The sequence below is a fragment of the Somniosus microcephalus genome, chromosome 29 (assembly GCF_052327205.1).
Source record: "Somniosus microcephalus isolate GS21.2 chromosome 29, FLI_Smic_1.0, whole genome shotgun sequence".
Taxonomy (NCBI): Eukaryota; Metazoa; Chordata; class Chondrichthyes; order Squaliformes; family Somniosidae; genus Somniosus; species Somniosus microcephalus.
In genome coordinates, this window is record NC_141015.1 from 7,565,239 (window position 1) to 7,636,977 (window position 71,739).

Here is a 71,739-nt window from a genome sequence, read left to right on the forward strand (position 1 = left end):
TCTTTTTTGGATAGTGATTATTAATGGATATTGGCCTAGTTCCGCCCTGCATGCATTGTTTACTGTTTTCCTTTGAGTCCGGAGGATACTTTTACAGAATTCTGCATGTAGGATCTCAATTGGGTGCTTGTCCCATTTTGCAAATTCTTGTTGTGTTAGCGGTCCCCCATACCTCACTGCCATAGAGTGGCAATTGGTTCAATTACTGATTTGAAAATTTTGAGCCCCCTCTCTCCCCCCCTCTCTCTCTCTCCCCCCCCTCTCTCTCTCTCCCCCCCCTCTCTCTCTCTCCCCCCCCTCTCTCTCTCTCCCCCCCTCTCTCTCTCTCACCCCCCCTCTCTCTCTCCTCCCCCCCCTCTCTCACCCCCCCCTCTCCTTCTCACTATTACCCCCCCCCCTCTCTCTCCCTCCCCCCCTCTCTCTCCCTCCCCCCCCTCTTCTCCCCTCCCCCCCTCTCTCTCCCTCCCCCCCTCTCTCTCCCTCCCCCCCTCTCTCTCCCTCCCCCCCTCTCTCTCCCTCCCCCCCTCTCTCTCCCTCCCCCCCTCTCTCTCCCTCCCCCCCTCTCTCTCCCTCCCCCCCTCTCTCTCCCTCCCCCCCCTCTCCCCCCCCCCTCTCTCTCCCCCCCTCTCTCCCCCCTCTCTCTCCCCCCCTCTCTCTCCCCCCCTCTCTCTCCCCCCCTCTCTCTCCCCCCCTCTCTCTCCCCCCCTCTCTCTCCCCCCTCTCTCTCCCCCCTCTCTCTCCCCCCCTCTCTCTCCCCCCCCTCTCTCCCCCCCCCCCTCTCCCCCCCCCTCTCTCCCCCCCCCTCTCTCCCCCCCCCTCTCTCCCCCCCCCCTCTCTCCCCCCCCCTCTCTCCCCCCCCCTCTCTCCCCCCCCCTCTCTCCCCCCCCCTCCTCTCCCCCCCCCCCTCTCTCCCCCCCCCTCTCTCCCCCCCCCTCTCTCCCCCCCCCTCTCTCCCCCCCCCCTCTCTCCCCCCCCCTCTCTCCCCCCCCTCTCTCTCTCCCCCCCTCTCTCTCCCCCCCTCTCTCTCCCCCCCCTCTCTCTCCCCCCCTCTCTCTCCCCCCCTCTCTCTCCCCCCCCTCTCTCTCCCCCCCTCTCTCTCCCCCCCTCTCTCTCCCTCCCCCTCTCTCCCTCCCCCTCTCTCTCTCCCCCCCCTCTCTCTCCCCCCCCTCTCTCTCTCCCCCCCCCTCTCTCTCCCCCCCTCTCTCTCCCCCCCCCTCTCTCTCCCCCCCTCTCTCTCCCCCCCTCTCTCTCCCCCCCTCTCTCCCCCCCCTCTCTCCCCCCCCCTCTCTCCCCCCCCCTCTCTCCCCCCCCCTCTCTCCCCCCCCCCTCTCTCTCCCCCCCTCTCTCTCCCCCCCTCTCTCTCCCCCCCCTCTCTCTCCCCCCCTCTCTCTCCCCCCCTCTCTCTCCCCCCCTCTCTCTCCCCCCCCCCTCTCTCTCCCCCCCCTCTCTCCCCCCCCCCCCTCTCTCTCTCTCTCTGTTTGAACTTCACGCAACATAATTGCACTCCAGCATTTCTTCCAATCATTTTGTAGAAAAAAAATCAATTCTGTTGCAATGCGTCCCGTCAGACTAGCGAAGTGCATCCTGGCAAATTGCATACAGGATCTGCCTTTAGTCACTGCTGTCGGCAAGAGTGCCAGTCCAAGCCCAGGCTTTTGGGACAGTTGGGGCCTTGAAGTAAGAACCTTAGGAGGGCCTTGAGAAATAATTGAGTGGGTAAACTTAATTATGTTACTGTCAAAGATGTCTCTTTTTATTTTGTTTAAAATTATTTTGGACATTAGAAATTTCAGTTCCTGAGGGAAAAGTGATGGCTGAAATTTTTATGAAAAAAGTATTTTGCGTCATTCGATTAGTTCATCGTCAAACCGTGATGGCAAGATTTGACACGAGGATTTCCAGTATAAAATATTGATTTTGGCCGATTCAATCTTAAATGTTGACAAAATAGTGACCCACTCCAGAGACTTCAGCACAAAAATTCAGGTTGACACTCCAGTGCAGTACTGAGGGAGCGCTGCACTGTTGGAGAGGCAGTACTGAGGGAGTGCTGCACTGTTGGAGAGGCAGTACTGAGGGAGTGCTGCACTGTCGGAGGGACAGTACTGAGGGAGCGCTGCACTGTCGGAGGGGCAGTACTGAGGGAGTGCTGCACTGTCGGAGGGGCAGTACTGAGGGAGTGCTGCACTGTCGGAGGGGCAGTACTGAGGGAGTGCTGCACTGTCGGAGGGGGCAGTACTGAGGGAGTGCTGCACTGTCGGAGGGACAGTACTGAGGGAGCGCTGCACTGTCGGAGGGGCAGTACTGAGGGAGCGCTGCACTGTCGGAGGGACAGTACTGAGGGAGCGCTGCACTGTTGGAGGGTCAGTACTGAGGGAGCGCTGCACTGTCGGAGGGACAGTACTGAGGGAGCGCTGCACTGTCGGAGGGGCAGTACTGAGGGAGCGCCGCACTGTCGGAGGGGCAGTACTGAGGGAGTGCTGCACTGTCGGAGGGACAGTACTGAGGGAGCGCTGCACTGTCGGAGGGGCAGTACTGAGGGAGCGCTGCACTGTCGGAGGGACAGTACTGAGGGAGCGCTGCACTGTCGGAGGGTCAGTACTGAGGGAGCGCTGCACTGTCGGAGGGACAGTACTGAGGGAGCGCTGCACTGTCGGAGGGGCAGTACTGAGGGAGCGCCGCACTGTCGGAGGGGCAGTACTGAGGGAGCGCCGCACTGTTGGAGGGGCAGTACTGAGGGAGCGCCGCACTGTCCGGAGGGGCAGTACTGAGGGAGTGCTGCACTGTCGGAGGTGCCGTCTTTTTCAGATGAGACATTAAATCGAAGCCCCGTCTGCTCTCTCAGGTGGATGTAAAAGATCGAAATAGTGCCGTGGGAAGAAGAGCAGGGGAGGTGTCCTGGGGCCAATATTTATCCCTCAATCAACATCACTAAAACAGATTATCTGTCATTATTGCATTGCTGTTTGTGGGATCTTGCTGTGTGCAATGTGCTGCCACGTTTCCTACATTACAACTGTGACCACACTTCAAAAGTACTTCATTGGCTGTAAAACACTTTGAAACGTCCTGAGGTTATGAAAGGCGCTATAGGAATGCAAGTCCTTCTTTTCACCGAGTAAGGTTTGTGGGCAGGAAGTGTGTGTGGAGGTGAGGGATTTGAATAATGTATACCGATTGATAAATGGTCCCAAATGAACATGTTGTTTCTGTTATGACTTTACCGTCAGAGTTTTCCTGATAAAGCTCGGAATTTAGAGTCCTGCCCTTTCAATGCAAGACACCAGATCCCGAAAGCGGAGATGAAGCACCACATCATTAACTGTGAGGACAAGAAGGTTATTGAGGAAGATTTTGGTAAGAAAAGAGATGTTATTCTCGGAGTATGTAAAACCACAGTACATTTTACAGGGCTAGGATCTTACCAAAATATGGCAAGATCATTACACTATTGACACAAAACAATAACAAAAGCATGCTTTATGGCTGACATAACTGTGGCAAAATTCATATAAATAATTCTTAATTCTGAATTGACTGGCATGGAACAATTTGCAGAGTTCCACCCCACTAACGCGTGTAACCCCAGGACCATGCACTTACTCTTGGCACTAGCTGATTAAAATCGTTTCCCAAGAACTGGCAGAAAGTCTCTCGCCTGTCATTAGTGACTTGGTGGATATTGGCGTCAGACATTCGTTTCCCACCCACCAATGCACATTGCTGCAACAGTTGTTTGGGGAGATTTACCCTCGGCTGTTTGACAGCCCTGAGGGACATGACACGAGAGTTTTGATTTGCACATCCACCCACAGACAAGCTTGTTGTTTTCTGAATAGAAATGTAAAGTCCCCAGACTATACAAGACTCTGCTACCTTGGAGAAGAATTTCAAAGTACTGGACACCTGGAGAAACCTGTATTCCTGGGGCCCGTCAAGTGGTGAAATGATTGCTTACTCTCCCCATATTGACCGAACCAGCACACACATTCTGACTGTGAAAGAATGAACACTCTTACACGCCACTTTATCACAAACAATCAATTACTTCTTAGACGAAAGCAAAATACTGCGGATGCTGGAAATCGGATGTAAATATAGAAAATGCTGGAACTACTCAGCAGGTCAGGCAGCATCTGTGGAGAGTGAATCAGAGTTAACGTTTCAGGTCGATTACCTTTTCAGAACTGGAAGATGTTAGAGATGAACAGCATTTAAGCAATTACAGAGGCAGGGAAAAGGGGTCAGGACAAGAATGTAAGAGGTGGTGTGTGATAGGGTGGAGGGCCGGATTGATTCATTACTTCTTAAATGCAGTCACTATAGGCAAACATGGCAGCCATTTTGTAAAACAGCAAGCAAAATCCAGCCAGCGACGCCCACATCCCATGAATGAATAAATAAAAAAATCTAAAAAATGACCAGTAAATCTGTTCTGGTGCTGGCTGAGAGAGCAATGGTGGCCAGGATTCCCTGCTCTTCTAAAAGTGCTATGGGATCCTTTGCATTCACCTGGAACACCAGTGGAAACAGATGAGGCCTGGGTTTAATGTCCCATCTAATAGGCAGTGCAGCTCCCACAGTACTGCACTGCAGTGTCCGCCTAGATTATGTGCTCGAGTCTGTCGTGGGGCTTCAACCCACAACCTTCTGACTAGCTAGAGAGTAGGTGCAGGCCAGTGCAGGATTACATCGGATATACGGCACAGAAACAGGCCATTTGGCCCAACCAGTCCATGCCGGCGTTTATGCTCCACTCGAGCCTCCTCCCGTCTTTCCTCATCTAACACTATCAGCATAACCCTCGATTCTCTTCTCCCTCATATGCCTGTCTAGCCTCCCCTTAAATGTATCTATACTATTCACCTCAACCACTCCCTGTGGCAGCGAGTTCCACATTCTCACCACTCTCTGGGTAAAGAAGTTTCTTCAGAATTCCCTATTGGATTTCTTGGCGACTATCTTATATTGATGGCCTCTAGTTATACTCTTCCCCACAAGTGGAAAAACACTCTCTGTATCCACTCTATGAAAATCTTTCATAATTTTAAAGACCTCTATTAGGTCACCCCTCAGCCTTTTTTCAAGAGAAAAGAGACCCAGCCTGTTCATCCTTTCCTGATATGTATACCCTCACATTTCTAGTATCATCCTTGTAAATCTTCTCTGCACCCTCTCCAGTGCCTCTATATCCTTTTTATAATATGGCGACCAGAACTGTACGCAGTGCTCCAAGTGTGGTCTAACCAAGGTTCGATACAGGTTTAGCATAACTTCCCTACTTTTCAATTCTATCCCGCTAGAAATAAACCCTAGTGCTTGGTTTGCTTTTTTTATGGCCTTGCTAACCTGCGTCGCAACTTTTAGTGATTTGTGTATTTGTACTCTGAGATCCCTTTGTTCCTCTACCCCACCTAGACTCGCACCCTCCAAGTAATAAATGACCTCCCTATTCTTCCTACCAAAATGTAATACCTCACATTTATCTGTGTTGAACTTCATTTGCCATTTATATGCCATTCTGCAAGTTTATTAATGTCCTCCTGTAATTCAGATTTCCATCCTGTAATTGCTACCTCAGAGAGCTGTGGAAGCTGCGACATTAAATAAATTTAAAACAGAGATAGACAGTTTCCTAGCAGATAAGGGAACTAGGGGTTACGGGGAGCGGGCAGGGAAGTGGACGTGAGTCTAGGTTTGGATCAGACATGATCCTATTGAATGGCGGAGCAGGTCCGAGGGGCCGTATGGCCTACTCCTGCTCCTACTACTTATGTTCTTATCTTATTTGTTGCAGTCCTCCTCAGTATTGACTATTCCCCCCCCCCCCCCCCAAAAAAAAAATTTGGTACCGTCTGCCAATTTAGAAATTGTGTTTTTGATTCCAAAGTCTAAATCGTTAATGTCAATTGTGAACAGCAGTGATCCTTGTGGAACACCTCTACCCACCTTCCGCCACTGTGAATAGCTACCCTTTACCCCTACTCTCTGCTTGTTTTTTGTGCTAAAGAAATTAGCATTATCTTGTACAAAAGCAAAATACTGCAGATGCTGGAAATCTGAAATAAAAACAAAATACTGTGAATACTCAGCAGGTCCGGCAGTATCTGTGGAGAGAAAAACAGAGTTAAAGACAAAAAGAAACAAAAGATGAGTCTAGCCGAGGTGAGATGGCACTGGCAGAATCATCAACAGCTGCCATGTGAAAACATAGGGGCCGAGGTTATGGTCTGAAATTGTTGAACTCTATGTTGAGTCCAGAAGGCTGTAAAGTGCCGAATCGAAAGATGAGGTGCTGTTCCTCGAGCTTACGTTGTGCTTGGTTGGAACAGTAAAAGGCCGAGGACGGAGAGGTCAGTGTGGGAGTGGAGCGGTGAATTCAAGTAACGGGTGACCGGAAGCTCAGGGTCACCCTTAGAGTGAACGGAGGTGTTCCGCAAAGCAGTCACCCAATCAGCGTTTGGTCTCCCCAATGTAGAGGAGACCGCATCGTGGGCAGCGAATACAGTACACTAGATTGCAAGAAGTACAAGTAAATTGCTGTTTCACCTGGAAGGGGTGTTTGGGGCCCTGGACAGTGGGAAGGGGGGAGGTAAAAGGGCAGGTGTTGCCGGGCAAAGGGGAAGGGGTGTTGGGGGTGATTGAGGAGTGGGCCAGGTGTCGCGGAGGGAGCGGTCCCTTCAGAATGCTGAAAGGGGAGGTGAGGGGACGATGCGTTTGGTGGTGGGATCACGCTGGAGGTGGTAGAAATGGCGGAGGATGATCCGTTGAATGTGGAGGCTGGTGGGGTGAAAGGCAGGAAATGGAACGGACACGGTCGAGAGCCATGCCAATCAGGGTGGAGGGGAATCCTCGGTTGAGGAAAAAGGAAGACATGTCGGAAGCACTAATACGGAAGGTGGCATCGTCGGAGCAGATGCAACGGAGACAGAGAAACTGGGAGAATGGAATAGAGTCCTTATAGGAGGTGGGGTGGGAGGAAGTGTAGTCCAGGTAGCTGTGGGAGTCACTGGGCTTGTAGTGGATATTTGTCGATAGCCTATCCCCAGAAATGGAGACAGAGGAGTCAGGGAAGGGAAGAGTCAGAGATGGACCATGTGAAGATGAGGGAAGGGTGGAAATTGGAAGCAAAGTGAATGAAATTATCTAGTTCAGGGCGAGAGCAGGAAATGGCACTGATACAATCATCAATGTACGGGATAATGAGGTGAGGGAGGGGACCTGAGTAGGACTAGAACAAAGAATGTTCCACATAGCCCATGAAAAGGCAGGCATACGGGTTCCCATAGCAACACCTTTAATTTGGAGGAAGTGAGTGGAGTTAAAGGAGAAGTTGTTCAATGTGAGAACAAGTTCAGCCAGGCGGAGGAGGGTGGTGGTGGATGGGGACTGGTTGGGCCTCTGTTCAAGGAAGAAGCGGAGCGCCCTCAGGCCATCCGGGTGGGGGATGGAGGTGTAGAGGGATTGGACGTCCATGGTGAAAAGGAGGCGGTTGGGGCCAGTAAACTGGAAACTGTTAAAGTGGCGGAGGGCGTCGGAAGAGTCGCGGATGTAGGTGGGAAGAGACTGGTGTAGGGGGATGGGGCTCTGCTCTGCCCAATTGCAGGGGTCTTTAGTGCCTGTTGATGTATTGGGCCTCGGTCTCCTTTATACCCTTGCAGCTTATGTGAGCCTGCAGGTCGGGTGTCACTAAACACCCTCTAAGGAGATAGAGAACAACAGCTTATAGAGGAGGACTAAAATACGGTGGCGACCCGCACAGTTTCTACCTAATCTGTGGGGTACTCCTGAGCCCAAATGCTCCTGGAGTCCTCTCTCTTTTCCCTAGTCTGCTGTTCCCTTGTTTGGTGGGTTCGAAGCGCCCTAATGTCCCTAACTGGTTCTAACTCCAGAATTTGGGTGGAGAACGATGCACTTTAAATAGACACTCGGAGACAAGTAGTCCTTGGAAAAAGAACAGGTGACAACCAATTTTATTTGCCACGGTAAGTTCTACCACAAACGTAATAAACACACACACACATTTATAACTATAAATAAAATGAGAGAGAGCGGACACGACGAGAATGTTTACACAGTTTTATCTTTACCAAGTCCAATCCCACCAACCCACTTTCCTACCGAAACTAGACTGACAGTTGCAGCCCCTGGATTATACTCACAGCCTCCTCCCTTGACAGATGGAATTTTGAGTGCGGTTGTTGTTGCTGTCGTCGTCGTAATTCGACCTGTGCCTCGGGGTTCGCCGTACCCCGAACCTCGGAGAGGACCTTGCTGCGTCTGGTCGGGTTTTCTCGAAGTTTGGTTTTGTTGATTGCGCTTTCGGTCGGTTGTCGTTGGTTGATTTGTGCTTGATGGAAAAGGTTCCTGAAATGACTGGAGTGAATGCCGTCTTCCACAGCCACTTCGGTCGTTGGTGTCTTCTTGTCGAGGTCCCCGGAACGGGAGTCGGTATACGGTACGGCTTCTTGCGGCGATGTTGCGCCGTCTGGTAGCGGAGTAAACCTTCAGTATACCGATTGAGCCTGGGGCCTGATGGTGGATCTTCTCCTCAGCGCGGTTGGAGTTCTTTAGATGTTAGTTTGCCCCAGCTCGTCCCTCCCGGGCTCGTCTTTTCCCTCAGCGTCTTAACTCGCTCTCCTGTTCATTCTTCTGGTAATAGTTCTCTCTCAGCGTTGGTCCTTCTTGTGTTCCATAATTATACAGGTAGGTGTGAGGACAGGGGTATTGTTTTGAGTGCACATCGGCTCCTCCAAGTCTGCTGCCCCATTGTGTCAGTCCTGGAACTTGATTAGTTTGGGCCACCTCTTAACTGTAGTGATCCCAAGACTATTGTCCCTAGTCCGAGTTGATTAAGGTGATGATGGCTTGTATTCATAGCCCGATTAGGGGTGAGTCACATATTCAAACCCAAACCGGGTGGTCCCCATTGGCCGGGGGTTTCCTCGCTTCAGGTCTGACTCGGTCCCCTGACTGGCCTTTGAGAATGCACTCTGCTTCGATTGGCCGACATCTATGGCTCGCCTCTGAGCCACAGTCCCCTGTATTCGGATGTCCCAGGCATATCCCAGCCTGCTTGTCGGGACCTCTGCCTTGGCCGAAAATGTTGGTTTTAAACTGTATAGGGCAATCCAATTTTTGGTAAAACGTGGTTGTGGATTTTCGAACCTTACACCGGACAAAGGGAGAGTCGAGATAGGAAGAGTTAAGTCCGTGGGACAAGAACAGGCTGAAACGATGAAGCTACGGGGGCAGTCCTGTTTGTGGATCTTGGGAAGGAGGTAGAAGCTGGCTGTGCGGGGTTGGGGGACTATGAGGTTGGCGGCCGTGGGGGGGAAGATCTCCAGAGGAGATGAGGTCAGTGACAGTCTTGGAAATGATGGTTTGGTGTTCAGTAGTGGGGTCATGGTCCAGGCGGAGGTAGGAGGAGGTGTCGGAGAGCTGGTGTTCAGCCTCCGCAAGGTAGAGGTCGGTTCGCCAAACAACAACACCACTCTTGTCAGCAGGTTTAGTGACAATGTTGGGGTTGGATTGGAGAGAACGGAGTGCTGCAAGTTCAGAGGGAGGTAGGTTGGAGTGAGCGAGAGGAGCAGGGAAATGGAGACGGCCGCTGTCACAGCGGCAGTTTGCAATGAAAAGATCTAGAGAGGGTAAGAGGCCAGGGGGACGGGGTCCAGGTAGAACGGGAATTCAGAAAGCGGGAGAAAGGGTCAGTTATGCAGGGGGAAGACTCCTGGCCAGAGAAGTGGGCACGGAGACGAAGGCAACGGAAAAAGAGCTCAACATCGTGCCGAGCTCGAAATTCATTTAGGTGGGGGCGTAAGGGGATGAAGCTCAGGCCTTTGCTGAGGACTGATCGTTCAGGGTCAGAGAGGGGAAGGTCAGAGGGGATAGTGAAAATACGGCAGGGGGTGAGATTGGAAGAAGGGGGGGTCAGAGGAAACTGCAGGGGAAGAAGGTTCCGGAGGGGCGTTGGTGTCCAAGAGTTGTTGAAGCTTGCGATCCTTGACACCTGAAAGGAAGAAAAAAGGTTTTTGTTAAAGTGCCAGATGAGGCGAAGGATGAAATGGAACTGCGGACCAGGACAGCTTTGAGATAGTGAGTCGGTGCTGCTGAAGAGAGAGGTTGAGAGTGTGCATGTGGCAGTGCTTGACGTGTGTGGATCTCAGGAATACGGCGAGAGCAGTGGTTCGAGGAACGCTGAATATCTTGGAGATATCTGTAGTCCTGGGTGGATCCGAAACACGAAGGGTGGAATTTCAGTGGGAATTCCTCCCCTCCCCCCCCCCCCCCCTTCAGCATTCCGAAGGGCGCGTTCTCTCTGCGACACGTGGTCCACTCCTCAATGACCCCCTTCCCCTTCCCACGGCACCTTCCCGTGCAAGCGCAGGAGATACAACACCTGCCCTTTCACCTCCTTCCACCGTCCAGGGCCTCAAACACCCCTTCCAGGTGAAACAGTGATTTACTTGTACTTCTTGCAATTTAGTACACTGTATTCACTGCTCACGATGTGGTCTCCTCTACACTGGGGAGACCAAACGCTGATCAGGTGACCGCTTTACGGAACACCTCCGTTCAGCCCGTAAGGGTGACCCCGAGCTTCGGTCACCTGTCACTTTAATTCTCCGCTCCACTCCCACTCTGACCTCTCTGTCCTCGGCCTCTTACACTGTTCCAACGAAGCTCAACGTAAGCTCGAGGAACAGCACCTCATCTGGACTCGACATCGAGTTCAACAATTTCAGATCATAACCTCTGCCCCCATTTTTTCAGATGGCAGCTGTTGATGATTCTGCCATTCCCATTTACACCTCTTCTAGACTCATCTTTTTGCTGCTTTACTTGTCCCATTACCACCTCCTTTTGCTTTGTACAATCATCCCTTTTGTCATTTAATCTCTCCTGCCTTCCACCCAATCACAGACCTTCCCTTTTGTTCTTCCCCCCTCCCCCCTCGCCCTGCCCCTGCACTTGCTTAAAATCTGTTACATCTCTTAACATCTTCCAGTTCTGACGAAAGGTCATCGACCTGAAACGTTAAATCTGTTTCTCTCTCCACAGATGCTGTCTGACCTGCTGAGTATTTCCAGCATTTTCTGTTTTTATTTAGCAGTATCGTGTATTTGAATTAAACAACATAAGTAGCACCGGTCATTTAAAAAACAAAATTGGCTTATGAGATCATTTGAACGAAGTAGAGTGGAGTGTAGATGAAGCAGTCTGCTGGGACAGTGGCCCAAACGATGGTTCCTGCGTGGCTGGCTCCTCCTGGGGTACAGTTCAATGGGCAAATGCAAACCCGCCAATACTTCACTCAAGTTACAGGAGGCTGTGTAACCATGAAAGGTGTTTCAGCCAATCAGATCCTGTGCTCAGCCAATGTCCACCATTCCCAGCAGAAGTTGGTGATTGGGAACAGGAACCCGGGCTGGTTACCAGGGAGACCAAGGCGATTTGTCACCGGCCTGTATGAGACCAGCTAACACAGAACAGTCTGGGACTCCTGAAGTGTCGTCGTGCCTTTCCCCGGTGATACAGCAGCCTGCTTATTCATGTGTGATGTGAAGGTAGAATATCTCTTAAAGATTGTGGTACGGTAATCTTCACACTTTTTAATTTGTACCTGCTGGTAATCATCTGCCTTATTTCACAGTCAGCAGTGCTCAGAGAAAACCCTGCAATATCCCTCAAAGTACTTGGCAGTGTCCTCCCCCCGAGGAAGACTGGGAGAAAGGTCAGTCTCAAGTTTATTTCAATGCTTTTGCTTCTGTGTCCATTTTCTTCAAATTCTGCCCACCCCCTCCCCCCCCCACATTGAACATCCCGTGTACCCCCGACCCGAACTGACTCCCAGCCCTGAACAGACCCACCTGTAATATTGTTCTGTGTCAGGAGGGGGATGGGGGGGAGAGGAGAAGGGGGGACACGTTTGCCAAGTGCACAAATGCGGCATCCCAATTTCATTGGGGGGTCGCCAGATTGAGGGGGACCGGACAAGAAGGGGGAAAGATAACACTCCATGCATCACGCGACAGGAACCTCTCTCACTGAAAATCTACAAGAGGTTAAACCCCCCGAGTTTTACTCCCCCCCTCGCCACCCTCCAGCACCATTCACTCGGGGGTCAGTAGACAGTGAGGTCCTAGCCTAAATATGGACACACGGATATAGACGCAGCTAATTGTGTTTACCCTTACCGGTGGTAGGTGCTGCCATTACTGTGCAAAGTGCTTTCACCTTGGCTAATAAGCGGGGCTAAATACGTCACTTCATACTGCCCTGTGCACTATGATCATCAATCTATTGTACTACATAGTACACTTGAGCATAACACATTGATCTTCAAGCTGTTACTACAGTTTGGATTCTCTTGCTAACCTTTTTGCTCTTTATTTTACCCTTATTACTGATGTTCTGCAGATGAGGATGAATCTTCTGGTACTTTCATCTATGGCTACACCAATCTGAACAGAAACTGCATCAAAGCCAGGTAGCTATCCTTTTTAAAATATACAAAGGATTGATACTGCTGCGGGAAGCGTGTGTCTGACCTGCTCCTGTGTTTGTTCTGTTGTGACACTCCGCTCCTTCAGCAAGCTGTCTATTTTATACACAAAGTACCAGTGTTTACAGAGAAAGTTCATAATACTTTGGGAGACAGGCCGCGATATAAGTAGATGTCTCACTCGTGATCATTTTCAAACTAAATTCACTTTGGCAAACCAAATCGCAGAGTAAAGTCTGTGTCTCCAGAATTCTGTATGTCTGGAATTATCACGTCTCATCTGTATCACAAGTAAATCGGGTTCGGGTTTCAGCTAATAGGTAATGCAGTGAAATAAATGTGGGCCTTTGACTGAGCCATGAGCCGGGAGCTTCCAGGAGCAGCTCCCACTCCACCTCTAACTGTTCAGTGTGTGTGGGGCCAGGAGCTTTACTCTGTATCTAACCCGTGCTGTACCTGCCCTGGGAGTGTTTGATGGGACAGTGTAGAGGGAGTTTTACTCTGCATCAAACCCGTGCTGTACCTGCCCTGGGAGTGCTTGATGTGACAGTGTAGAGGGAGCTTTACTCTGTATCTAACCCGTGTTGTACCTGCCCTGGGAGTGTTTGATGGGACAGTGTAGAGGGAGCTTTACTCTGTATCTAACCCGTGCTGTACCTGCCCTGGGAGTGTTTGATGGGACAGTGGGTGTTTGAAATGTGTACCTGTTCTAATTGTCGGCAGTAACTCCCTCCTCGTGGGGTGTGCCACATGTTTTGAAATGACCTAGTTTGGATTTAGCTGTTGTGTTGACGTTCCAAGGCTGTGCCTTTGTTACAGGAGCTGTCGGAATGTCATTGTTCCCCTATCTCTAGTTCTATTGCAGCATATGAAAACAACAACAATATCACAGCTGGGATCAGAGCTCCCAAGTCTTTGCCGGAGCAGCTTTCGTCCTCAAGTGCGAGTGTCGGCTCGATTCCATTTGTTCGACCTTGGAGAATTGGTAAGGAGGAGTGGCGAGCCAGGGTAGCGAGGGCAGTCGCTGGAATTGATGTGTTACTGGGCGTACCAGTGCACTGTCTACCCTGCTCCCTTTTCCACAGCCTGTGTGTGAATAGGTTTGTTATCGATCAGTCTGTTTACAGACCAGGGAAGTTAAAAGCGGCCGAGGATTGCGGAGGTGCTGCCGAATTTAACAGCAGGACCTCATTTGAATTTTTTTTCTCCGTTTTCCTGCCGGCAGCCGGCCAGATTGAGAGGTTGTCGCTGTCGGGCGGGAAGACTGCAGCGGAGTGAGGGAGAGAGAGATCGTGGGGGGTGGGGTGGCCTGGGACCGTTGGGGGAGACGTGGGGTCGGAGATCGGGGTGGGCAGTGACCGTAGCAGGTTAGCTTTGGGGGGCCGGGGGGGAAGCACTCCTCCTCCTGGCCCACAAGCAGTGCTGGATGCGGCCCTGCTCTCCTCCCTCCTGTTGCTGTGTGACCCGAGCCCTGGGAAACCCGGCCCACAGCTGCTAAACTCCGAGGCACACCGCCTGATTGAAATCACCGAGCCATCTCTGGAGAGCGGGTTACTTACCCGATCCAGGCCGCCCCGGTTAAAGCGGAGCTGGGAGCATTCGCTTCGGGTTGGGTTTTAAGACTTTGAAGAATTTAAACTCCTGCCCGTGGTGGGTGGGGGGTGGTTCTGGTCCCTCCACTGTGTCCATCACTGGAACTAAAGCTGGTCTTTGATTGGGAGGGAGGGCTGGCAGTCAGACACAGGACTTTCAAACCTTTCACAGAATAGTCCACGTTGTCATAAATCACATTTTGCTGACCTCCATCCCAGAAGCAGTCCCAGATCTTTCAATTGTTTGGATATATAAATGCTATTATTATTACGACTTCAAGTAGTACCGGTTACATTGTTCTCGGTGAGTGCTCAGCCACTTGCTCTTGGTCTCACACACTCTATCTTTCCTTCCTCTGATCTGCATATCCATCTGTGGTGCTGTCTCACTGTGCTCTCTCCCATATCTGATTGCTCTTTCTCTGTGTTCCCCTGTCCTGATCGGTTGCCCCATCTTTCTGTCTGATGGTGTGTGTCTGTGTGATACATTGTGCCCATTTGTGTCTCCTCTGATTTTACAACTACACCTCCTTGCCTTTTCTCTACCTCCCCACATCTGTCACTCAATCTCTACCCATGTTTCTCCTTGGACTGATCCCTGGGATGAGGGCTGTCCTATGAGGAGAGATTGAGTAGATTGGGCCGATACTCTCTGGAGTTTAGAAGAATGAGAGGTGATCTCATTGAAACATCTAAGATTCTGAGGGGGATTGACAGGGTCGATGCTGAGAGGCTGTTTCCCCTGGCTGGAGAGTCTAGAACTAGGGGGCTCAGGATAAGGGGTCGGTCATTTCGGACTGAGATGAGGAGGAATTTCTTCACTCAGAGGGTTGTGAATCTTTGGAATTCTCTGCCCCAGAGGGCTGTGGATGCTGAGTCTTTGAGTATATTCATGGCTGAGATCGATAGATTTTTGGACTCTTGGGGAATCGAGGGATATGGAGATCGGGCAGGAAAGTGGAGTTGAGGTCGATGATCAGCCATGATCTTATTGAATGGCGGAGCAGGCCCGAGGGGCCGCATGGCCGACTCCTGCTCCTAATTCTTATGTTCCTATGAAGGAATGGGCTTGGCCGCTAAAGGAAGAGCGAGATCGGGGGCGGGATGGTGCAGGACACGGCTCGGGTAGAGAGGGTGGCAGCACAGAGCCGAGATTGACCTAACGTGGCAGGATGGGTTCAGCGGCAATGGTGTGAAAAAATGGGGGAGGTTTGTGGAGAGAGGGAGCGGGAGAAAAGTGAATGAGCAGTGACTAGTTCACCCACAAACAACGGTGAGAAGAGGGATGAGTGCAGCTCTAACAACACTCGAAGCTCAACACCATCCATGACAAAGCAGCCCACTTGATCGGCACCCCATCTACCACCTTAAACATTCCCTCCCTCCACCACCGGCGCACCGTGGCTGCAGTGTGCACCATCTACAAGATGCACTGCAGCAACTTGCCAAGGCTTCTTCGACAGCACCTCCCAAACCCGCGACCTCTACCACCTAGAAGGACAAGGACAAGGGCAGCAGGCACATGGGAACACCACAGTTCACAATTCAATTTTATTCAATTTTATTTGCCATATGCACTAGTACAATGGAATGCTTACTCCCCGTCGGGACACGTCAGCTATTCTTACAGTGCCGTGTTCAGAAAGTCAATTCAATGGCATCCAGTGGCAGTGGGAGCACGATGTCCCTCAGCTGCTCCGTCCTCCTCGTCACCGCGGCCTCCTCCTCACTGTTGCCGGCTCCACGTGTGGTGGCCTGCTTCTCCCGCTCACCCTCTGGCCACCATTCCCGGCTCCCCTCCTCCCAGTCGTCGTGGCTGCTGCTGCTCAAAGCGCTGCGCTGCCTCCGCCCGACTCGCCGAACACATCTTCCGGTCGCCGCGGCCTCCACCTCGCCGGCTCCACGGCCCGGGGCCTGCTCCCGCTTCTGGTCCGGCCTCTGGCCACCATGCTCGGCTCCCCTCCTCCCAGTCGGAATGCCTTCCCGCTGAGGAGCTGCCGGCCGACGTGCTCTAGCGGGTTGACGTGGCTGCTGCTCGATGCGCTGCGCTGCCTCTGCCCGACTCGCACCTCCACCGCCTCCAAGTCACACACCAGCACCTTGGAAATATATCGCCGTTCATCGTCGCTGGGTCAACATCCTGGAACTCCCTCCGTAACAGCACTGTGGTCATACCTTCAGCACACGGACTGCAGCGGTTCAAGGCAGCGGCTCACCACCACCTTCTCGAGGGCAATTAGGGCTTGGCAATAAATGCTGGCGTTAGCAGTGACGCCCACATCCCAGGAATGAATTTTTAAAAAAGCACAGATTTACGCAGCCAAAGGGAGGGAACATAAGAACAGGAGGAGGCCATTCAGCCCCTCGTGCCTGTTAAACAAGACCAGGAGGAGGTCATTCAGCCCCTCGAGCCTGTTACATAGAAACAGGAGGAGCCCATTCAGCCCCTCGAGCCTGTTACATAGCAACAGGAGGAGGCCATTCAGCCCCTTGAGCCTGTTAAACAAGACCAGGAGGAGGCCATTTAGCCCCTCAAGCCTGTTACATAGGAACAGGAGGCGGCCATTCAGCCCCTCGAGCCTGTTACATAGCAACAGGAGGAGGCCATTCAGCCCCTTGAGCCTGTTAAACAAGACCAGGAGGAGGCCATTTAGCCCCTCGAGCCTGTTACATAGGAACAGGAGGCGGCCATTCAGCCCCTTGAGCCTGGAAGCTAGAATCATAGAATGGTTACAGCACGGAAGGCGGCCCGTCGAGCCCGTGCCGACTCTCAGCTAGTCCCACTCGCTGCCCTTTCCCCGGAGCCCTGCAAATGTTTTTCCTTCAGATACTTATCCAATTCCCTTTTGAAAGATAAGATTGAGTCTGCCTCCACCACCCTTTCAGGCAGTGCATTCCAGATCATAACCACTCGCTGCGTAAAAAAGTTTTTCCTCATGTCGCCTTTGGTTCTTTTGCCAATCACCATAAATCCGTGTCCTCTGGTTCTCGACCCTTCCACCAATGGGAACAGTTTCTCTCTCTCTACTCTGCCCAGACCCCTCATGATTTTAAACACCTCTATCAAATCTCCTCACAACCTTCTCTGCTCTAAGGAGAACAACCCCAGCTTCTCCAGTCTATCCACGTAACTGAAGTCCCTCATCCCTGGAATCATTCTAGTAAATCTTTCCTGCACCCTCTCTAAGGCCTTCACATCCTTCCTAAAGTGTGGTGCCCAGAATTGGACACAATACTCCAGTTGGGGCCGAACCAGTGTTTTATAAAGGTTCATCATAACTTCCTTGCTTTTGTACTCTATACCTCTATTTATGAAGCCCAGGATCCTGTATGCTTTTTTAACCACTTTCTCAACCTGCCCTGCCACCTTCAGTGATTTGTGCACACATATACCCCCAGGTCTCTCTGTTCATGCACCCTCTTTAGAATTGTACCCTTTACTTTATATTGCTTCTCCTCGTTTTACCTACTAAAATGTATCACTTCGCACTTTTCTGCATTAAATTTCATCCACCCATTCCATCAGCCTGTCTATATCTTCCGGCAATCTATCACTCTCCTCCTCACTGTTCACTATACTTCCAAGCTTTGTGTCATCTGCAAATTTTGAAATTGTGCCCTGTACACCCCCGTCCAAGTCATTAATATATATCGAGAAAAGCAGTGGTCCTAGAACCGACCCCTGGGGAACACCACTGTATACCTTCCTCCAGTCCGAAAAACAACCGTTCACCACTACTCGCTGTTTCCTGTCATTAGCCAATTCTATATCCATGCTGCCACTGTCCCTTTTATTCCATGGGCTTCTACTTTGCTGGCAAGCCCATTATGTGGCACTTTATCAAATGCCTTTTGGAAATCCATGTACACCGCGACAGCTGCATTGCCCTCATCAACCCTCTCTGTTACCTCATCAAAAAACTCAATCAAGTTGGTTCAACACAATTTGACTTTAACAAATCCATGCTGGCTTTCCTTAATTAAGGAACAGGAGGCGGCCATTCAGCCCCTCAAGCTTACTACACAGGAACAGGAGGAGGCCATTCAGCCCCTCGAGCATGTTACATAGGAACAGGAGGAGGCCATTTAGCCCCCTCGAGTCTGTTAGAGAGGAACAGGAGGAGGCCATTCGGTTCCTCGAGATCCTGGCTGATCTGTACCTTGACTCCATTTCCCCACCTTTGCTCCATTAACCTCAATACCCTTACATTAAAAAACATCTATTGATCTCAGTTTTGAAAGCTCCAATTGACTCCCAGCTTGTACAGCTATTGTGGGGAGGGAGTTCCAGATTTCCACCACCCTTTGTGTGAAGTGCTTCCTGACATCACCCCTGAACGGCCTGGCTCTAATTTTAAGATTATGTCCCCTTGTTCTGGACTCGCCTATCAGAGGAAATCGTTTCTCTCCATCTACCCTATCATCTCCTCTAATCATCTTAAACACCTCGATTTCGATCACACTTTAATCGTCTATACTCGGGGATACAAGCCCAGTCCATGCAACCGGTCCTCATCATTGAGCCCCTTTAGGGAGAGACAACAGGTGTAAAATGCAGCCATGGGGATGAATGAAATGTGAAGCCTGTCTATGATGAATTCCTCAGTGGTTTGAATTTTTGGGAGACAAATGATGTGTCTATATTTGATATCTTGACATTGGTGGAGCAGGTGCTGGGTGTGTCGTGAAGGCAACAGGACGAGGCGTGAGGCAAGTGCACACCGAGTGTCTGGAGCGAAACAACCGGAGCGCTCCAAAGCACTTCAGTCACTGTCGTAATGTAGAAAACACAACAACCAATCTGTTCACAGCAAGCTCCCACAAACCGCAATGAGATCAGTGAACACATATTCTAATTTGGAGTTGGTTGAGGGATAATGGGTCATTTTCAGGTTGGCAAACTGTAACTAGTGGGGTGCCACAGGGATCAGTGCTGGGGCCTCAACTATTTTCAATCTACATTAATGACTTGGATGAAGGAACCGAGTGTACTGTAGCCAAATCTGCGGACGATACAAAGATAGGTGGGAAAGCAAGTTGTGAGGAGGACAGAGAGTCGGCAAAGGGATATCGAGAGGTTCAGTGAGTGGGCAAGAATCTGGCAGATGGAGTATAATGTGGGAAAGTGTGAAGTTATCCACTTTGGGAGGAAGAATAGAAAAGAAAAATATTATTTTAAATGGAGAAAGACTACAGAATGTGGCGGTCCAGAGGGATTTGGGTGTCCTCGTACATGAAACACAAAAAGTTAACATGCAGGTACAGCAAGTAATTAGGAAGGCCAATGCAATGTTGGCCTTTATTGCAAGGGGGATGGAGTATAAAAGTGGGGAAGTTTTGATGCAACTACAGGGCGCTGGTGAGACCACACCTGGAGTACTGCGTACAGTTGTGGTCTCCATAGTTAAGGAAGGATATACTTGCATTGGAGGCAGTGCAGTGAAGGTTCACTAGGTTTATTCCTGGGATGGAAGGGTTGACGTATGAGGAAAGGTTGAGCAGGTTGGGCCTATACTCATTGGAGTTTAGAAGAACGAGAGGTGATCTTATTGAAACATATAAGATTCTGAGGGGGCTCGACAAGGTAGATGCAGAGAGAATGTTTCCCCTCGTGGGGGAATCTAGAACAAGAGGGCATGGTTTCAGCATAAGGGGTCGCCCATTTAAGATGGAGATGAGGAGGAATTTCTTCTCTGAGGGTTGTGAATCTTTGAAATTCTCTACCCCGGAGAGCTGTGGAGGCGCAGTCAGTGAATATATTCAAGGCAGAGATAGACAGATATTTGAGCTACAGGGCAGTCAAGGGTTATGGGGAGTGGGCGGGAAAGTGGAGTTGAGGCCAAAATCGGATCAGCCGTGATCTTATTAAACGGCAGAGCAGGCTCGAGGAGCCGAATGGCCTCCTACTGCTACTATTTCTATGTTCTTATGATAAATGTTGACCAGGACACCAGGAGAACTCCCCTGCTCCTCTTCAAATACTGCCATGGGATCTTTTACGTCCACCTGAACAGACAGACAGGTCCTCGATTTAACATCTCATCCCAAAGACTTCCCCTCCGACAGTGCAGCACTCGCTCAGTACGACCCCCTCCGACACTGCAGCGCTCCCTCAGTACTGCCCCTCCGACAGTGCGGCGCTCCCTCAGTACCGCCCCTCCGACAGTGCGGCGCTCCCTCAGTACCGACCCTCCGACAGTGCGGCGCTCCCTCAGTACTGACCCTCCGACAGTGCGGCGCTCCCTCAGTACTGCCCTTCCGACAGTGCGGCGCTCCCTCAGTACTGCCCCTCCGACAGTGCGGCGCTCCCTCAGTACTGCCCTTCCGACAGTGCGGCGCTCCCTCAGTACTGCCCCTCTGACAGTGCAGCGCTCCCTCAGTACTGCCCCTCCGACAGTGCGGCGCTCCCTCAGTACTGCCCCTCCGACAGTGCAGCGCTCCCTCCAGTACCGACCCTGCGACAGGGCGGAGCTCCCTCAGTACCGCCCCTCCGACACTGCGGTGCTCCCTCAATGCTACTGACCCAAAGTAACCAATTTCTGATGTTCGCACTAATTCTGACCTCCCACACTCCGTAAACCTGAGCTCATCCAAAACTCTCCTGCCCGTGTCCTAACTCGCACCGAGTCCCGTTCACCCATCACCCCTGTGCTCACTGCCCGTGTCCTAACTCACACCCAGTCCCGTTCACCCATCACCCCCTGTGCTCACTGCCCCGTGTCCTAACTCGCACCCAGTCCCGTTCACCCATCACCCCCTATGCTCACTGCCCCGTGTCCTAACTCACACCCAGTCCCGTTCACCCATCACCCCTGTGCTCACTGCCCCGTGTCCTAACTCACACCCAGTCCCGTTCACCCATCACCCCCTGTGCTCACTGCCCCGTGTCCTAACTCACACCAAGTCCCGTTCACCCATCACCCCTGTGCTCGCTGACCTATATTGGCTCCCTGTCCAGCAACGCCTTCATTTTAAAATTCCGATCCCAACATGGCCTCGCCCTCTCCCTCTCTCTCTAATCTCCTCCAGCCCTACAACCCTCCGAGATCTCTGCACTCCTCCAATTCCGCCCTCTTGCGCATCCCCGATTTTAATCGCGCCACCGTTGGTGGTGGTGCCTTCAGCTGCCTGGGCCCTAAGCTTTGGACTTTCCTCCCTAAACTGCGCCTCTGTCCTCCTTTAAGACGTTGCTTAAAAGCTCCCTCTTTCCTGTCCGAATACCTCCTTGTGTGGCTCGCTGTCAGCTTTTGTCTGATTACATTCCTCTGAAGCGCCTTGGGATGTTTTACTATGTTAAAGGCGCTATATAAATGCAAGGTGGTGTTGTTGACAGTATAATAGTTGCTGAACCATCTTGGAGCGTTTCACACAATGAATAACTTGCAGTGTGGTGACTGTTGTTATGTAGGCACATATCGCATGAATTGCTGAGATTTATTTTCAGTCATAGCATCCGAATCTCAGAAGTTCAAGAGTGACACGAGCCGTATCGCGAAGGACTCTTCATGGAGTTAGCAGGAAGAGTTCAAATAGCCTGCGCTTTCCTGGTGCTGCTCTCCCATCTAAGCACTGTGAGTGAGATCAAGCTATTGGCAACGCTGTGCCGTAAGCGGTTAATGCAAGTGAAAATCTGGTTGGCGGCATCAGTCACCGAACCACCAGAGCTTGGTGTGAGGCCATGGCTCTGCTGCACCAAAGCTCCAGCCAGCCCCCGTACTACTTCAGCCCGAGAGCTTCCAAACTCTCAGCTTACTGACTGAAAAACGGAGAGTGCTGGACACCGCAGGTCAGGCAGCACCTGCAGAGGAGAAATGAGTTCAATCCGGATAACCTGAAACATTGGTTCGTCTGCTCGCTCCACAGGTGCGGACTGGCCTGCTGAGTGCCTCCAGCATTTTCTCTCTTTGTTGCAGATTTCCAGCATCTGTGTTTCCGGTCACAGAATGAGACAACACAGAAGGTGGCCATTCGGCCCGTCGTGTCTGTGCTGGCTCTCTGCAAGAGCTCTCCAATTAATCCCTCACCCTGCAATTTTCAGTAAACAGTGAGGAGGATAGTAACAGACTTCAGGAGGATACAGACAGACTGGTGAAATGGACAGACACATGGCAGAGGAGATTTAACACAGAGAAGTGTGAAGGGATACATTTTGGTAGGAAAAATAAAGAGAGGCAAATATAAACTAAATGGTACAATGTTAATGGGGGGGCAGGAACAGGGAGACCCGGGGGGGGGGGGTCTGTACACAAATCTTTGTTGGTGGCAGGACAGGTTGAGAAAGCTGTTAAAAAAGCACACTGGATGCTTGGCTTTATTAATAGAGGACTAGAGTACAAGAGCCAGGAAGTTAGGCTAAACCTTTAGAAAACACTGGTTCGGCCCCAGCTGGAGTATTGAGTCCAATTCTGGGCACCGCAGTTTAGGAAGGATGTCAAGGCCTTGGCGAGGGTGCAGAGGAGATTTACTAGAATGGTACCAGGGATGAGGGAATTGTTACGTGAAGAAATTTTCCTTCGAGCAGAGCAGGCTAAGGGGAGATTTAATTGAGGTGTTTAAAATCCTGAAGGGTTTTGATAGAGTAAATAAGGAGAAGCTGTTGCCAGTGGCAGGAGGGTCAGTAACCAAAGGACACAGATTTAAGGTGATTGGCAAAAGTACCAGAGGGGAGATGAGAATTTTTTTACACAGCGAGTTGTTGTGATCTGGAATGCGCTGCCTGAAAGGGCGGTGGAAGGGAATTGGATAAATAGTTAAAGGGAAAACATTTGCAGGGCTATGGGGAAAGAGCAGGGAGTGGATTAATTGGAGAGTTCTACCAAAGGACCAGCACAGGCACGACGGGCCAAATGGCCTCCTCCTGTGCTGTATCATTCATTCTATGATCACAGAAACAATTTACGTTTGTACCACTAACCTCTGCTTCTGTTTCAGATATGGCGTCTAAGGTGAAAGAGCTGTCTGGTCTCCCACTGCAGTCTGTGAGTGTCAGGGCTGATAAGTTAGTGAAATCTGGAAAGAAAAAGGCAGAAGTCTGGTTAGAATCATAGAAATTTACAGCACTGAAGGAGGCCATTCGGCCCATCGTGTCCGTGCCGGCCGACAAAGCGCTCTCCAGCCTAATCCCACTTTCCAGCTCTTGGTCCGTAGCCCTGTAGGTTACGGCACTTCAAGTGCATAGCCAAGTACTTTTTAAATGCGGTGAGGGTTTCTGCCTCTCCCACCCTTTCAGGCAGTGAGTTCCAGACCCCCACCACCCTCTGGGTGAAAAGTTTCTCCTCAAATCCCCTCTAACCCTTCTACCAATTACTTTAAATCTCTGCCCCCTGGTTATTGACCTCTCTGCAAAGGGAAATAGGTCCTTCCTATCCACTCTATCTAGGCCCTCATAATTTTAAACACCTCAATTAAGTCTCCCCTCAGCCTCCTCTGTTCCAAAGAAAACACCCCCAGCCTATCCGATCTTTCCTCATAGCTAAAATTCTCCAGCCCAGGCAACATCCTCATGAATCTCCTCTGCACCCTCTCTAGTGCAATCACATCCTTCCTGTAATGTGGTGACCAGAACTGCACGCAGTACTCTAGCTGTGGCCTAACTAGTGTTTTATACAGTTGAAGCATAGCCTCCCTGCTCTTATATTCTATGCCATGGCTAATAAAGGAAAGTATTCCGTATGCCTTCTTAACCACCTTATCTACCTGTCCTACCTTCAGGGATCTGTGGACATGCACTCCAAGATCCCTTTGTTCCTCTACACTACTCAGTGTCCTACCATTTAATGTGTATTCCCTTTCCTTGTTAGCCCTCCGCAAATGCATTACCTCACACTTCTCCGGATTGAATTCCATTTGCCACTGTTCTGCCCACCTGACAAGTCCATTGATATCTTCCTGCAGTCTACAGCTTTCTTCTTCATTATCAACCACACGGCCAATTTTTGTATCATCTGAAAACTTCTTAATCATGCCCCCTACATTGAAGTCCAAATCATTGATATATACCACAAAAAGCAAGGGACCTAGTACTGAGCCCTGCGGAACCCCACTGGAAACAGCCTTCCAGTCACAAAAACACCCTTCGACCATTACCCTCTGCTTCCTGCCTCTGAGCCAATTTTGGATCCAACTTGTCACTTTCCCTTGGATCCCATGGGCTTTTACTTTTCTGACCAGTCTGCCATGTGGGACCTTGTCAAAAGCCTTGCTAAAATCCATGTGGACTACATCAAATGCACTACCCTCATCCTCTTCCCTCTTAAATAGCCAGCTCCATGTAGGAAGAGGGGATTCATAGAATAATAGAATGGTTACAGCACAGAAGGAGGCCATTCGGCCTGTCGAGCCTGTGCTGGCTCTCTGCCAGAGCACTTCAGCTAGTCCCACTCCCCCGCCCTTTCCCCGTAGCCCTGCAATGTTTTTCCTTCAGATACTTATCCATTTCCCTTTTGAAAGCCACGACCGAGTCTGCCTCCACCGCCCTTTCAGGCAGCGCATTCCAGATCCTAACCACTCGCTGCGGAAATTTTTTTTTCCTCATGTTGCCTTTGGTTCTTCTGCCAATCACCTTAAATCTGTGTCCTCTGGTTCTCGATCTTTCCACCAATGGGAACAGTTTCTCTCCATCTACTCTGTCTAGACCCCTCATGATTTTGAACACCTCAATCAAATCTCCTCTCAATCATCTCTGCTCTAAGGAGAACAACCCCAACTTCTCCAGTCTATCCACGTAACTGAAGTCCCTCATTCCTGGAATCATTCTAGTAAATCTTTTCTGCACCCTCTCTAAGGCCTTCACATCCTTCCTAAAGTGCGGTGCCCAGAATTGGACACAATACTCCAGTTGAGGCCGAACCAGTGTTTTATAAAGGTTCATCATAACTTCCTTGCTTTTGTACTCTATACCTCTATTTATGAAGCCCAGGATCCCGTATGCTTTTTTATCCGCTTTCTCACCCTGCCCTGCCACCTTCAATGATTTGTGCACACATACCCTCAGGTCCCTCTGTTCATACACCCCCTTTAGGATTGTATCCTTTAGTTTATATTGCCTCTCCTCGTTCTTCCTACCAAAATGTATCACTTCGCACTTTTCAGCATTAAATTTCATCTGCCACGTGGCTGCCCATTTCACCAGCCTGTCTATGTCCTCTTGAAGTCTATCACTATCTTTCTCACTGTTCACTATACTTCCAAGCTTTGTGTCATCTGCAAATTTTGAAATAGTGCTCTGTACACCCAAGTGCAAGTCATTAATATATATCAAGAAAAGCAGTGGTCCTAGAACCGACCCCTGGGGAACACCACAGTATACCTTCCTCCAGTCCGAGAAACAACCGTTCACCACTACTCGCTGTTTCCTGTCATTAGCCAATTCCGTATCCATGCTGCCACTGTCCCTTTTATTCCATGGGCTTCGACTTTTATGTGGCACGTTATCAAACGCCTTTTGGAAATTCATGTACACCACGTCAACCGCACTGCCCTCATCAACACTCTCTGTTACCTCATCAAAAAACTCAATCAAGTTAGTTAAACACGATTTGCCTTTAACAAATCCGAGCTGGCTTTCCTTAATTAATCCACACTTGTCCAAGTGACTGTTAACTTTGTCTCTGATTATCGTTTCTAAAAGCTTCCCCACTACCGAGGTTAAACTGACTGGCCTGTCATTGCTGGGTTTAATCCTTCACCCTTTTTTTAAATAAGGGTGCAACATTTGCAATTCTCCAGTCCTCTGGCACCCCCATATCTAAGGAGTATTGGAAGATTATGGCCAGTAACTTGGGCATTTCCTCCTTCACTTCCCTCAGCATCCTAGGATGCATCCCATCCGGTGTTTAATAAAAACTGAGAATCTTGGTGTGGGGTGCATGGAGTGCTTTCGGTCATGCACAGCAGAGAGACTGTCGCTTCTACCGAGCACTTTCGGGGTAAAGCTCCATCTGCTCTGCCTCCACAAGGTGTCCTAACATCAACCTGAGCAGAGTGCTCCTTACTGCATAGGAGTAACGCTGGTATATGATGGATGTGGAGCACATTGTGCTGGGTGCTGTCCACGTAGAGCTGTGGGACGGAGCATGGATCATTGGCAAGTTGCTGTTTGTATATGTGAAGGGCTGCAGTTTGTGTACACGTCTCCACTTGGAACTGAAAGAAGTGCAGTGCCGAAAGATCAGTGTGACGTCAGAGTTGCGCAAACTGATGGCCAATCACCATTCTCCAAATGCTTATTCATCTTCTGATTATTTTTCAGCCTGTTTCCTGTGTTGTGGAGACAATTGAGAAGAGGACCTAAAGGAGAAGACACTGATTTTAAGAGTCGGATCTGCAGTTGAATTTTTGTGACTGGTTTTCTGTTTCTGTCACACGCTGCAGGAAGCACTGGCTGAAATGGGGGAGGGGGGCAGGGGGAGGGACTGTAAACTCTGTCGATGGGACGTGCATGTTACCAACTAACGGACTCAGTTTGTAATAGAAATGTTTAATTGTCTTGCTGAACCCATCCTGATGCTCATTCAAGTGACTTTGCAAAACCATCTGTTCTCTTATGTAAATATTACATTATAACAGTGACTACATTTAAAAGTACTTCGTTGGCTGTAAAGTGCTTTGTGACATCCTGAGGTTGTGAAAGGCGCTATAGAAATGCAAGTCTTTTAATCGCAAAACAAACATTTGAAGTCAGGAGCCAGAGCACTTCATATTTCCTCACTTTCTGCCCATTGTGTAGCTCCATACTACACCATGCAGTGGATTCAGCCACTGAGCCGCCAGGGCAGACATTAAACCTTAGTGCACGAACTAGAAGGTGGGAGTTTTCCATTTTTCAGGTAGTTAGTGCTGGCGGAGATACCTCTGGTCACCAGGTGTTAGTGGCCTGGAAACGTAGTGGGCCGAATGAGCGAGTGACCACCTATCCAAAGTGTCAAAGCGTTCGACTGGGACGGAACAGGTTTCTGATCAAAGCATAGACCCCACCCCACACCCCCTCCAAATGTCACCTATCCACAATCACCTATCTCAGCAGGGATTGATCAGATGCACATCAGCAACAATAGGACTTTGCTGGGGAAGTGCTAGAAGTCGGAGCTCTCTGGCAATGTGCATTCTATAAGCTTACAGCGCAGAAGGAGGCCATTCGGCCCATCATGGCCGTGCTGACTCTGAAAGAGCATTGGTCTGTTGAAGGCCTCAAACGGATTGGTAGGGTAGGGTTCCACAGGCGAGTTTCTGATTCCCACAGATGAGCAGACTCGCAGGCAGTGGAACATGAGCGAATTATGCTGTGCTGCTTCTCGTCCAACACCAGCAGATACTTGCTACCCTCAGCCTGCTGTTGGAGAATATGAGCCAACTCCGACCTCTAAAACTACTGCCCCCGGGGGTACAGTTCCAGGTTCCAGCCTTCCTTGGCTACATTGCCCGAGTGCCCATTCTTCACGTGTGTGAGAGCAGGCTATTCAACTTCAAGCAGCATTGCAGCCAAATCCAGTCTTGTCCTCGCGAAGCCCACTTTCCAGCAGAGGCTATTGAATCACGATGGGAAATGGTGCTGAACTCAGAACCGCAGCGCTCACCTCAGCCATTCTGCACTTCGGCCAACTGATTTGGGGTTTCAATTTTTCTTGGCCAAAAAACTGGAATAAAAAAAATGGGTCAATAATAAAACAATGGGGGAGAAATTGGGTATCGCCCCATTTGGGTCACTAACTTTTAAAAGTTTAATAAATTAGCGGCAGGCGCTAATGCTTTGTAACTTTTAAAAATTCGGAGTTTGCACTCCAGGAAGGAAGTGGAGTGCTAAATCAAGCGACCCACTTCATTCCTGGAGCGCCGCAGGTAGGTGGGTGGGTGGGGGGGGGGGGGGGGGGGTTGTCGGTCGGTGAGCAGTGCTGCACAATGGGCTGTGCAACACGGCCGCGTTGGACGGCCATTCTCTCCCTTAAAGGGAAGGGCCATCGCTGCAGGCTCTGCAAGGGCAAAACTTAGCTGGTCCCTGACGACAGCTGCGATCCGGCCCGATCAGCCCACTGCACTGCAGCAGAGCGCCAGGCTGATCGAGCACTGCCGAAGAAAATGAAAAAAAAAAACGATAGAGAATTTCACAATTTTTTGCACTCGGCCACCTGGCCTTTAAGTATCGCCCCCGCAGCTCTCGACCTCCCGATGAACGCCTCCTGCCGCTGCCGCTGTTTTCGCCAGGCGATGCTGCAGGGGGCTGAACCGAGGCTCGGGTCCGGGGCGATGCGCACAGCAATGACGTCACAATCTCAGGGCGAAGGAAATCGGTGCAACAACATACCGCCACCGCGAACCTCCCGCCCAATATAGCGGGAGTCGATCTTAGCGCCGCGCCCAGTCAGTAAATGATTAGTGCCCCCGGGAGGCACTAAGGAGCCCAATTTCAAGGCCAATATTTCTTAGAAAACCTCAGGTTTAATCAGCACAACAACCTTGGAAGGAAGCAACAATAAATATGCAGTCTTCACAAAGTTTAATGCTAAAACGACTTGACAGGCTCAGTCCAGCGATCGCCCGCTGCAGGGTGACTGAAGGTGCTGCTATCACGCACAACGGAGGATGCTCCTTGTATCAAGCTGCGGAAGAGATTGCCGGTAACGGGCGGGATTGCAGGTAGCCGAGGTTGAAAACAGCTCTCAGTATAACTACAGTCCATGTACCGGCTCTCAGTATAACTCCAATGCATGGACCAGCTCTCAGTATAACTCCAATCCATGCACCAGCTCTCAGTATAATTCCAATTCATGTACCCGCTCAGTATAACTCCAGTCCATGTACCAGCTCTCAGTATAACTCCAGTCCATGTACCAGCTCTCAGTATAACTCCAATCCATGTACCAGCTCTCAGTATAACTCCAATCCATGTACCAGCTCTCAGTATAACTCCAATCCATGTACCGGCTCTCAGTATAACTCCAATCCATGTACCAGCTCTCAGTATAACTCCAATCCCTGCACCAGCTCTCAGTATAACTCCAATCCATGTACCAGCTCTCGGTATAACTCCAGTCCGTGTACCAGCTCTCAGTATAACTCCAATCCCTGTACCAGCTCTCAGTATAACTCCAATCCCTGTACCAGCTCTCCGTATAACTGCAATCCATGTACCAGCTCTCAGTATAACTCCAATCCCTGTACCAGCTCTCAGTATAACTCCAATCCCTGTACCAGCTCTCCGTATAACTGCAATCCATGTACCAGCTCTCAGTATAACTCCAATCCCTGTACCAGCTCTCAGTACAACTCCAATCCATGTACCAACTCTCAGTATAACTCCAATCCATGTACCGGCTCTCAGTATAACTCCAATCCATGTACCAGCTCTCAGTATAACTCTAATCCATGTACCAGCTCTCAGTATAACTCCAATCCCTGTACCAGCTCTCAGTATAACTCCAGTCCATGTACCAGCTCTCAGTATAACTCCAGTCCATGTACCAGCTCTCACTTTAACTCCAGTCCATGTACCAGCTCTCAGTATAACTCCAGTCCATGTACCAGCTCTCAGTATAATTCAAATATATGTACCAGCTCTCAGTATAACTCCAATCCATGTACCAGCTCTCAGTATAACTCCAGTCCGTGTACCAGCTCTCAGTATAACTCCAATCCGTGTACCAGCTCTCAGTATAATCCCAATTCATGTACCAGCTCAGTATAACTCCAATCCCTGTACCAGCTCTCAATATAACAACCAATCCATGTACCAGCTCTCAGTATAACTCCAGTCCATGTACCAGCTCTCAGTATAACTCCAGTCCATGTACCAGCTCTCAGTATAACTCCAATCCATGTACCAGCTCTCAGTATAACTGCAATCCATGTACCAGCTCTCAGTATAACTCCAATCCCTGTACCAGCTCTCAGTATAACTCCAATCCCTGTACCAGCTCTCAGTATAACTCCAATCCATGTACCAGCTCTCAGTATAACTCCAGTCCGTGTACCAGCTCTCAGTATAACTCCAATCCCTGTACCAGCTCTCAGTATAACTCCAATCCCTGTACCAGCTCTCCGTATAACTGCAATCCATGTACCAGCTCTCAGTATAACTCCAATCCCTGTACCAGCTCTCAGTATAACTCCAATCCATGTACCAACTCTCAGTATAACTCCAATCCATGTACCGGCTCTCAGTATAACTCCAATCCATGTACCGGCTCTCAGTATAACTCCAATCCATGTACCAGCTCTCAGTATAACTCTAATCCATGTACCAGCTCTCAGTATAACTCCAATCCCTGTACCAGCTCTCAGTATAACTCCAGTCCATGTATCAGCTCTCAGTATAACTCCAGTCCATGTACCAGCTCTCACTTTAACTCCAGTCCATGTACCAGCTCTCAGTATAACTCCAGTCCATGTACCAGCTCTCAGTATAATTCAAATATATGTACCAGCTCTCAGTATAACTCCAATCCATGTACCAGCTCTCAGTATAATCCCAATTCATGTACCAGCTCAGTATAACTCCAGTCCGTGTACCAGCTCTCAGTATAACTCCAATCCATGTACCAGCTCTCAGTATAATCCCAATTCATGTACCAGCTCAGTATAACTCCAATCCCTGTACCAGCTCTCAATATAACAACCAATCCATGTACCAGCTCTCAGTATAACTCCAATCCATGTACCAGCTCTCAGTATAACTGCAATCCATGTACCAGCTCTCAGTATAACTCCAATCCCTGTACCAGCTCTCAGTATAACTCCAATCCATGTACCAGCTCTCAGTATAACTCCAATCCATGTACCAACTCTCAGTATAACTCCAATCCCTGTACCAGCTCTCAGTATAACTCCAGTCCGTGTACCAGCTCTCAGTATAACTCCAATCCCTGTACCAGCTCTCAGTATAACTCCAATCCCTGTACCAGCTCTCCGTATAACTCCAATCCATGTACCAGCTCTCAGTATAATTCCAATTCATGTACCAGCTCAGTATAACTCCAGTCCATGTACCAGCTCTCAGTATAACTCCAGTCCATGTACCAGCTCTCAGTATAACTCCAATCCATGTACCAGCTCTCAGTATAACTGCAATCCATGTACCAGCTCTCAGTATAACTCCAATCCCTGTACCAGCTCTCAGTATAACTCCAATCCCTGTACCAGCTCTCAGTATAACTCCAATCCATGTACCAGCTCTCAGTATAACTCCAGTCCGTGTACCAGCTCTCAGTATAACTCCAATCCCTGTACCAGCTCTCAGTATAACTCCAATCCCTGTACCAGCTCTCCGTATAACTGCAATCCATGTACCAGCTCTCAGTATAACTCCAATCCCTGTACCAGCTCTCAGTATAACTCCAATCCATGTACCAACTCTCAGTATAACTCCAATCCATGTACCGGCTCTCAGTATAACTCCAATCCATGTACCGGCTCTCAGTATAACTCTAATCCATGTACCGGCTCTCAGTATAACTCCAATCCCTGTACCAGCTCTCAGTATAACTCCAGTCCATGTACCAGCTCTCAGTATAACTCCAGTCCATGTACCAGCTCTCACTTTAACTCCAGTCCATGTACCAACTCTCAGTATAACTCCAGTCCATGTACCAGCTCTCAGTATAATTCAAATATATGTACCAGCTCTCAGTATAACTCCAATCCATGTACCAGCTCTCAGTATAACTCCAGTCCGTGTACCAGCTCTCAGTATAACTCCAATCCGTGTACCAGCTCTCAGTATAATCCCAATTCATGTACCAGCTCAGTATAACTCCAATCCCTGTACCAGCTCTCAGTATAACAACCAATCCATGTACCAGCTCTCAGTATAACTCCAGTCCATGTACCAGCTCTCAGTATAACTCCAGTCCGTGTACCAGCTCTCAGTATAACTCCAATCCCTGTACCAGCTCTCAGTATAACTCCAATCCATGTACCAGCTCTCAGTATAACTCCAATCCATGTACCAACTCTCAGTATAACTCCAATCCCTGTACCAGCTCTCAGTATAACTCCAATCCATGTACCAGCTCTCAGTATAACTCCAGTCCGTGTACCAGCTCTCAGTATAACTCCAATCCCTGTACCAGCTCTCAGTATAACTCCAATCCCTGTACCAGCTCTCCGTATAACTCCAATCCATGTACCAGCTCTCAGTATAATTCCAATTCATGTACCAGCTCAGTATAACTCCAGTCCATGTACCAGCTCTCAGTATAACTCCAGTCCATGTACCAGCTCTCAGTATGACTCCAATCCATGTACCAGCTCTCAGTATAACTGCAATCCATGTACCAGCTCTCAGTATAACTCCAATCCCTGTACCAGCTCTCAGTATAACTCCAATCTATGTACCAACTCTCAGTATAACTCCAATCCATGTACCGGCTCTCAGTATAACTCCAATCCATGTACCGGCTCTCAGTATAACTCCAATCCATGTACCAGCTCTCAGTATAACTCCAATCCCTGTACCAGCTCTCAGTATAACTCCAGTCCATGTACCAGCTCTCAGTATAACTCCAGTCCATGTACCAGCTCTCACTTTAACTCCAGTCCATGTACCAGCTCTCAGTATAACTCCAGTCCATGTACCAGCTCTCAGTATAATTCAAATATATGTACCAGCTCTCAGTATAACTCCAATCCATGTACCAGCTCTCAGTATACCTACAGTCCCTGTACCTGCTCTCAGTATAACTCCAATCCGTGTACCGGTTCTCCGTATAACTCCAGTTCATGAACCAGCTCTCAGTATAACTCCAATCCATGTACCAGCTCTCAGTATAACTCCAATCCATGTACCAGCTCTCAGTATAACTCCAATCCATGTACCAGCTCTCAGTATAACTCCAATCCATGTACCAGCTCTCAGTATAACATAGAAGATAGGAGCAGGAGTAGGCCATTCGGCACCTCGAGCCTGCTCCACCATTTAATGCGATCATGGCTGATCATCCAAATTCAGTACCCTGTCCCTGCTTTCTCCCCATATCACTTGATCCCTTTAGCCTTAAGAAATATATCTAACTCCTTCTTGAATATATTTAATGAATTGGCCTCAACTGCCTTCTGTGGTAGAGAATTCCACAGGTTCACCACTCTGGGTGAAGAAATTCCTCCTCATCTCAGTCCTAAATGGCTTACTGTTGTGTATTTTGAATGTGTATTAGAATTGTCCCACATGGGATACCATAGTGGTGATTTGCAATGCACTATGGGAAATGTGGTGCATTGAGTGAAGAAGCACATTGTAAATAAAATGGCCATTAACTAAACTCTCCACCCCGGAGTCCTTAATTGTTATATAGGTAAGGGTATAAAACCCCTTGAGACATAACAAAACTGGCGACGAGGACGACGGACTTGTGCATCATTTTGCACTGGAATCGGCGATGTTTAAAGTAAGAAGTTCTTGTCTTCTTAATGGCGCGCCCGCAGTTTAGTGCTGATGCAATCGCCTCGTAAAGGTGGCGGTTCGTGTGTTACACAAATAAGAAGGGGGAGAGTAACGATACAGTGAAACGAAGTGGAGGAAAAGGACTGTAAAAATAAAATAAAAAAGTGGAGGAAAAGGATTGTAAAGATCAAAAAAAAAATAACAAAATGGCTATGCTAACCAGAGCGTTTGGACCATTTGATGAAACGGCGGAGCAATGGAGTGCTTATACAGAGCATTTCAGATTTTTCGTGACTGCAAATGGCATTAAAGATGACGTGAAAGTGGCGACGTTCCTCAGTGTGATCGGAGCAAAAACATTTGGCTTGTTATGGAGTTTGATGCACCCGGATAAGCCCGGCGCTAAGACATATGATCAGATTGTGGAAGTTTTGGAAACACATTTCGCACCCAAGCCGCTGCTGATTGCCGAGAGGTTCAGGTTTCACAAACGAAACCAAGGGGAGGGTGAGTCCATAGCCGAATATGTTGCAGTGCTAAAGAAACTAACTGAGCATTGTGAGTTTGGTGAAACTCTAAATGACACTGTCCATGATAGGTTTGTGTGTGGATTAAGATGTGAAGCAACACAGAAGCGCTTGCTCACGACTGACAAACTGACGCTTAAATCTGCAGTGGAGCTCGCTGTGTCTATGGAGTTAGCAGCTAAAGATGCACAGCTGTTGGGGGCTGCAACAAGAGTGCACAGGGTAGCAGCTACACCGGATAAGCATGCAAGGGGCGCCAGAGAGTGTTACAGATGTGGAAGGTCAGGTCATCAGCCATCTGACTGCTGGTGTAAAGACCTGACCTGTCGGAAATGTGAAAAGAAAGGACACATTGAACGTGTGTGTAAAGGGCAAAGCAAACAATCCTACACAGAGACACACAAAAACAAACAAGGAAACACATCCAACTGGTGTTCTAAAAAGAAAAACTTACACATGGTGAAACAAGAACAGGAAGACAGTGACACAGACTCTGATGGGGAGCTGAATCTCCATGTGTTAACGGTGAATGGAGGCTCATCAGGCTATGGAGTCACTCCACTACTAGAGGGAATACCGGTCAAAATGGAGCTGGATACGGGGGCCGCTGTCTCCTTGATTTCAGAGAAGCTATTCAAAGAAAAACTGAACCACCTATCACTGACGCCGGCCAAGCTCATCTTAAAGACCTACACTGGGGAAACAGTCCCAATGCTGGGTAAGACGGAGGTCAAGGTGGAGCTTAATGGACAAACCGTGATGCTGCCAGTTTACATGGTCAAGGGTGACTATCCATCCCTGATGGGCAGGCCATGGTTGGAGAAAATTCATCTGGATTGGAAAAAAGTGAATGTGGTGTCATTCGAAGAGGCGGGGCTAGCGGCAGTGATGACAAAGCATGCGGCTGTCTTTGACGGAGAATTGGGGAGTATGAAGGGGATTACGGTCAAACTCAAGGTGAAGCCTGACAGCCAGCCACGATTCCTGAAGGCCAGGAACGTTCCCTACGCCCTCAGACCAAAGGTGGAGGCTGACCTGGAGCGTCTGGTCAAGATAGGGGTCCTGGTGCCAGTTTCACACAGTGAGTGGGCCACGCCCGTGGTACCAGTGATGAAGAGTGACGGCGCGGTTAGCTTATGTGGAGATTTCAAAGTAACAGTGAATCCTGTGCTCTCAGCTGAACAGTACCCCCTCCCCATCATTGAAGATCTTTTCGTGGGTCTAGCAGGCGGTCAGAAGTTTAGCAAGATTGATCTATGCTAAGCCTACTTGCAGATGCATGTAGAAGAGGACTCACAGAAGTACCTCACCATCACCACCCACAAGGGCCTCGACAGGTACTGCCGCCTACCCTTTGGTATAATGTCAGCACCAGCATTGTTTCAGCGGGCTATGGACCAGATCTTAAGCGGCATTCCAGGGATACAATGTTATCTCGACGATATCCTTGTCACGGGAAAGGACGACAACGAGCATCTGCAGAACCTGACGAAGACACTGGGAAGACTTGAAGAATATGGCTTACGCGTTCGCAAGGACAAATGCGAATTTTTCAAGCCATCAGTGGAGTACCTAGGCCATGCCATCGACGCGGATGGCCTACACACAGCACCGTCGAAAGTGAAAGCCATTGCCGATGCTCCTGCACCTACAAATGTCAGCCAGCTGCGGTCATTCTTAGGTCTCCTGAACTATTACGGAAAGTTTATTCCACAGCTGGCATCACTGTTGAAGCCATTACATGAGTTGCTGTGTCAGGTCAAGGCCTGGCCATGGACGAAGGAGTGCGAAGCTGCAATCAAGAAAGCCAAAGCAGCTTTGACTGACCCCAGAGTGTTGACGCACTTTGACCCGTCGTTGCAGATTCAGCTGGCCTGTGATGCATCGCCTTATGGCGCCGGCGTGGTCGTGTCCCACATCTTTCCCTCAGGCAAAGAGAAGCCGATTGCATTCGCGTCAAGGTCCCTGAGCAAGGCGAAGGTGAAATACCCGCAGATCGAAAAAGAGGCTTTAGGCATCATCTTTGGAATCAAAAAGTTCCATCACTACTTGTTCGGAAGGAAATTTACCTTGCTGACGGATCATCATCCTCTGACATCGATCTTTGGTCCACACACAGGAATACCCTCCCTGGCAGCGTGCAGGATGCAGCGCTGGGCGCTGATGTTAAACGCTCACAATTACACCATCAAATACCGGAGGTCAGCAGCACATGGCAATGCGGACGGATTGTCAAGACTTCCACTGCCTGTGCCCTCTGAAGGCTGTGAGCAGAAGATTTTCTACATTGACATGGTGAGCAATGCCCCTGTCACGACCCGGCAGGTCAAGAAAGAGACCAGAGTGGACCTTACGCTATCCAAGGTGCTGGATCGGGTGATGTGAGGAGACGGATCACGGGTGTCAGACGCACCACCTGAGCTCCTACCTTACCTGTCAAGAGGGAAGGAGTTGTCTGTCACATCAGGATGCCTCCTTTGGGGCATGCGAGTGATCATACCACCAAAGCTGCGGAAACATGTCCTCAACGAGCTGCACTCAGGACATTGTGGTATTGTCCGGATGAAGGAGCTGGCACGAAGCTACTTCTGGTGGCTCGGTCTGGATCATGAAATTGAAGTTGAAGCGAAATCATGCCCATCATGCGAGACAACCAGGGATACGCCAAGAGCAGCGCCACTGCATCCATGGGAATGGTCGGCGACACTGTGGCAACGGATCCATCTGGACTTCGCGGGACCAGTGGAAGGAGCGATGTTCCTGGTCGCGATGGACTCCCATTCCAAATGGCCGGAGGTTGCAGTAATGTCCACTACCACTACGGAGAAAACCATCGAGACTCTGAGAGAGATGTTCGGGCGATTTGGTCTGCCGGAGCAGATCGTAACTGACACAGTTCACATCCCAGGAGATGGAGGAGTTCCTCAAGAGCAATGGAATCCAGCACACGTTCTCCGCGCCTTATCATCCATTCACGAATGGATTGGCGGAGAGGTTTGTCAGAACGCTGAAAGGCGCGTTGAAAGCGGCAAGAAGTGATGCTCCTCTAAAACAGCGCCTGAATGCTTTCTTGCTGAAATACCGAAACACGCCTCATGCTACGACTGGAGCATCTCCTGCTTACCTACTCATGGGAAGGCAGCTACGGACACGCCTTGACCTGCTGGAGCCAACGTCCACAGAAGCAGTGGTGCATGCCAATCAGCAGGATCAAGTCAGCAGACGAGCTCAGAGGTCCAAAGAACGACACTTTGTGGTGGGGAGCAAAGTCCTCGCGCGTAACTACACCACCCCGGAGTGGTGGGTCCCGGCTACGGTCATTCAAAAGACGGGCCCCGTTTCATACCGAGTCCGCACCGGAGACGACCGAACATGGAGACGGCATGTAGACCAATTACTGCCAAGACAGTCGCCACAGGTAACCCAAGAAACAGAGGATCAAGGACCTGCTGGGGGCTCCAGCAGGGACTGGTCGACCGACCCTGAGACGGTGGCACCATCCACTCTTGTGCCATCGAGGGAGGAAGCCACGCCTGCAGGGTCACGGGAGAGCCAGCCAGAGCCTGCTCCTGAGACTAGGCGTTAACCCAAAGAGAAAGGCAGCCTCCAGAGCACCTTAGTTACAGTTAGTGTTAACCTGTGTGCATGGGGCAGAATAATTCCCAGGGTTAGCGGAATGTAGAGGCAGTCTACCCTCTCTTCCAAAGTTATAGTCATTTTCAGTTATTCTGTTTTGTGGACATTCTATTTTAAGGGGGAGGAAATATGTTGTGTATTTTGAATGTGTATTAGAATTGTCCCACATGGGATACCATGGTGGTGATTTGCAATGCACTATGGGAAATGTAGTGCATTGAGTGAAGAAGCACATTGTAAATAAAATGGCCGTTAACTAAACTCTCCACCCCGGAGTCCTTCTTAATTGTTATATAGGTAAGGGTATAAAACCCCTTGAGACACAACACTTACCCTTTATCCTTAGACTGTGATCCCTGGTTCTGGACTCCCCGGCCATCGGGAACATCCTTCCTGCATCTAATCTGTCTAGTCCTGTTATAATTTTATAAGTTTCAATGAGATCCCCTCTCATTCTTCTAAACTCCAGCGAGTATAAGCCTAATCAACCCAATCTCTCTTCATACGTCATTCCTGCCATCCCAGGTATCAGTCTGGTGAATCTTCGCTGCACTCCCTCCATGGTAAGTACAGCCTTCCTCCGATAAGGCGACTAAAACTGCACACAATGCTCAAGGTGTGGTCTCACCAAGGCCCTGTACAACTGCAGCAAGACATCCTTGCTCCTGTACTCGAATCCTCTCGCTATGAAGGCCAACATACCATTTGCCTTCTTAACCGCCTGCTGCACCTGCATGCTTACCTTCAGCGACTGGTGCACAAGGACACACAGGTCTCTTTGCACTTCCCCTTTTCCCAATCTATTGCTGTTCAGGTAATAATCTGTCTTCCTGTTTTTGCCACCAAAGTGGATAACCTCGCATTTATCCACAGTATACTGCATCTAACAGGCATCTGCCCAATCACCCAACCTGTCCAAATCATTCTGGAGTTTCTCTGCATTCTCCTCACAGCACACGCGCCCACCCAGCTTTGTGTCATCTGCAAACTTGGAGATATTACATCTAGTTCCCTCATCTAGATCATTAGTATATATTGTGAATAGCTGGGGTCCTAGCATCGATCCCTGTGCTACCCTACTAATCACTGCCTGCCACTCGGAAAAAGACCCGTTTATTCCAACTCTTTGCTTCCTGTCTGCCAACCAGTTCTCTATCCAAGTCAGTACCTTACCCCCAACCCCATGTGCTTTAACTTTGCACGCCAACCTCTTATGCGGGACCTTATCGAAAGCCTTCTGAAAGTCCAAATACACCACATCCACTGGTTCTCCCCTATCTATTCTACCAGTTACTTCCTCAAAAAATTCCAGTAGATTAGTCAAGCACGATTTACCTTTTGTAAATCCATGTTGACTTTGTCCGATCCTGTCACTGTTTTCCAAGTGCTCTGCTATTACATCTTTTATAATGGACTCTAGCATTTTCCTCACTACCGATATCAGGCTTACCGATCTATAATTCCCCGTTTTCTCTCTACCACCTTTTTTGAATAGTGGGGTTACATTAGCTACCCTCCAATCCATGGGAACTATTCCAGAGTCTATAGAATTTTGGAAGATGACCAGCAATGCATCTACTATTTCTAGAGCCACTTCCTTAAGTACCCTAGGATGTAGATTATCAGGCCCTGGGGATTTATCGGCCTTCAATGCCATCAATTTCCCTAACACCATTTCCCTACAAATACTGATTTCATTCAATTCCGCCCTCTCATTGGACCCTATGTTCCCCGACATCTCTGGAAGGTTATTTGTGTCCTCCTTTGTGAAGACAGAACCAAAGTATGTATTTAATTGGTCCGACATTTCTTTGTTCCCCATTATAAATTCCCCTGAATCTGACTGCAAGGGACCTACGCTTGACTTCACCAATCTTTTTCTCTTCACATATCTACAGAAGCTTTTACAGTCAGTTTTTATGTTCCCTGCAAGCTCACTCTCATATTCTATTTTCACCCTCTTAATTAATCCCTTTGTCCCCCTTTGCTGAATCCTAAACTGCTCCCTCTCCTCAGGTTTGCTGCTTTTTCTGGTCAATTTATATGTCCTCTCCTTGGATCTTATGCTATCCCTAATTTCCCTTGTTAGCCACGGTTGAGTCACCTTTTTTGTTTTGTTTTTATGCCAAACACGGATGAACAAATTCTGTAGTTCATGCATGCGATCTTTAAATGTTTCCCATTGCCTATCCACCGTTAACTCTTTAAGTAACATTCCCCAATCCATCCTAGCCAACTCGTGCCTCATACCATCGTAGTTTCCTTTATTTAAATTCAGGACCCTAGTCTCTGAGTCAACTACTTCACTCTCCATCTTAATGAAGAATTCTATCATATTATGATCGCTCCTCCCCAAGGGGCCTCGCACAACATTGCTAATTAATCCTTTCTCATTACATAATACCCAGTCTAAGATGGCCTGATCTCTAGTTGGTTCCTCGACATATTGGTCCAGGAAACCATCCCGTATACACTCTAGGAATTCCTCCTCCACAGTATTGTTACTAATTTGGTTAGATTAAAGTCACCCATGATAACTGCATTATACGCATCTCTAATTTCCCGTTTAATGCCATCCCCAACCTCAGCATTACTCTTTGGGGGTCTGTATACAACTCCCACTAATGTTTTCTGCCCCATGGTATTTCTCAGCTCTACCCATACAGATTCCACATCATCAGAGCTACATAAGAAAATAAGAACATAAGAAATAGGAGCAGGAGTAGGCCAATCGGCCCCTCGAGCCTGCTCCGCCATTCAATAAGATCATGGCTGATCTGATCCTAACCGCCAATCCACTATCACAGAACCATCTCCTGAATCTAACAGAATTAGACACACGAAATAGGAGCAGGATCAGGCTACACGGCCCCTGGGCCCGCTCCGCTACCCACAGGGCCATGACCGATCCGAACCTAGACTCATGTCCAAATTCCTGCCCGCTCCCCGTAACCCTTAATTCCCTTTACTTCTAGGAAACTGTCTATTTCTGTTTTAAATTTATGTAATGATGTAGCTTCCACAGCTTTTTGGGGCAGCATATTCCATGGACCTACCACCCTCTGAGTGAAGTAGTTCCTCCTCATCTCAGTTTTGAAAGAGCAGCCCCTTATTCTAAGACTATGCCCCCTAGTTCTAGTTTCACCCATCATCGGGAACATCCTCCCCGCATCCACCCAATCCAACCCCTTCACAATCTTATATGTTTCAATAAGATCGCCTCTCATTCTTCTGAACTCCAATGAGTAGAGTCCCAATCTACTCAACCTCTCCTCATATGTCCATCCCCTCATCCCCGGGATTAACTGAGTGAACCTTCTTTGTACTGACTCGAGAGCAAGTATGTCCTTTCTTAAGTATGGACACCAAAACTGTACGCAGTATTCCAGGTGCGGTCTCACCAATACCTTGTACAACTGAAGCAATACAGGTAGACTATCCTTTATCCGAAAACCTCGGGACCAGCCGTGTTTCGGTTTTCGGAAAATTTCGGATTTCGGAAGGTGGGTCGGCGGGGGTCCGCGGGGGTCCGCGGGGGGGTCGGTGGGTGTCGGGGTCGGCGGGGGTCCGCGGGGGGTTCGGCGGGGGTCGGGGTCCGCGGGGGGGTCCGCAGTCGTGGCTTGTCCATCGCTGCTAGCCTGGAATGCAATGAAGTTCCGCATTTCCACCAACAGGTCGTCGTGCTCGGTCGGAACAGGGGCCGGCACCACCGCGGGCTCAGAGCTCTCGTTGCTTTCGAGCCTTTGGAAGAGAGTCAGGTGGTTCCGCGTGGGGGTCGTGCGCACGACTTACGCTGACCCTCTGCTCAGCGTAAGTCGGCGGGGGTCGGGGTCGGCAGGGGTCGGCGGGGGGGGTCGGCGGGGGTCGGGGTCGGCGGGGGTCCGCGGGGGGGTCGGCGGGGGTCGGGGTCGGCGGGGGGTCGGCGGGGGTCCGCGGGGGGGTCCGCGGGAGGTCGTGCGCACGACTTACGCTGACCCTCTGCTCAGCGTAAGTCGTGCGCCACTCTGGTCATGTCGTGCGCACGACTTACGCTGACCGAAAAAACCTTCGGTTTTTAGAGGGTTTCGGTTTTCGGAAGTTCGGATAAAGGGTAGTCTACCTGTACCTCCCTATTTTTATATTCTATCCCCCTAGCAATGAAAGCCAACATTCCATTGGCCTTCTTAATCACTTGCTGCACCTGCATACTAACCTCTTGAGTTTCGTGCACCAGGACCCCCAGATCCCTTTGTACTTCAGTACTTTCCAGTTTCTTGTCATTAAGATAATAACTTGCTCTACGATTTTTCCTGCCAAAGTGCATAACCTCACACTTTCCAGTATTGTATTCCATCTGCCAAATCTCTGCCCACTTACTTAGCCTGTCTCTGTCCCCTTGCAGGTTTTTTATGTCCTCCTCACTCACTACTTTCCCTCCCAACTTTGATATGTTACACTCGGTCCCCTCCTCCAAATCGTTAATATAGATTGTAAAGAGTTGGGGACCCAGCACTGACCCCTGCGGAACACCACTAGTTACTGATTGCCAGTCTGAGAATGAACCATTTATCCCAACTCTCTGCCTTCTGTTAGATAGCCAATCCTCTATCCATGCCAGAATATTACCCCCAATCCCGTGATTTTTTATCTTAAGCAATAATCTTTTGTGTGGCACCTTGTCAAATGCCTTTTGGAAGTCTAAATACACTACGTCCACTGGTTCCCCTTTATCCACCCTATATGTTACTTCCTCAAAGAACTCCAGCAAATTTGTCAAACATGACTTCCCCTTCATAAAACCATGCTGACTTTGTCCTATTAAATTATGATTATCCAAATGTCCTGTTACTGTCTCCTTAATAATGGGCTCCAAAATTTTACCTACCACAGATGTTAGGCTAACCGGTCTATAGTTTCCAGCCTTCTGTCTACTGCCCTTTTTAAATAAGGGTGTTACATTAGCAGTTTTCCAATCTGCCGGGACCTTTGCTGAGTCTAGGGAGTTTTGGAAAATTATTACCAATGCATCCACAATCCCTGCCGCCACTTCCCTCAAGACTCTAGGATGTAAGCCATCAGGTCCAGGTGATTTATCCGCCTTGAGTCCCATTATTTTACCGAGTACCACTTCCTTAGTGATTTTGATCGTGTTTAGCTCCTCCCCCCCTTTAGCCCCCTGTTTGTCCAGTGTTGGGATATTCTTAGTGTCTTCTACTGTAAAGACTGATATAAAATATTCATTCAGTGTTTTTGCCATCTCCATATTTCCCACCATTAATTTCCCGGTCTCATCCTCTAAGGGACCAACATTTACTTTAGCCACCCTTTTTCTTTTTATATAACTATAAAAACTCTTACTATCTGTTTTTATATTTTTTGCTAATTTACTTTCATAATCTATCTTCCCTTTCTTAATCAATCTTTTTGTTATTTTTTGCTGTCTTTTAAAGTTTTCCCAATCCTCTATCCTCCCACTAGATTTGGCTACCTTATATGCCCTTGTTTTTAGTCGAATACTATCCTTAATTTCTTTACTTAGCCACGGATGGCTGTCTTTTCTTTTACACCCTTTTCTTCTCAGTGGAATATATATTTTTTGGAAGTTGTACAATAACTCCTTAAATGTACACCACTGATCATGTATCGTCTTACTCTTTAATCTATTTTCCCAATCCACTCTACTCAATTCCGCTCTCATGCCTTCATAGTCTCCTTTATTCAAGCTTAGCATGCTTGTTTGAGATCCAACCTTCTCACCCTCTAATTGAATATGGAATTCAACCATGTTATGGTCAATCATTCCAAGGGGATCCTTTACTAGGACATTTTTTATTAATCCTGTCTCGTTACACAGGACCAGATCTAAGGTTGCTTGCCCCCTGGTCAGTTCAGTTACATACTGCTCAAGAAACCCATCCCTAATACATTCAATGAACTCATCCTCAAGGCAGCCCTGCCCAATTTGATTTGTCCAATTAATATGAAAGTTAAAATCCCCCATAATTATAGATGTTCCCTTATTACAAGCCTCAACTATTTCCTGATTGATACTCCGTCCAACAGAGTTGCCACTATTCGGAGGCCTATAGACTACGCCCACTAGTGTTTTTTTCCCCTTATTATTCCTTACCTCCACCCAAACTGTTTCATTATCCTGATCTTTTGACCCAATATAATTTCTCTGTATTAAAGTGATTCCTTCCTTTATTAACATAGCCACCCCACCTCCCCTTTCTTCCTTCCTGTCCTTCCTGATCGTTAAATAACCTGGTATGTTTAATTCCCAGGCATTGTCACCCTGCAGCCATGTTTCTGTAATGGCCACAAGATCATACCCATATGTAGTTATTTGTGCCATTAACTCGTCTATTTTGTTACGAATGCTACGTGCATGCAGATAGAGAACTTTCAAAGATGTTTTGTGACACTTAGTTCCTGCTTTTGCCCTTTTTATTACTTTACCTTTTACTCCATACCTTCTGCCCCTTCCTGACACAGTCTGGTTTTTAATTTCCCCACTGCTACCTAAGTCTATGACCCTCTCTGTTGTCATTTTTATTATTTGCTCTCTAGGAACCTTCCCCCCACTAGTTAGTTTAAAGCCCTCTCTACAGCCCTAGTTATATGATCCGCCAGGACTCTAGTCCCAGCACTGGCCAAGTGAAGCCCATCCCAACGGAACAGCTCCCTCCTGCCCCAGTACTGGTGCCAGTGTCCCAGGAAGCAAAACCCATTTCTCCCACACCAGTCTTTGAGCCACGCATTTAACTCTCTAATTTTATTTGTCCTAGCCAAATTCGCACGTGGCTCAGGTAATAATCCAGAGATTATTACCCTTGTGGTTCTGCTTTTTAATTTGGCCCCTAGCTGCTCAAACTCACTCAGCAGAACCTCCTTCCTTGTCCTATCTATGTCGTTGGTACCAACATGGACCACGACAGCTGGATCCTCCCCCTCCCACTCCACGTTTCTCTCCAGTCCAGAGGAGATGTCCTTAACCCTGGCACCGGGCAGGCAACACAGCCTTCGGGACTCTCGCTCTCGGCTGCAAAGAACTCTATCTATCCCCCTAACGATACTATCCCCTACCACTACAACATTTCTATTTATTCCCCCCTCTTGAATGGCCCCCCGTTCCACGGTGCTGTGGCCAGGTTGCTCATCCTCCCTGCAGTCCCTGCTCCTGTCCCCACAGGGAGTAAGAACCTCGAACCCGTTGGTCAAGAGCAAGGGCTGCGGCTCCTCCAGCTCTACCTCCTGGATCCCCGTACCTGCCTTACCTGTAGTCACACCGTCCTGTCCCTGACCATGGGCTACATCTGAATTACTTAACTTCATAGGTGTGACCACCTCCTGATAGACAGAATCCAGGTATTTCTCCCCCTACCTGATGTGTCGCAGTGTTTGAAGCTCAGACTCCAGCTCATCAACACGGAGCTGGAGTTCCTGTAGCAGCAGACACTTGTCACAGACGTAATCACCGTGAGCCTCAATTGGATTTAACTTAAATCAATCCCTCTAGTTACACCAGTTAAATGGTTTACCAACAGTCACTCTGCATCAGAAAGGCCTTGGTACACCACAGCAACCTTAAAAGCTATAAACCACAGCCTTAAAGTTTTAAAACGAGAGAAATACTCCAACCAATCACCTACCTGTTTTGTGGTGACGTCACACCTTGAATACTTTTTACCTCTCTCCTTGCCTGAGATTGGAGATTGGTGAGGCCTACCTGAGCCTGTGGGGCCTCTTGTAGTTGCTCTGCCGCGCTGCTCCGCCTCCACCCGCTGCCGATGCCGCACTGAGGCCTACCTGAGCCTCTGGGGCCTCTTGTAGTCGCTCTGCCGCGCTGCTCCACCTCCACCCGCTGCCGATGCCGCTGCTAATATCCTTCCTTACTATTGTTTTCATCTCCCCTTTAACCAGTAATGCTACGCCACCTCATTTTCCTTTTTGCCTGTCCTTCCTGAATATTGAATACCCCTGGATGTTGAATTCCCAGCCTTGGCCACTCTGGAGCCATATCTCCATAATCCCAATTACATCATATCCATTTACATCTATTTGCGCAGCTAATTTATTCACCTTATTACGAATGCTCCTCGCATTAAGACACAAAGCCTTCAGGCTTGTTTTTTTAACACTCTCAGTCCTTTTAGAATTATTATTTACTGTAGCCCTGTTTGATTTACACCATTGATTTCTCTGCCTTCCACTTTTGCTTTTCTCCTTCCTGTCTTTTGTTTCTATCCTTGCTTCCCTTTCCTCTGTCTCCCTGCACAGGTTCCCAACCCCCTGCCATTTTAGTTTAAACCCTCCCCAACAGCACTAGCAAACACTCCCCCTAGGACATCGGTCCCAGTCCCGCCCAGGTGCAAACCGTCCAGTTTGTACTGGTCCCACCTCCACCAGAACTGGTTCCAATGTCCCAGGAATTTGAATCCCTCCCCCTTGCACCATTCCCCTAGCCACATATTCATCTGAAATATCCTTCTATTTCTACTCTAACTAACACGTGGCACTGGTAGCAATCCTGATTTTAATTTACCTCATAACTCCCTATATTCAGCTTTTAGGACCTCATCCCGTTTTTTTACCTATATCGTTGGTACCTATATGCACCATGACAGGGACAGGGTTTAAACTGCCCCAAACTCTTAAAAAGTGCCTGTGGCAGTCCCGGTTTGTGTAAAGGCAGGTGTAAAGCAGTAAAAGGCCAGTATGCTGACTCTGTACACCTTCACCTCCCCCAGTCTGAGCTTGATTTTTACTGCACTTATAAAGCCTAATTTTGGAGGCTGTGCTCGCTGCCTAGGACGTCATTAGACGAGAGCGGGGTTGGGAGACAGAGCCATAACACAAATGGGCAGATCCTGCACACTATGTTCCAGTCCAGTGAGAGCCTGGCCATGTCACTCTGTCACACCGCCAGTTGGCGGGACCTGCGCTGGCAGCTGTGTGATTGGCTCCTGGCTCCTTTGTGAAGTCACCTAAAGACAGGTTTTAGCCCCTGGTTACAATTCATCAGTTGTAGATACCGTGGGGAGGAGCTGGAGTTGGCAGCTGCCACTGTGAGTGAGTTTACTCCATTCATATCAGTGACAGGACAGCAAAGCACAATTTAACATTTAAAAAAATTGAATCAAATGCTATTAATTAAAAATATAATGAAATTTTAATATAATGAGAGTCAGGGAGACAGAGCTGGGTAAAACACAATCCGAGTGGATCGCAAGCAGATTGGAAGCTTGGAATGAGGTGATAGTAACAATTCGGTGGAGAGGAGGAAGGCGTTTTCTCACGTCCAGCTCAAAAGGAGGAGTGAAGCCAATTATTCTAAATGAAGTATCCAATATTTAGGTTCTTTGTATTTTGTAACTCGGTGGTTCCTGTTAAGTTTGGGTAAATAATTTAGTCTTTGGCTGGTTTGGATTGAGGAGCGAATATAAAACTTGCAGTGCAATTTAGACAGAGTTAACAACAATTCTATAAATCATCTTGTATTTAAGTAGTTTATTTTAAGTTTCTAATTAAAATGAAGGAACAGTTATGACCCATAGCCTGCAATTCCTGCGCCATGTGGGAACTTCAGGACACTTCATGTGTCCCGGATGCCCATGTTTGCAGGAAGTGGCTCCAGCTGCCCGAACTCACGTTGAGGGTTTCTGAGCTTGAGAGGCAGCTGAATTCACTGCAGGGCATACGGGTGGCTCAGTGTGTCCTGGATCGCAAGCTCCAAGTGGTGGGTACTGCACAGTCAGATGTAATTCAGAATGGCAAGTCGTTGACCACTCACAAGGGTGAGACGAGGCAGGCAGTGCAGGTATCCTACGAGAGTGTGGCACTCTCAAACCGATATTCACCATTGGTTACTGGTGAGGGTGACGACATCTCAAAGAAGTACAGTGCCAATCCTGGCACCGTGGAGGTAAAAGACAGCAAAGCGGCTACAGCAAAGTGTAGGAATGCAGTAGTAATTGGGGCTTTGACAGTCAGGAGAATGGACAGGCTGATCTGCTGCCACCGACGTGAGACCCGTATGTTATGTTGCCTGCCTTGTGCTGGGTAAGGGATATCACGGAGATGGTGTAGAACATTCTTCGGGGGGAAGGGCATGAGCCAGAGGTCGTGCTCCATGTCAGAAACAACGACATAGGGAGAAAGAGGATTGATGTCCTGCAGTCAGAGTTTATAAGGAACCAGGGAGGAAGTTAAAAAGGAGGAGCTCCATGATGGTATTCTCTGGATTACTCCCAGTGCCAGGATGTGCTAGTAAAATTAGAAATAGGAAGATATGGAAGGTTAATGCGTGGGTAGAAACATGGTGCAGGAGGGAGGGCTTCAGATTCCTGGGGCATTGGGACCAGCTCAGTGGCAGGAGGGACCTGTTCAACATGGAACTGTTGCACCTGAACTGAACTGGGACCAATATCCTTGCGGGCACGTTAACTAGTGCTGTTGGGTTGGGTTCCAGTTAATTCGCCAAGGGGTTGGGCACCAGGATTTGGTATTAGAAAGTAGAAACAAGATGCTCAGAGGACTGGGAGAAAGGGTTTTAGTTAGAAGATTTCTAAGTGTGTAAATGCACAAAGTGTGGTTAATAAGGTTGGTGAGCTGCAGGCGCTAATAGCCACCTGGGGATATGAAGTAGTGGCGATGAGGGACACTTGGCTAAAAAGGGGAGGATTAGATACTTAATATTCCTGTGTACAAAGTATTCAGGAAAGAGAGGGAAGGCAAAGAAGGCGGAAGGGGAGAAGTTTAGATTAAGGTAAATATTCCAGTTCTAGAAAGGGAGAATGTCCTTGAGGGGTCAAAGACAGAATCTATTTGGTTGGTGTTAAGAAACAATAGAGGAGCGATTACACTGCCTGGTGTATTGATGGGCCAAACTGTGAGTTGGAAATAGAGGAGCAGAATTGCAAAGAAATTACTGAGAGGTGCAAGAACAATACAGTAGTGATAATACGAGACTTTAGCAACACCAATAGAGATTGGGATAGAAATTGTGCTAAGGGCAGGGAGCGGGAGGAATTTCTGAAGAGAGTTCAGGAGAATTTTATTGATCAGTATGTTTCCTGCACAGCGAGGTAGGAACATTGCTGGATCTAGTCCTGGGGAATGAAGTAGGTCAAGTGGAGGATGTCAAAGTGGGCAGCATCTCGGGAATAGTGATCATAGTATTATAAGGTTTAGATTAATTATGGAGAAGGACATGGAGCAATCTAGATCAAAAATGCACAACTGAAAGATGGCTAATTTGATCGAATTGAGGAGGGATCTGGCCCGGGTGAACTGGAGTCTAAGACTGGCAGGCAAAATGTCATGGAGCAATGGGCGGCCTTAAATGAGGAGATGGTTCGGGTGAAGTCTAGGTAATTGCTACGAGGTGGAAATGGCAACCAAAGCCAGAGCTCCCTGGATGGCGAAGGAGTTGGAGAGTAGGATGAAGCAGAAAATGGAGCGTATGACAAATGTCAGTTTGAAAGTACAAGGGATAATCAGGCTGAATATAAAATGTACAGAGGAGAATTGCAAAAGGAAAAAAGGAGGGGCAAAGAGACAGTATCAGAGTTGATTGGCTGCTAAAATAAAGAGGAATCTAAAGGTCATCTATAGGCATATTAACAGTAAAAGAGTTGTCAGACTATCGGTGGTGCCGATTACGGACAAAACTGGAGATCTATTGGTGAAGGCAGAACGCATGGCCGAGGTAGTAAATGAGAACTTTGTGCCGGTGATTACCAAGCAAGAGGACTTTGACAAAGCTATGGTAAACGAGGAGGTTGGTGGGATACTGGATGAGATAAAAATAGATAACGAAGAGGTACTGGAAAGGCTGGTGGTAATTAAAGTGGATCATCACCCGGTCCGGATGGGATGCAACCTAGGATGTTGAGGGAAGTAAGGCTGGGAATTGCAGAGGTGCTGGTCACAATATTCCAAGCCTCCTTGGGTATAGGGATATTGCTGAGGATGGCAGGATTGCAAACTTTACACCCTTGTTGAAAAAAGCATAGAAGGAACAAACTGGCAATTACAGACCAGTCAGTTTAATGTCGGTTGTGGGGAAGCTTTTAGAAACAATAATCCGGGCAAAAATTTACAGCCATTGGAAAAGTCTGGACTAATAAAAGAGAGTCAACGAGGATTTGTTAAGGGCAAATCATGTTTGCCAAACGTGAGTGAATTTTTAATTGAGTTAACAGAGGGTGGATGAGGGCAGTGCAGTTGGTGTTGTGTATGTGGACATTCAAAAGATGTTTGATAAAGTTTCACATACAAGGCTTGTAAGCAAAATTGAAGCCCATGGGATAAAAGGGGCAGTAGCAGCATGGATATAAATTTGGCTTATAGATAAAAACAGAGAGTTGCGGTGAGACGCTGTCTTTCGTACTGGAGGGAGGTATACCGTGGTGTTCCCCGGGGTTCAGTACTGGAGGGAGGTATACCGTGGTGTTCCCCGGGGTTCAGTACTGGAGGGAGGTATACCGTGGTGTTCCCCGGGGTTCAGTACTGGAGGGAGGTATACCGTGGTGTTCCCCGGGGTTCAGTACTGGAGGTATACCGTGGTGTTCCCCGGGGTTCAGTACTGGAGGGAGGTATACCGTGGTGTTCCCCGGGGTTCAGTACTGGAGGGCGGTATACCGTGGTGTTCCCCGGGGTTCAGTACTGGAGGTATACCGTGGTGTTCCCCGGGGTTCAGTACTGGAGGGAGGTATACCGTGGTGTCCCCCGGGGTTCAGTACTGGAGGGAGGTATACCGTGGTGTTCCCCGGGGTTCAGTACTGGAGGGAGATATACCGTGGTGTTCCCCGGGGTTCAGTACTGGAGGGAGGTATACCGTGGTGTTCCCCAGGGTTCAGTACTGGAGGGAGGTATACCGTGGTGTTCCCCGGGGTTCAGTACTGGAGGGAGGTATACCGTGGTGTTCCCCAGGGTTCAGTACTGGAGGGAGGTATACCGTGGTGTTCCCCGGGGTTCAGTACTGGAGGGCGGTATACCGTGGTGTTCCCCAGGGTTCAGTACTGGAGGTATACCGTGGTGTTCCCCGGGGTTCAGTACTGGAGGGAGGTATACCGTGGTGTTCCCCGGGGTTCAGTACTGGAGGGAGGTATACCGTGGTGTTCCCCGGGGTTCAGTACTGGAGGGAGGTATACCGTGGTGTTCCCCGGGGTTCAGTACTGGAGGGAGGTATACCGTGGTGTTCCCCGGGGTTCAGTACTGGAGGGCGGTATACCGTGGTGTTCCCCGGGGTTCAGTACTGGAGGGAGGTATACCGTGGTGTTCCCCGGGGTTCAGTACTGGAGGGCGGTATACCGTGGTGTTCCCCGGGGTTCAGTACTGGAGGGAGGTATACCGTGGTGTTCCCCGGGGTTCAGTACTGGAGGGAGGTATACCGTGGTGTTCCCCGAGGTTCAGTACTGGAGGGCGGTATACCGTGGTGTTCCCCGGGGTTCAGTACTGGAGGGAGGTATACCGTGGTGTTCCCCGGGGTTCAGTACTGGAGGGAGGTATACCGTGGTGTTCCCCGGGGTTCAGTACTGGAGGGAGGTATACCGTGGTGTTCCCCGGGGTTCAGTACTGGAGGGAGGTATACCGTGGTGTTCCCCGGGGTTCAGTACTGGAGGGAGGTATACCGTGGTGTTCCCCGGGGTTCAGTACTGGAGGGAGGTATACCGTGGTGTTCCCCGGGGTTCAGTACTGGAGGGAGGTATACCGTGGTGTTCCCCAGGGTTCAGTACTGGAGGGAGGTATACCGTGGTGTTCCCCGGGGTTCAGTACTGGAGGGAGGTATACCGTGGTGTTCCCCGGGGTTCAGTACTGGAGGGCGGTATACCGTGGTGTTCCCCGGGGTTCAGTACTGGAGGGAGGTATACCGTGGTGTTCCCCGGGGTTCAGTACTGGAGGGAGGTATACCGTGGTGTTCCCCGGGGTTCAGTACTGGAGGGAGATATACCGTGGTGTTCCCCGGGGTTCAGTACTGGAGGGAGGTATACCGTGGTGTTCCCCGGGGTTCAGTACTGGAGGGCGGTATACCGTGGTGTTCCCCGGGGTTCAGTACTGGAGGGAGATATACCGTGGTGTTCCCCGGGGTTCAGTACTGGAGGGAGGTATACCGTGGTGTTCCCCGGGGTTCAGTACTGGAGGTATACCGTGGTGTTCCCCGGGGTTCAGTACTGGAGGGCGGTATACCGTGGTGTTCCCCGGGGTTCAGTACTGGAGGTATACCGTGGTGTTCCCCGGGGTTCAGTACTGGAGGGAGGTATACCGTGGTGTTCCCCGGGGTTCAGTACTGGAGGGAGATATACCGTGGTGTTCCCCGGGGTTCAGTACTGGAGGGAGGTATACCGTGGTGTTCCCCGGGGTTCAGTACTGGAGGGAGGTGTACCGTGGTGTTCCCCGGGGTTCAGTACTGGAGGGAGGTATACCGTGGTGTTCCCCGGGGTTCAGTACTGGAGGGCGGTATACCGTGGTGTTCCCCGGGGTTCAGTACTGGAGGGCGGTATACCGTGGTGTTCCCCGGGGTTCAGTACTGGAGGGAGGTATACCGTGGTGTCCCCCGGGGTTCAGTACTGGAGGGAGGTATACTGTGGTGTTCCCCGGGGTTCAGTACTACGACCACTGTTGCTTTGATAAACATTAATGATTGAACTTAGAGGTAAAGGGCACATTTTCGAAACTTGCAGTTTTTCTCTTCCCCACCAGTGGAAACAATCTGTATCTACGCTATCAAAACCCTTCATAATTTCAAAGACCTCAATTAGGTCACACATCAATCTTCTCTTTTAAAGAGTAAAGAGACACAGCCTGTTCATCATATCCTGATAGTTATAACCACTCATTTCTGGTATGATCCTTGTAAATCTTTTTTATTTCATTTTTTCAGTGCTTCTATATTCTTTTTCTAATATGGCGACCAGAACTATACATAGTGCTCCACGTGGGGTCTAAACAAGATTCGATACACGTTTAGCAAAACATCTCTACTTTTCAATACTAGCCCTCTGGTGATAAACCCCATGGTTTGCTTTGTGTGCTTCATTAAACTGTCTCCAATTTAAGTGCTTTGTGTATTTGAACTCCCAGAACGATTTGCTCCAATATCCTATTTAGATTCTTATTTGCCCAGTTATATGGGATCTCCTTATTTTTCTTACAAAATGCAACAACTCACACGTATCAGTGCTGAAATTTATTAACAATTATGTACACATTTTGCAAGTTTAAGCTGCTGAATCAGTTTCAGGGGTGCTGAATCAGTTTCAGGGTGCTGAATCAGTTTCAGGGGTGCTGAATTAGTTTCAAAGGCTGTATTAGTTTGAAGGACTGCATTAGTTTGAGGAGCTGCAATAGTTTGAAGTGCTCTATTAGATTTATAGGCTGTGTTTCTTTGAGAAATAGAGATGTTGTGACGTGATTCATTACCAGAAATACAATAAGTAATTACTACAAAATTGCACAATCTTGTAAGAAAAGGTGGCACAGTTTAATTCTGCACACCAGAGTAACAAACGCTGTAATTGAATCTGCAAATGAAATTGCACCAATTAATTTAGTCAGACCAAAACAGAAATACATTGGCCCAGAACTTGGTGTCGGGGGCTTGCCGCGCGTGCAAGCCCCCGATCTGCACTCACCCTGTGCGCTGACATCTGAAGCCCGGGCCTGCTTGCATTTCCTGTCACAGGCCCGGTTCAGATGTCAGCGCGCAGTGCTTACCTGATCCAGCGGCGTAGTTAGTGCGATGTGCCGGCTGGGATCAGGTGAGCACTGTACGACCAATCAGGGGAGAGGAAGGTTCATTCATGAGTTTGAGAGTAAGAACTGTCAAACTCATGAAAACTACGGGGGTCCAAAACACTATTTAAACTTTAAATAAAAATTTAAAAAACATCCCAATCATTAAATTAAGTATAAATGAGTTTAAAAAAATAATTTAAACAATAATTTTTTTTTTTGAAAAAAATAAATTTTTAATAAAAAGGGTCTAAAACTCAACTTACCTTATTGTAGATTCTTTAAAATAATAAACCTGTGGGAAAAAAATTCTAAATTACACTAAAACACCACTTACCTGTAAAAATAAATACTTACGTGTGCTTTTTACAAGCGTAAAGACCGGAGGCCTTCACACATGCGCAAATCCCCCAAAACAGAGGAAATCCAGGACGCACGCGCTGCCCCCTACAGCGCACGCGCTAGCCACTTCCACTCTTGGGTTAGAGGAGAGGAAATGCCGGTTTTCAGCGCATGCGCTGTGCATGCTGAAAACCGGCATTTCCTCCGGCCAGACGCGAGTACCCCTTCCGTACTCACGCGTTTGGGGAGGAATTACTGCCCCAATACAGCAGCCACGAGAGAGGAACAAAACATTTGAAACTGGATTTTGAATTGATACAGTAGGGTGCACAGCATCACAGAGGCGATGTTAGATCTACTGGTGTGCCCCATCGTGATAAAATGAACAGCACATTGGAGCGTTACATTTTAAAGTAGTTCCCGAATATTATCAGAATGTTCAAGTCTTTGGGGCTTTCATCACAGCAGGGACATAAATCCGTTAACAAATATTTGTTCAAACAACAAGAACTAATTTAAACGATGTTTTAACAGACTGTCCCAGTGGGCGAACTAAAGTGTATAAATGGAAGGCTCTGGGAATGTATTGCACCAGAGATTAATTCAGAGACTAACTGCAGCACAAACGGAGAGATCGCTTCAAACACAAAATGTTGGCAACATTTTACACGATCAGAACCATATACTACATCATCCTTGCAGTCATTGGTGTTCCAGGTGAGTGGCTATAATCAATTGAGCATTCTAAGTCTCAGTAATTTGGACTCGCAATTTAGCTATTAGATTGAAGGGCTGTATTAGATTGAAGGGCTGTATTAGACTGAAGTGTTGTATTATATTGAAGTGCTGTATGAGACTGTGTTGTATCCGTGTGTTAATGGAGACACGGAATGCAGGAGTTGGTTTAACAGGTGTTTACTGAACAAAGTCTGGAGGTGAACTAAAAGATACAAGACGCTATACAGGCTTATATACCCGAGTGGTCACTACCGGTATTACAGTACACTGGGGCTCTTAAAGGCACATACACTACAATTCCTCCGCTTTTAGATAATTAGTACATAACATTTAATTAACATATTTACAAGAACAATAATCTACACATTTGCTGCAGTTAATCAATTATAAGTCAGTCTCTCTGGAGGCTTCCTGACTCGGTCCGGATAACGCCTCGGTGGTGTAGTAGTTTTCAGTGGTGTAGTAGGTTCTTTTGGCAAGGTTGATTCGGCTTGAATGCCAGTGTCGGGTTCATCTGGTTCCAGTATCACCGGATCGGAGGTAGATATTATGGGTATCTCTGCTTCATCATTAGGCGTATAGAGTTGTGGTGTAGGTTGTCCCTTTTCGGATGATTCTATGATTCGGTCAGCATGGCGCCTTATTATGCTTTCTCCAATGTCCACGGTATACATCAGCGGTCCTAGTCGTGTGCAAATAGTTCCAGGCTGCCATTTCTCGGTACAGTAGTCCCGGGCCAAAACTTGTTGACCTATCTGGAAGGTTCTAGTTGGCCTTTCATTCATGCCTTGAAATTGCCGGTTCTCTACGTCCCTTCTGATGTTTGACTTGATCAAATCCAGCCGGCATCTTAGTCTTCTATTGAAAAACATCATGACGGGAGTCCACATGTGTTGCATTCCTGTACGCAAACAAGAAGTTATCTACCTTATGTTGTAGTTTTATGTCTTCATTACCCATGGCCTTTATGGCCTTCTTGAAGGTCTGGACAAACCTTTCAGCTAATCCATTGGTGGCGGGATGGTATGGGGCGGACGTGTAGTGCTTAACTCCATTGTTTTTTAAGAACTTCCTGAATCCTTCGGACACAAATTGCGGTCCATTATCAGAACAGATCTGTTCAGGCAGCCCATTCCTGGCAAATATGGTCCTTAATACTGTGATGGTTTTTTCCGTGGTGGTGGAGGACATCTTTATTACCTCCGGCCACTTGGAGTGTGCATCAACCGCGATTAAGAACATTGAGTCCATAAATGGACCAGCAAAGTCGATATGTACCCTTTGCCATGGAGATGAGGGCCACTCCCATGGATGTAGAGGGGCTTGTGGTGGGGCGTTTTGGACCTTCTGGCATCCTAGACAGCTCTTGGTCATTTCTTCGATGTCTCCATCGATTCCTGGCCACCACAAAAATGCTCTGGCTAGGTTCTTCATATTCACTCCACCCAGATGCCCCTCGTCAAGCTCCTTTAGCACTTTATCCTGGAGATTGGGTGGAATCACTATTCTGGATCCACACATCAAGGTTCCTCGGCACACTGACAGCTGTTCTCTTCTTTGCGAGAAGGCTGGCAACAGTGGTTTGCCATTTGCTGGCCATCCCTTCACCGTTAAATCGTAGACTCGTGAGAGAGTCGGGGCATTTCTCGTTTCCTTTTCAATGGTAGAATTTGTTACTGGTAGACATTCCACTATGGTTGAGTGGAACATCTCCACTGGGTCCACTGTAGGTGCCTCTTCTACCGTTGGCAACGGTAGGCGCGATAAACCGTCAGCATTCCCATGCTGTTTTGATCCTTTGTATTCTATGTCATATTGGTGTGCCCCTAGGAAAAGGGACCACCTCTGTAGCCTTTGCGCTGTCATAATGGGAACGCCCTTTTTAGGGTTGAATATGGAGACGAGGGGTTGATGGTCAGTCAACAAGGTAAATTTTTGTCCATGTAGGTAATGGTTGAATTTCTTCACTCCCCACATCAGGCTGAGTGCTTCCCTGTCGATCTGGGCATAGTTACGCTCAGCTGAGTTCAATGAGCGTGATGCAAAAGCTATCGGCCGCTCCGAGCCATCAGGGAATCTATGTGATAATACCGCTCCTACACCGTAAGGGGATGCATCACACGCCAGTCCGATTGGCAGTGATGGGTTGTAATGAGCCAACACTTCCTTGGACGTGATCAAGCCTTTGCATTTATGGAAGGCACGTTTACAGTCTTCGCTCCATTTCCAAATTACTCCCGTTTGTAGCAGTGCATTAAGAGGGTGCAGAACAGTTGACAAGTTCGGTAAAAATTTATGATAGTAATTTATCAATCCCAGGAACAACCTTAATTGTGAGACATTTTCAGGTGCTGGGGCTTTTATGACCGCTTCAATTTTTTCAGGTGACTTATGCAACCCTTCTTCGTTAATTATATGGCCACAATATGATATTTGTTTCTGGAAAAATGCGCACTTGGGGCGATTTGCTCGTAGGCCCCGTTCTCTCAGCCTAGTGAGCACCTGCTCCAAATTGGCAAGGTGCTCGTTGTCGTTTTCTCCTGTTACAAGGATGTCGTCTAGGTAGCATTGAGTCCCCGGAATCCCTTGCAGGACTGGCTCCATAGCTCTTTGCCAGATAGCTGGAGCTGATTCTACTCCGAAAACCAGTCGATTGTACTGGTACAGGCCTTTGTGTGTGTTTATCGTGAGATACTTTTTAGAGGCCTCCTCTACCTCCATCTGTAGATATGCCTGTGCCAAGTCAATTTTGGTGAAACGTTTCCCTCCGGATAGTGAGGCAAAAATATCTTCTATCCTCAGAAGAGGATACTGTACCGTGTGAAGGACCGGGTTTACAGTCACCTTGAAGTCCCCACAGATGCGAATTTTTCTCTGTTCTTCAGATTTATCAGTATTCAATGTTTTCTTCATGACCGGGACGATGGGTGTTGCCCACTCGCTCCAATCTACCTTGGATAACACACCTGCCTTTTCCAAATTCTCCAGCTCTGCCTCTACTGCTGGACGAATTGCGTATGGCACCGGCCTTGCCTTAAGAAACTTGGGAATTGCCGCATCTTCTACTTTTATTGAGGCGGTGACGCCTGTCAAGGTTCCTAGTTCCTGTTGAAACACTTCTTTGGCGTTGGCCAAGATGTCTTGTAATCGTTCAGGTATGACGTCATCATCATTTCTTTTCTTACTGGTCACCGTCAGTGCCTGAATGGAGTGCCAGTCTAAACGTATCTTCCTGATCCATTCACACCCCAACAGCGGTGGACCACCATCTTGCAGAACGTATAAATACAACTTCTGTATTTCCTTGCCATTGTATACAACAGGCACCCTTATTTTCCCTCTGGGGTATACTTTCTGCCCCGTATATGTCTTCAAGATAATGGATGTGTCTTTCAAAGGTATATGCGGAAATAGCCGCTCATAATCCCATCGACTTATGACGGTCAGAGCTGATCCTGTATCTAGCTCCATTTTAACTGGGGACCCCGCTATCGTGAGGGTAACCCAAATGGTCTGGTAATCTTCTTTGGCAATTACATTATGTAATTTGAGACAGCTTAGTCTCTTGTTTCTGGAGTCGCTATCGCTCTTCTGGTCTTCGGAGCTACTGTCCGTCATCATTTGTACCTTTCTGTACTTTTCCTTATTGATTTTTTTCTGTCAGTGGATTTTTTGTTTCCAGATCGGCATACACGTGCAATGTGTCCCATCTTTCCGCATTGCCTGCATGCTTTGTCCTTGAACCAGCAGTCCCTCTGGTCATGGGTGGATCTGCCGCAGCGATAACATCTCTCGAAACCCCGTGTCATTTCATGGGTGCCGAAGTCCTGTGGCTTTTGCTGTATCTCTGCAGCTCCTCTTGCTGCTGCTTCGTATGATACAGCCACACTGAAAGCCTTGTCCAGTGTCAAATCTTTCTCAGAAAGTAGCCTTTTCTCTGTTTCTTCACTTAGGAGACCGCAGACGAATTTGTCTCGTAGAGAATCTGCCAGTTCTGCCCCGAATTGGCAGTGCTTTGACAGCTTTCTTAATTCGGTGAGGTAATCAGCGTTACTTTCATTCTTGTGCTGATTCCTCCTGAAGAATTTGAATCGTTCCGCTATCAGCAGCGGTGTTGGGTTTAAGTGCTCCTGTAGGGTATCAACAATCTCCTTAAAATTCTTGTCCATCGGTTTGGCTGGAGTGATTAAGTTTCGTAACAGCCCGTATGTCCTTGCGCCCATCAGATTTAGAAGTACCAATGCCTTTTTATCATCCTCTACTTCATTCGCTGTGCAATATACCTCCACTCTTTCCACATATGTGGTCCAATCCTCTATATTACTATCGAAAGCAGTAATATTGCCATTCTTAGGCATCCTGAAAATCAAAAATGGCGCCTCCCGCGCTTTCCTTTCTTCCCTGCCGAGAAAAAATGGTGCCTCCCGCGCTTTCCCGCCGCTGCCGCTAACGCTGTTCTCCGCGGTGCTTATTTACACAGATATTTTTAATAGTTGGACACTCGTTCCCGCCGGACTCTCTGGGACTTTTCCCTCCCTCTGCTTGGTCCGAAAGCCAACCTGCTTTGCAGCGCCGGCCGTCTCCCGAGTGCTCCACCCTCCGTCTCTGTTTGCCTCCATCTTCTGACTCGCTGCTCGGCCCCGCTGCAGAGCAACCCGATTGAGCCCCAGCCCGCCACCCAGGAAGGATTAGTGGAGTACCTGCCACCAGCCCGGCTAGCTGGTGAAACCACAGTTTTTTTTTTTTTCTTCTTCGACCTTCGTCCGAGGAATCGATCTCCTTGAGGTGCTGCCGAATTGCAGGTAAGTCCGTTTCCAATTCGTCGCCACTGTTGTATCCGTGTGTTAATGGAGACATGGAATGCAGGAGTTGGTTCAACAGGTGTTTACTGAACAAAGTCTGGAGGTGAACTAAAAGATACAAGGCGCTATACAGGCTTATATACCCGAGTGGTCACTACCGGTATTACAGTACACAGGGGCTTTAAAAGGTACATACACTACAGATTGAAATGCTGTATTAGATTGAAGTGCTGCATTAGATTGAAGTGCTGCATTAGATTGAAGTGCTGTATTAGATTGAAGTGTTGTATTAGATTGAAGTGCTGCATTCGATTGAAGTGCTGTATTAGAATGAAGTGCTGTATTAGATTGAAGTGCTGCATTCGATTGAAGTGCTGTATTAGATTGAAGTGCTGTATTAGATTGAAGTGCTGCATTCGATTGAAGTGCTGTATTAGAATGAAGTGCTGTATTAGATTGAAGTGCTGTATTAGATTGAAGTGCTGTATTCGATTGAAGTGCTGTATTAGAATGAAGTGCTGCATTAGATTGAAGTGCTGCATTAGATTGAAGTGCTGTATTAGATTGAAGTGTTGTATCAGATTGAAGTGCTGTATTAGAATGAAGTGCTGTATTAGATTGAAGTGCTGTATTAGATTGAAGTGTTGTATCAGATTGAAGTGCTGTATTAGAATGAAGTGCTGCATTAGATTGAAGTGCTGCATTAGATTGAAGTGCTGTATCAGATTGAAGTGCTGTATCAGATTGAGGTGCTGCATGCGATTGAAGTGCTGCATTCGATTGAAGTGCTGCATTCGATTGAAGTGCTGTATTAGATTGAAGTGTTGTATTAGATTGAAGTGTTGTATTAGAATGAAGTGCTGTATTTGATTGAAGTGCTGTATTTGATTGAAGTGCTGTATTCGATTGAAGTGCTGCATTCGATTGAAGTGCTGTATTAGATTGAAGGGCTGTATTAGATTGAAGTGCTGTATTAGATTGAAGTGCTGTATTAGATTGAAGTGTTGTATTAGAATGAAGTGCTGTATTAGAATGAAGTGCTGTATTTGATTGAAGTGCTGTATTCGATTGAAGTGCTGTATTAGAATGAAGTGCTGTATTTGTGAGGAATGGAACTTGATGAACCCAACTGCAGTAAGGCAAACTGAGGCAGAGGTTAGGTTGCAAAAACAAAGATAGACTTTACTTGAAATAAACAAAATAACAACAGCGCAGATACAGGCTAGCAGGCCGGCAAGAGGTATCACAAGGCAGTGAAACTCAAGACTGAGCAATGAACATAAACTGAGCACCACTTAAATAGTAGGCATATAACCATGCACAGGTGAGTACAATTAGAAATAAAGAAGGACACAATTAAGAGTTCATGGTGCCCTCTGGTGGCGAGGTGAGGCAGAATCTGGGTCATTCCTGACAGTATTAGATTGAAGTGTTGTATTAGATTGAAGTGTATCAGATTGAAGTGTATCAGATTGAACTGCTGTATTAGATTGAAGTGCTGTATTAGATTGAAGTGCTGTATTAGATTGAAGGGCTGTATTAGATTGAAGGGCTATATTAGATTGAAGTGCTGTATTAGATTGAAGAGCTGTATTAGATTGAAGTGCTGTATTAGATTGAAGCGCTGTATTAGATTGAAGGGCTGTATTAGATTGAAGGGCTGTATTAGATTGAAGGGCCGTGTTAGATTGAAGTGTTGTATTAGATTGAAGGGCTGTATTAGATTGAAGTGCTGTATTAGATTGAAGTGCTGTATTAGATTGAAGTGCTGTATTAGATTGAAGTGCTGTATTAGATTGAAGGGCTGTATTAGATTGAAGGGCTGTATTAGATTGAAGGGCAGAATTAGATTGAAGTGTTGTATTAGATTGAAGTGCTGTATTAGATTGAAGTGCTGTATTAGATTGAAGGGCTGTATTAGATTGAAGTGCTGTATTAGATTGAAGGGCAGAATTAGATTGAAGTGTTGTATTAGATTGAAGTGCTGTATTAGAGTGAAGGGCTGTATTAGATTGAAGGGCAGAATTAGATTGAAGTGTTGTATTAGATTGAAGTGTTGCGTTTCATAGAATCATAGAAAGTTACAGTACGGAAGGAGGCCATTTCGGCCCATCGTGCCTGCTCCGGCCAACAAAGAGCTATCCAGCCTAATCCCACTTCCCTTCTTGGTCCGTTGCCCTGCAGGTTAGAGCATCCCATAAATGTGGTTAGGGTTCCTGCCTCTACCACCCTTTCAGGCAGTGAGTTCCAGACCCCCACAACCCTCTGGGTGAAGAAATTTCCCCTCAAATCCCCTCTAAACCGACCACCAATTACTTTACATCTGTGCCCCCCTGGTTTTTAACCCCTCCATTAAAGGAAATAGGTCCTTTCTGTCCACTTTATTTATGCCCCTCATAATTATATACACCACTATAAGTTCTCCCCTCAACCTCCTCTGTTCCAAGGAAAACAGACTCAGCCTATCCCATCTTTCCTCATAGCTAAGATTCCCTAATCTCGGCAACACGGTGGCATAGTGGTTAGCACTGTTGCCTCACAGCGTCAGGGACCCGGGTTCAAATCTGGCCTCAGGCGACTGTCTGTGTGGAGTTTGCACATTCTCCCCGTGTCTGCGTGGGTTTTCTCCGGGTGCTCCGGTTTCCTCCCACAGTCCAAAGATGTGCGGGTTAGGTTGATTTGGCTATGATAAATTGACCCTTAGTGTTAGGGGATTAAATGCGTGGGGTTACTGAGATAGGGTGGGATATGTGTCGGTGCAGGCTCGATGGGCCGAAATGGCCTCAATCTGCACTGTGGGGATTCTGTGATTCTGTGAACATCCTTGTACATCTCCTCTGTACCCTCTCTAGTGCAATCACATCTTTCCTGTAATGTGGTGACCAGAATTGCACACAGTACTCTAGCTGAGGCCTAACTAGTGTTTTATACAATTGAAGCATAACCCCCCTGCTCTTGTATTCTATGCCACGGCTAATAAAGGCAAGCATTCCGTATGCCTTCTTAACCACCTTATCTACCTGGCCTGCTACCTCCATGTGCTTCAATGTCCCTTTGTTCCTCTACACTTCTCAGAGTCCCACCATTTAATGTTTATTCCCTTTCATTGTTAGCCATCCCCAAATGCATTACCTCACACTTCTCCGGATTTTAGTACCCTCTGCAGACGTCATAATCGTACCCCCTACTTTGAAATCTAAGTCATTGATATACACCACAAAAAGCAAGGGGCATAGAACTGAGCCCTGCAGAAACACGCTGGAAACAGCATTCCAAACACAAAATCACCCATCAACCATTACACTCTGCTGCCTGTCTCCGAGCCAGTTTTGAATCAATCTTGATACATTGCCCTGGATCCCATGGGCTTTTAACTTCGTGACCAGTCTGCCATGTGGAACCTTATGTTTTTGTTTGAAGTGCTGTATTAGATTGAAGTGCTGTTTTAGATTGAAGTGCTGTATTAGATTGAAGTGCTGTATTAGATTGAAGTGCTGTATTAGATTGAGGTGCTGTGCTAGATTGAAGTGCTGTGTTAGATTGAAGTGCTGTATTAGATTGAAGTGCTGTATTAGATTGAAGTGCCGTATTAGATTGAAGTGCCGTATTAGATTGAAGTGCCGTATTAGATTGAAGTGCCGTATTAGATTGAAGTGCTGTATTAGATTGAAGTGCTGTATTAGATTGAAGTGCGGTATTAGATTGAAGTGCTGTATTAGATTGAAGTGCTGTATTAGATTGAAGTGCTGTATTAGATTGAAGTGCTGTATTAGATTGAAGTGCTGTATTAGATTGAAGTGCTCAATTAGATTGAAGGGCTGTGTTGGATTGAAGGGCAGAATTAGATTAAAGTGTTGTAATAGATTGAAGTGCTGTGTTAGATTGAAGTGCTGTATTAGATTGAAGTGCTGTATTAGATTGAAGTGCGGTATTAGATTGAAGTGCTGTATTAGATTGAAGTGCGGTATTAGATTGAAGTACTGTATTAGATTGAAGTGCTGTGTTAGATTGAAGTGTTGTATTAGATTGAAGTGCTGTATTAGATTGAAGTGCTGTATTAGATTGAAGTGCTGTATTAGATTGAAGTTTTGTATTAGATTAAAGTGCTGTATTAGATTGAAGTGCTGTATTAGATTGAAGTGCTCAATTAGATTGAAGGGCTGTATTAGATTGTCGTGCTGTATCAGATTGAATTGCAGCAGATACAGAATTCATCCATTTTCAAATACACTCATTCTTCAATTTGAAATATTTTGTAATGAATTGTCCTCTAACCAATTCATTGAAATACAGTGTCAATTTACTAATCTGTCACAGCTGCAGTGATCGCTCAATCTCTGTCTCCCTCTCTCTTGCCGTGATTACTCAAGCTCTCTTTATTTAATCTCATGCTCTGTTATAGCTTGAATTTTATCGATTAATGAATGTGGTAGCGTTAAAATAGGAATGCTTTGATATTGGGCTGTTCCTTATTACACCGTGTCAGCATAAAGAGAAAGAGAGACTAAAAAGTGATCATCGGGTTTGCCACTCGTACAGTATTCACTCACTCTGTGCCACGATAAACAGACAGGTGTACTGACAGGTAATAAGTGGTGGTACCACTCGCAAAGTATTCACCTGCACTGTGACCATAAAAACACTAGTATACTGACAGGTACTAATCAGGAGAACCAATGGTACATTATTCACATATTCTGTGCGATCAAATAATGTTGCTTTATTTATAGATCATTTGAACAATTATGGTTTCGTTGTTTCCTCCAGTAAAATATTGGGAAGATCGAAGCCATTGTTTCCGACCCTGCCACAAACTCCATTCCCCCGCCATTGACCCCATCCCTGCCTGAGGTGGAAAGAGGCTGTTCACAAACTTGGTGTCATCTTTGGACCTGAAAGGAGCTTCTGACCACATATCCGCAGCATAACTAAAACCGGGTATTTCCACCTCCGTAACATCGCCTGTCTATGTCCTTGCCTCAGCTCACCTGCTGCTGAAACCCTCATCCACGCCACTGTTTCCTCTAGATTTGACTATTCCAACCCACTCCTGGCTAGCCTTCCACGATCTACCCTATGTAAACGTGAGGTCATCCAAAACTCGGCTGCCCGTGTCCTAACTCACAACAAGTCCAGTTCACCCATCACCCCTGTGCTCGCTGACCTACATTCACTCCCGGTTAAGCAACGCCTCAATTTTAAAATTCTTACACTTGTTTTCAAATCCCTCCATTGCCTCGCCCCTCCCTATCTCTGAAATCTCCTCCAGCCCCACAACCCCCAAGAGGATAACTAAATAATGAGTAGGGCCTATTAGAGACCAAAAAGAATGCTTGTGTGTGGAGCTGGAAGACGTGGGTATGTTTCTTAATGAATACTTTGCATCTGTCTTCACAAAAGAGAGGGACGATGCAGACATTGTAGATAACGAGAAGGAGTGTGACATATTAAATGAGATAAACATAATGAGAGAGGAAATATTAAGGGGTTTAGCATCTTTCAAATTAGATGCATCGTCAGGACCAGAACAAATATTTCCCAGGCTGTTTAGAGATGCAAGGGAGGAAATAGTGGAAGCTCCGACCATCATTTCACGATCCGCTCTGGCTACAAGTGTGTTGCCAGAGGGCTGGAGGATTGCTAACATTGCACTGTTGTTAAAAAGGGAGAATGGGATAAAACTAGTAATTACTGACCAGTCAGCCTAGCCTCGGTGGTGTGCAAATTGTTGGAAAGAATTCTGAGCGACAGTATTAATCGTAATCTAGGGCAGTTAGCATGGATTTGGTAAGGAAAGGTCGTGTGAGACTAACTTGATTGAAATGTTTGAGGAGTTAACAAGGAGGGTTAATGAGGGTAGTGCATTTGACCAGGTCCCACATGCTAGATTGATCAGAAAAGTAAAAGCCGATTGGATCCAAGGGAAAGTGGCAAGTTGGATCCAAAATCGTATCAGTGACATGAATAAAAACAACAGTAACATGTATTTATATAGCGCCTTTAACATAGTAAAACGTCCCAAGGTGCTTCCCGGGAGTATTATAGGACAATATAAATTGAAACCGAGTTGCATAAGGTGAAATTAGGGCAGATGACCAAAAGCTTGGTCAAAGAGGTTGGTTTTAAGGAGCGTCTTAAAGGAGGAAAGAAAGGTAGAGAGGTGGCGTGGTTTAGTGAGGGAATTACAGAGCTTAATGCCCAGGCAACAGCAGGCATGTACATCAATGGTTGAGCAAAGGGTAATGGTAGACCAATGATTTTGCGACTGGAAAACTGTTTCTAGTGTGGTTTCGCAAGGCTCAGTAATAGGTTCCTTGCTTTTTGTGGTTTACATCAATGATTTAGATTTCAATGGAGGGCCATGATTAAGGTCTTTTCAGATGTTAAAACAAATGGTGGCGTTGTTGAGACTGAGGAAGAAAGCTGTAGACTCCAGGAAGTCGTCAATAGACTGGTCAGGTGGGTAGTGTGGTAAACCACTGTTATACCTGCCTGCGTGGGTGTTTGTATTCCACTGTGTACATGTCTGTACATGCCTCGGCTGACTCCTCCCACGAGTCCAGGTATAAAGGTGACTGCTCCACAGTCCCTCTGTATTCTGGACTGGTCGACCACTCGAGGCACACCTTCATTCTCTTGTTAATAAAAGCCTGTTAGTTACTCGCTTAACCCCAGTCTTTTGAGTAATTGATAGCGCATCAATTTTATTAACAAGATTTTTTTATAATGGAGAAGATCCTCACACCAGCATGCCTGGACTTAGACCATCGGGAGGCGGACGCATCCACCAAGTTTGCTCACTGGCTTAGGTGCTTTGAAAGATTCCTGATCGCCTCCGCTGCAACGGTCAAATCGGATGAGGACAAACTGGATGTCCTGACCTCCAAAGTGAACCACCGAGCGTACTTGGTCATCCAGGACGCGACCTCGTACACGGCTGCTCTCAAGCTCCTCAAGGACCAGTACACGTGCCCAGTGAACGAGGTGTACGCCAGGCACCTCCTGGGGAGTCGTAAACAACAACCTGGGGAATCGACCGAGGAATACCTTCAGGCACTGTCTGTGCTTGGCCGGGCCTGTGGTTGTAAGGATGTAAAGGCCGCCGTGTACACAGAGGAACTTATCCGGGACGCTTTTGTAGTGGGCCACAGGTCCAATTACACCCGACAGCGACTGTTGGAGCAGAGTGACCTCGACCTCAACAAGGCCTCTGAACTCGCACTATCATTGGACGCAGCCTACCGGGGCATAGATGCCTACTCCTCTGCACCGTGGATGCCGCGGGGAACGACAGCCTGGGACACGGTAGGACCATCTCATAGCGCCGTGCCACCCCAGCCACATCCCAGCAATGGCCCAACTACCGCAGCAGTGTCCCAAGACCAGAAATGCAACTTCTGTGGCCAGGCCAAACACCCCAGAGCGCGCTACCCGGCGAAAAATGCGATCTGCTCGGGCTGCAGGAAGAAGGGACACTACGCCAGCGTCTGCAGGGCCAAAGCCACCCCGAACCCCAGCAGCGCCACGTGTGGGCCGTGCGGGCCGCCATCTTGGGCCTCCCCAGCCATGTGCGAACCACCGGAACAGCAGCCATTTTGGACGCCTCCAGCCACATGGGGATCATGGACGCCGCCATCTTGGACGCCAGCCGGGACGCAGCAGGCCCCCAACACCGCCTCATCTGATACCCGCAGCGACACACCGACCCCTACGCTGGCCTCCGTTACGCTGGACCAAGCGAGACCGCACCAACTGGCCCAGTCCACAATGGACATTAAGGTAAATGGTCACGAAACAACCTGCCTTTTTGACTCTGGGAGCACGGAGAGCTTCATCCACCCCGACATGGTGCGGCGTTGCTCTCTCCCAGTCTTGCCTGTGCACCAGCGGATTTCTATGGCCTCCGAGTCCCAGTCGGCGGACATTGGCGGCTACTGCGTGGTGACACTCTTAGTAGACGGGACTGTGTACGATAATTTTAAACTTCTGGTCCTGCCCCACCTCTGCGCTGCCGTTCTACTGGGGTTAGATTTTCAGTGCCACCTTAAAAGTGTTACGATGGCATATGGTGGACCCCTCCCCCCACTCACAGTCCGCAGCCAGCAGCTTCCAAACTGCCCGCTGCGCACCAGGTGCAACCTCTCCACACTCAGAGTCACCCCCCCCCCCAACTGTTTGCTAACCTCACCCCCGACTGTAAGCCCATCGCCACAAAGAGCAGGCGATACAGTGCCGGGGACAGGGTTTTCATTAAAACTGAAGTGGAGCGGCTCCTGAAGGAGGGGATTATTGAGGGCAGCACCAGCCCCTGGCTAGCCCAGGTTGTGGTCGTTAAGACCGGCGAGAAGCAGCGCCTGGTCATCGACTACAGCCAGACAATAAATCGCTACACCCTGCTGGACGCTTACCCACTCCCCCGCATAGCTGATATGGTCAACCAGATCACGCAGTACCGCGTCTTCTCGACCATTGACCTGAAATCAGTGTACCACCAGCTCCCTATCCGCCCTGAGGACCGCCAGTATACTGCCTTTGAGGCAAACGGCCGCCTCTATCACTTCCTTAGGGTTCCCTTTGGCGTCACCAACGGGGTCTCCGTCTTCCAAAGGGAGATGGACCGGATGGTCGATCAAAATGCGTTGCAGGCCACTTTCCCATATCTGGACAATGTGACCATCTGCGGCTATGACTTGCAGGACCATGACGCAAACCTCAAAAAATTCCTCTGCACCGCCCAACTCCTGAACCTGACGTATAACAAGGAGAAGTGCATATTCCGCACAACCCACCTCGCCATCCTTGGCTGTGTTGTGGAACACGGAATCATCGGTCCCGACCCCGACCGGATGCGTCCCCTTATGGAACTCCCACTGCCCCACTGCCTCAAGGCCCTGAAGAGGTGCCTAGGGTTTTTCTCCTATTACGCCCAGTGGGTCCCCTACTATGCGGACAAGGCCCGTCCGCTGATCAAGTCCACCTCTTTTCCCTTGACGGCAGAGGCCCGCTTAGCCTTCCATCGTATCAAGGAAGACATTGCCAAAGCCACCATGCATGCAGTGGACAAATCCATCCCCTTCCAGGTGGAAAGCGACGCGTCCGACTTTGCCCTGGCCGCTACCCTTAATCAGGCGGGGAGACCCGTGGCCTTCTTTTCACGAACCCTCCAGGGCCCGGAGACCAGACACTCCGCTGTTGAGAAGGAGGCCCAGGCTATTGTGGAGGCTGTGCGTCATTGGAGGCACTACCTGGCCGGAAAACGATTTACCCTGCTCACTGACCAGCGTTCAGTTGCTTTTATGTTTAACAACAAGCAGAGGGGCAAAATCAAAAACGACAAGATCTTGAGGTGGAGAATCGAACTTTCCACCTACAATTACGAGATCTTGTACCGGCCCGGGAAGCTCAATGAACCCCCGGATGCTCTATCGCGTGGCACCTGCGCCAGCGCGCAGATCGATAGACTGCGGGCCCTCCACAATGACCTCTGCCACCCGAGGGTCACCAGGTTCTTCCACTTCATCAAGGCCCGCAACCTGCCTTACTCCATTGAGGAGGTCAGGACCATGACCAGGAACTGCCAAGTCTGCGCTGAGTGCAAACCGCACTTTTATAGACCAGACAGGGCTCACCTAATAAAAGCCACTCGCCCCTTCGAGCGCCTGAGCGTTGATTTTAAAGGGCCTCTCCCCTCCTCCGACCACAATGTGTACTTCCTCAACATTATTGATGAGTACTCCCGTTTCCCGTTCGCCATCCCCTGCCCGGACATGACCAGTGCCGCGGTCATTAAATGTCTGAACGACCTCTTCACCCTGTTCGGTTTCCCCAGCTATATCCATAGCGACCGGGGCTCATCGTTTATGAGCGACGAACTCCGCCAGTACCTGCTCGCTAGGGGTATTGCCACAAGCAGGACCACCAGTTACAACCCCCAGGGGAACAGACAGGTGGAAAGAGAGAATGCGACAGTTTGGAAGGCCGCCCTGCTAGCCTTAAAGTCTAGGGGCCTTCCGACCTCCCGCTGGCAGGATGTGCTCCCCGATGCGCTCCACTCTATTCGGTCACTGCTCTGCACCACCACTAACACCACCCCTTATGAGAAAATGTTGTCTTCCCAAGGAAGTCCACATCGGGGACATCGCTACCACCATGGCTGATGTCCCCAGGGCCGGTCCTACTGAGAAGACACGTGCGGACCCATAAAACGGACCCCCTGGTCGAGAGGGTCGACCTCCTCCACGCCAACCCCCAGTATGCTTACATTGCGTACTCGGACGGGCGGGAGGACACAGTCTCCATATGAGACCTCGCACCCTCGGGGGCCCCAGTAACCCACTACCCACTACCACCCCCCCCCCACGATCCAATATCCAACCCCAGCAGACGGCACGCCTGGGCCCCGTGACCCGCTCGACACCCACGAGGACTACACACCAGTGCCCCAGCCTACGTGGGACTCGACGCCGGAAGCTTCACTACCCCTGCCGTCGCCGCGTCGATCACAGCGGCAGACAAGACCTCCGGAGAGACTCCAATACACAAACTTTTAATACACTTCACCCCACCGGACTCATTTTTAAACAAGGGGTGAATGTGGTAAACCACTGTTATACCTGCCTGTGTGGGTGTTTGTATTCCACTGTGTACATGTCTGTACATGCCTCGGCTGACTCCTCCCACGAGTCCAGGTATAAAGGTGACTGCTCCACAGTCCCTCTGTATTCTGGACTGGTCGACCACTCGAGGCACACCTTCATTCTCTTGTTAATAAAAGCCTGTTAGTTACTTGCTTAACCCCAGCCTTTTGAGTAATAGCGCATCAGGTAGAAAAGGGACAAATGGAATTCAATCTGGAAAAGTGTGAGGTAACACATTTGGGGAGTGTTAAGATGGCAAGGGAGTACACAATAAATGGAAGGATAATGAGAAGTGTAGACAAACAGAGAGACCTTGGAGTGCATGTCCACAGATCCCTGAAGGGAGCAGGACTGTTAAATAATGTGGTTAAGAAGGCATACGGGATACTTTCCTTTATTAGCCGAGGCATAGAATTTAAGAGCAGGGAAGTTATGCATGAACTGCATATCACACTAGTTAGGCCACAGCTAGAACACTGGGTACAGCTCTCGTCACTAAATTACAGGAAATATGTGATTGCACGGGAGAGGCTACAGAGGAGATTTACGAGGATTTTGCCAGGATTGGAGAATTTTTGCTATGAGGAAAGATTGCATAGGCTGAGATTATTTTCTTTGGAACAGAGGAGGTTGAGGGGAGACTTAATTGAGGTGTATAAAATTATGATGCGCCTAAGTAGACCCGATAGGAAGGAACAATTTCCACTAGCAGCGTGGTCAATAACCAGGGGGCATAGATTTATTGTAATTGATCCAAGGATTAGAGGGGAGCTGAGGAGAACATCTTTCACCCAGAGGGTGGTGGGGGTCTGGAACTCATTGCCTGAGTGGGTGATAGAGGCAGAAACCCTCGTCATATTTAAAAAGTACTTGGATACACACTTCAAGCGCGATAACCTACAAGGCTATGGACCAAAGGCTGGAAAGTGGAATTAGACTAGATAGCTTTTTTTTGGCCGGCACAGACACGATGATTCGAATGGCTGCCTTTTGTGCTGCAAATATGTTAGATTCTTTGATTCTATGAGATATATGCGCTCCTCCAATTCTGGCCTCGTGAGCATCCCTGATTTTAATCACTCAAACAGTTACATAAGAACATAATAAAACAAGAAGTATGAGCAAGTGTAGGCCATTTGGCCGTTCGAGCCTGCTCCGCCATTCAATAAGATCATGACTGATCTTTTAATTCATCTCATCCTTCCTGCCCTATCCCCATATCCTGTGATTCCATTAATATTCAAAATCTATCGATCTCTATCTTGAATATACTCAACGACTGAGCCTCCACAGCCCTCTGAGGTAGAGAATTCCAAACATTAACCACCCTCTGCAGAAAGAAATTTCTCCTTACCTCAGTCCTAAATGGCCGACTCCTTATTCTGAGACTGTGACCCTTGGTTCTGCATTCGCCAGCCTGGGGAAACATCCTCCCTGCATCTACCCTATCTATTCCTGTAAGAATTCTGTATGTTTCAATTAGATCAACTCTCATTCTTCTAAACTCTAGAGAATATAGGCCTAGTCTACTCAATCTCTCCTCAAAGGACAATCCCCCCATCCGAGGAATCAGTCTGGTGAACCTTCGTTGCACTCGCTCTATGGCAGGTACCATAGGTAAGGAGAGCAAAGCTGTGCACAATACTCCAGGTGTGGTCTCACCAGGGCCCTATATAATTGCAGTAAGACGGCTTCACTCTGATACTCAAATCCTCTTTTAATAAAGTGCAACATAGGATTTGCTTTCCTGGCCGTTCGATGATCGAGCCTTCAGCTGCCTAGGCCTTAAAATCCCTTCCCTAAACCTCTCCGACTCTCCGCCTCTCTCTCCTCCTTTAAGATGCTCCTTAAAACCTCCCTCTTTG

General features: G+C 48.4%; 1 protein-coding gene across 3 annotated transcripts; it reads left to right on the top strand.

Annotated features, from left to right (window-relative positions):
- Nucleotides 1-3,230: 3,230 nt before the first annotated feature.
- Nucleotides 3,231-26,682, top strand: LOC147098447 (gametocyte-specific factor 1-like). 3 transcript variants are annotated; one of them, XR_015074177.1, is made up of 7 exons: nt 3,232-3,357; nt 11,657-11,737; nt 12,424-12,493; nt 13,363-13,493; nt 21,545-21,671; nt 23,032-23,078; nt 26,351-26,394. XR_015074177.1 is itself a non-coding variant. In XM_085970121.1 (6 exons), exons 1-6 carry the CDS (start codon nt 3,303-3,305, stop codon nt 26,390-26,392), a joined length of 426 nt encoding a protein of 141 aa, XP_085826247.1. In that variant the 5' UTR covers nt 3,231-3,302; the 3' UTR covers nt 26,393-26,682. The 3 variants fall into 3 exon arrangements, 2 of the variants coding, with proteins under 2 accessions (XP_085826247.1, XP_085826246.1); XM_085970121.1 differs by lacking the exon at nt 21,545-21,671 and having other exon boundaries at nt 3,231-3,357; nt 26,351-26,682; XM_085970120.1 differs by lacking the exons at nt 21,545-21,671; nt 23,032-23,078 and having other exon boundaries at nt 26,351-26,682.
- The last annotated feature ends 45,057 nt before the right edge of the window (nt 26,683-71,739 follow it).

What these genes read in the sequence shown, in the direction of transcription:
- LOC147098447 (XM_085970121.1), top strand. Translation starts at nt 3,303, where the DNA reads ATGAAGCACCACATCATTAACTGTGAGGACAAGAAGGTTATTGAGGAA. An exon ending in CGAGGAAGACTGGGAGAAAG is followed by an intron (nt 11,738 to 12,423) that starts GTCAGTCTCAAG and finishes GATGTTCTGCAG; the next exon opens with ATGAGGATGAATCTTCTGGT. An exon ending in TGTTCGACCTTGGAGAATTG is followed by an intron (nt 13,494 to 23,031) that starts GTAAGGAGGAGT and finishes CTTCTGTTTCAG; the next exon opens with ATATGGCGTCTAAGGTGAAA.